Below are 58,142 nucleotides of genomic sequence, written 5' to 3'. Positions count from 1 at the left end.
GGAAGCCCCCAAAACAATGGATAGTGATGTCGTGCTTATTGCATTCTTCCAGTAATCTCTTGCTTAACTGTGATTGGTGGAATAAGGTATGTCCATCGTTACAGCCAATGGAAAACAGAGCAATCAGTCAGCTGCCCCAACATATGTTTTGCTGTTGGATATTTATTCTCCTTTTCATTGTTTCGAGTTACTGCGATAATACTGCAGAAAATACTATTGGCGGTTATTTAACTCATATCTCCCAGAATAAAAATAGTGAAAAGAATAAATATTCAACAGCAAAGCATAAGTTGGTGTTGTGCTGACTGAGATTGCTCTGTAGGCAGTGGCGCCCACAAAAAAAAGAGGTATCTGGGGGAGACACCTCTTAGGGCCTAATGGTGCCACCGCTGTGGAAGGCCACGGGACATCACTTGCGCCCTGGAACACCCTGAAGGCCTTCCGTCCCTGTAAGGGACCCTGGGATCAGCGTTATCCCTGTGAGGGTCCACTTGGCCATGCACCAGTCGCTAAGGCGCCCCAGAGACTATCTCCAGGGTCAGCGGTGCTCCCAGGGACCTCAGAGCACCTGATCCAGCAGGGGCGCTGGATCCATCAGGGACCCTCTTAGGGACAACGACAATCTGAGGGCTTTCTCAGGGGAAGACGACGTTCTCAATGGCTCCTCAGAGAACTGCCGAGTTCCTTGGGCCTCTCAGGGCGGCGCGCTCCTAGGGACCCTCCACAGACCTGGCCCGGCCTCCCATGGGCCCTGCTGGGGGCGCTGGCGACCCAGGGCCCTCACAGGGACAGCAGTGACCCCAGGAGGTTTCTCCAGGGCAGGGGCGTCTCCAGGTGCACGTTCCTAGGGACCGTGGTGTTCAGAGGCCCTCCCAGGAGCCCTGCCAGCATTCTTCCGTCTCTTGCTTAACACTGTGATTGGTGGAATAAAGTGTAGTAACGTCATCAAATTACAGCCACTGGAAAACGAAGCAATCAATTATCACAACACCCAACTTATGTTTTTTCTGTTGGACATATTTATTGGGAAGACGACGTTCTCAGGGGCTCCTCCAGAAACTGCCGAGTTTCCATGGGCCTCGCAGGGGCGGCAACGCTCCTAGGGACCCTCACAGACACGGCGGCGCTCCCATGGGCCCTGCTAGGGGCGCTGGCGACCCGAGGGGCCCTCACAGGGACAGCGGTGACCCCCGGGGTTTTTCCAGGGGCAGGGGCGTCTCCAGGTACGTTCCTAGGGACCGTGGTGTTCCCAGAGGCCCTCCCAGAGGCCTTGCCAGCGGCGGTGGCGCCTTCAGGGGCCCTTCCAGAGGCGGTGGATCCCCCTGGGCCTCTTTATGGGTCGCCACTGCACCCAGGGACCCTGCCAAGGTCTGTGGCTCACAATAGGTCCTCCTAAGGGAGGCGGCGCCCCAAAACAATGGATAATGGTGTCATACATATTGCATTCTTCCATTAATCTCTTACTTAACTGTGATTGGTGGAATATAAGGTAACGTCATCAAATTACAGCCAATAGGAAAACAGAGCAATCAATTAGCACAACACCCCAACTTATATTTTGCTGTTGGATATTTACTCTCCTTTTTATTGTTCAGGTTGCGATAATACAGAAAAAGCGATGGGCGGTGTATTTTTTTAACGTCATATCTCCCAGAATTTGAATAGTGAATCGAGAATAAATATCCAACAGCAAAGCATAAGTTGGGGTGTTGTGCTGACTGATTGCTCTGTTCTCCTATTGGCTGTAATTTGATGACGTTACATCATGCTCCACCAATCACAGTCAAGTAAGGGATTACTGGACGAATGTAAATTGTACTACAAAACTATGAAGTTATTGGGGCGATGCCGCATGTGGAAGGGCCCCTGGGAGCGCCGTCGCCCCTGGCAGCGACCGTGCCGCCCCTGGAAAGGCACCCACTGCCACTAGCAGGGCCCATAGCAGCGCCGGCGACCCTAGGAGGGCCCATAGGGAGGCCGCAGCCCCTGGCAGGTTAATTGTGGGCAGTAGCGCCCCAAAGAGGTACCCTGGGGGACACACCACCTCTTAAGGACCCCTAAAGGTGCCACCGCCGTGGTAGAGCCCCTGGGGACGTCGCCGTCCCTGGGAACACCCCTGAAGGCGCTTCCGTCCCTGTATGGGACCCTGGGATCGACGTTATCCCTGTGAGGCTCACTTGGCCATGTCAGGCAAGGAGGCGCCCCCAGGGCCCTCTCAGGGTCGGCGGTGCCCCCAGGGGACCTGTCAGGGGTACTGGATCCACCAGGCGCGCTAGATCCCCCAGGGGCGCTCTTAGGGACAACATTAATCCTAGGGGCTTTCTCAGGGAAGGCGGCGTTCTCAGGGGCACCTCCAAAAAGAGCCAAGTTTCCATAGGCCTCTCAGGGACGGCAACGCTCCTAGGAACCCCTTGGACCCTTCTAGGAGTGCTGGCGACCCGAGGGGCCCTCACAGGGACAGTGGTGACCCCAGGGGTTTTTTCAGGGACGGGGGCGCCTCCAGGTACGTTCCTAGAGACCGTTGTGCTCCCAGAGGCCCTCCCAGAGGCCCTCCCAGAGGCCCTACCAGCGGCGTGGCACCTTCGGGGGCCCTTCCACAGACGGTGGCTCCCCCCAGGCCTCTTTATGGGTCACAACTGCTCCCATGGACCCTGCCAAGGCCCCTGGCTTACAATAGGTCCTCCTAGGGGAGGAGGCGCCCCAAAACAATGGACAGTGGTGTCGTACATATTGCATTCTTCCAGTAATCTTACTTAACTGTGATTGGTGGAATAAGAGGTAACGTCATCAAATTACAGCCAATAGGAAAACACAGCAATCAAATAGCATAACACCCCACCTTATGTTTTGCTGTTGGATGTTTATTCTCCTTTTCATTGTTCAGGTTGAGATAATACTGAAAGTGCGATTCGCGGATATTTAACGTCATATCTCCCAGAATTCAAATAGTGAAACGAGAATAAATATTCAACAGCAAAGCATAAGTTGGGGTGTTGTGCTGACTGATTGCTCTGTTCTCCTATTGGCTGTAATTTGATGATGTTGCATCGTGCTCCACCAATCACAGTCAAGTAAGGGATTACTGGACGAATGTAAAATGTACTACAAAACTATGAAGATATTGGGGTAATGCCGCATGTGGAAGGGCCCCTGGGGGCGCCGTCGCCCCTGGCAGAGACCGTGCCGCCCCTGGAAAGGCACCCACTGCCACTAGCAGGGCCCATAGCACCGCCGGCGACCCTAGGAGGGCCCGTAGGGACGCCGCAGCCCCTGGCAGGTTAATTGTGGGCAGTAGCGCCCCAAAGAGGTTCCCTGGGAGACACACCACCTCTGAAGGGCCCCTAAAGGTGCCACCGCTGTGGTAGAGCCCCTGGGGACGTCGCCGTCCCTGGGAACACCCCTGAAGGCGCTTTCGTCCCTGTAAGGGACCCTGGGATCGACGTTATCTCTGTGAGGCTCACTTGGCCATGCCAGGCAAGGACGCGCCCCCAGGGCCCTCTCATGGTCGGCGGTGCCCCCAGAGGACCTGTCAGAGGTGCTGGATCCACCAGGGGCGCTGGATCCACCAGGGACGCTCTTAGGGACAGCAGGAATCCTAGGGGATTTCTCAGGGAAGGCGGCGTTCTCAGTGGCTCCTCCAGAAACAGCCGAGGTTCCATGGGCCTCTCAGGGACGGCAATGCTCCTAGGGACCCCATGGGACCTGCTAGGGGTGCTAGCAACCCGAGGGGCCCTCACAGGGACAGCGGTGACCCCAGGGGTTTTTCCAGGGACGTGGGCGCCTCCAGGTACGTTCCTAGGGACCTTGATGCTAACCAGAGACCCTGCCAGCGGTGCCTTCAGGGACACTGACGATTCCTCCTAGACCTCTCTTTATGGGTCGCCACTGGGACCTGCCAAGGTCTGTGGCTCTGTAGGTCCTCTAAAAGGGCCACAATGGATAATGGTGTCATTGCTATTGCATTTTTCCATTACCTCTTACTTAACTGTGATTGGTGGAATTAAGTACAAATAAATTGATTACAATAATGGGCCAGAGCAATCAATTGCTAACCAACATGTTTTGCTGTTGGATATTTAATCCCCCCTTTTTATTGTTCAGGTTGATAATACAAGCGATGGGCGGTGTGTATTTTTTAACGTCATATCTCCAGAATTTGAATAGTGAATGAGAATAAATATCAACAGCAAAAGCATAAGTTGGGGTATTTGCTGACTGATTGCTCTGTTCTCCTATTGGCTGTAATTTGATGACGCATCATCGTACTCCACCAATCTACAGTCAAGTATGGTTACTGGACTAATAAAAATGTACTACAAAACTATGAAGTTATTGGGGCGAATGGAAGGCCCTGGGGCCATTCGCCCTCTAGCAGCGACGTTACCGCCCCTGGAAAGCACCACTGCCACTAGAAGAGCCCTTAACAGCCAACCTAGGAGGGGCCAATAGGGCCGCAGCCCTGGCAGGTTAGTGTGGGCAGTAGCGCCCCAAGGCCCTGGGGCACACCTCTTAAGGACCCTAAAGGTGCCACCTGTGGTAGAGCCCTGGGGACGTCGCCGTCCCTGGAACACCCCTGAGCGCTTCGTCCCTGTAAGGGACCCTGGGATCGACGTTATCCCTGTGAGGCTCACTTGGCCATGCCAGGCAAGGACCCCCAGGGCCCTCTCATCTCGGCGGTACCCCCCAGGACCTGTCAGGGGTGCTGGATCCACCAGGGCGCTGGATCCTGGGGGCGTCACGGACAGCAGAACCTGGGGATTTCTCAGGGGAGGCGTTCTCAGTGGCTCATCCAGAAACAGCCGAGTTTCATGGGCCTCTCAGGGACGGCAATGCTCCTAGGGACCCATGGGATCTGCTAGGTGCTAGCAACCGAGGAGCCCTCCAGGGACAGCAGTGACCCCAGGGTTTCAGGGGGACGGGGCGCCTCCAGGCACGTTCCTAGGCTTGATGCTAACCAGACCTGGCAGTGGTGCCAGGGGCCTTCAGGCGGTGCCTCCTCAGACATCTTTTGGGTCGCCACTGCACCCAGGGACACTGCCAAGGTCTGTGGCTCACAATGGGTCCTCCTAAGGGAGGCTGGCGCCCCAAACAATGGATAATGTTGTCACTATATTGGATTCTTCCAGTAATCTCTTAACTGAGATTGGTGAAGAATTAGCGATCAACAAATTACAGCCAATGGAAAACAGAGCAATCAATTAACAACACTAACTTATGTTTTGCTGTTGGATATTTATTCTCCTTTTATTGTTCAGGTTGCGATAATACAAAGCGATGGAAACAGGTGTATTTTTTAATGTCATATCTCACAGAATTTAAATAGTGAATCGAGAATAAATATCAACAGCAAAGCCATAAGTTGGGGTGTTGTGCTTGATTGCTCTGTTCTCTGTAAAATACTACAAAACTATGAAGTTATTGGGGTGATGCATGTGGAAGGGCCCCTAGAGGGCTATGCGCCCTGGCAGCAACAGGTGCACGCCCTGGAAGGCACCCACTGCCACTAGCAGAGACCCTGCAGCCCATGACCCTAGGAAGCCCATAAGGGCCACGCCCCAACCGCTCGCAGGTGTAGTGTGAGCAGTAGCGCTAAGTACCGGGAACACCAACTCTGAAAACCCCTGAAGGTGCCGTGGTAGACTGGGGACGTCGCGTCCTGGGAACACCCTGAGCGCTCCGTCCTGTATGGGACCCTGGGATCAACGTTATCCTGTGAGACTCACTGGCCATGTCGGCAAGGAGGCGCCCCCAGGCACCCTCTCAGAGTGGCGTGCCCAGGGACCCTGTCAGGTACCTGGATCCCAGGCCTTCCCCGGCGCTCTTAGGGACAACATTAATCCAAGGGGCTTTCTCAGGGAAGGCGGCGTTCTCAGGGGCACCTCCAAAAAGAGCCAAGTTTCCATAGGCCTCTCAGGGACGGCAACAGCGTTTGTAGGGGAGAAATCCACTACAGTACTCCCCCCTTCCCTCCAGGCGGTGTAGGAGACTTGTTGTCTGCAGGGTTGCATGGCACACGTGAGGCAGAACGGGCGGTGCATGCCACGTGTGAGCCATAACTGCGAGGGCGTGGATGAGCCGGCCGCTAGAGGAGACAACTGTCTAGATACACAACATCTGTGGGAGTAGAGAGGGAGAAAAAGGGTGTGTGGAGGCGATGAATGTTGTGCTTCCCTCACGGCAGGTACAGAGTCGTCAGATGCGCCTGCTGAGGTGTGTGGGCCTGGGTCAGGAGCAGGGGCTGCGTCAGCAGGAGCGGAGGAGAGTCCGTGACAGCAGTTGGGTCCACGACAGCAGCAGGGTGCAGGACAGTAGCAGGGGGTACCTGAGGGGGATACCTGAGGGAGAAAAGAGGGGTGTGTGGGTCCGCACTCAGGCGCATGGGCCTCGTCAGGAGCAGGGGCTGCATCAGGAGGAGCGGCAGGGGGTACTGCTGGGCCAGGGGCGACGTCTGAGGCAGGATGGGTGTGTTGGGGTCGGTAGGACGTGGTGCTTGGGGCAGGAAGAGGAGCTGGTGTCTGCTTAGAGAAGCAGTAGCTGTAGAACCGATGAGAGCTGCTTCTGGGTGAATAAGCCAGTCTTCCATGTTGCTTGAAGACGGGGAGCGTGATCTGTTTCTCCTCCAACCTGTGTGAGTGCGAATCTCCGGGGTCACCATTTGTGGGGTACGGGTTGTTTGGTTCTCACTCAGGATGGGATGGAGAAAGGAAACTCACAATGTGCTCTCTGTATACATGTTGTATTGGATGTACAATGCAGCTTGGTGCTGGGAAGTGGCAGCGTGGTTACAAGCGTGATGTAGAGAGAGCTGATTGGTGAGGATGCTCAGAGGAGGACCAGCTTGTGGGTCGCCATGCTCGCCGGCGGGAGCGAGGACCGCCAGGCAGGAGGAGGAAGAGGATGTGTTGCTGGCTGGGGTGTGTAGGTAGAAAGAGAGAGGTAGGTCACCACGAGGTCAGGTCTTATATAGCGGAGGTAGGCGTGGCTTAATAGTTGACCTCCGCTATGTAAGGCGGCGCTGGTTGACCTAGACCACGAGGCATACACTGGGGAATTTGCGGGGTCAGCTACTCAGCAACAAACAGCGTTTGTAGGGGAGAAATCCACTACAACTGTACTCACCCCTGAAGATGTGAATTACACAAAAGCGCTTGGGAAATTCCTGTTTTCTTCTTTCCTTGTGGTTATCAGCATAGTACTGTATGTGTATTTAATGTTAAAGTAAGAATAATCAGGTAATATTCTGATGTGTTTTGATAATTGCATATTTGAGTTTTTCTTGTGTAGTTTAATGTACCTAATTAACTATATTAATCAATACTTAATATAAATGTTATTAGATGACTCAGTTTACTTAATAATCTTCTTATCCTTTTCAAAACTTAAATTTGTCTGTCACGATAACAGTGATTCTTGCACGAGTGCTCCTTACTTGCTGCATCCACGTATTTGAACCCCCTAGATTATTCACTCATTATTTTAACTTGTCAACTTTGCCTTTCCTCAATGTTGTGGGTAGCAACTCATGTAAATTTATAGATAAAAATTGGAGATGTTCTCACGTTTGGTCCAGCAATACACGTGACTGGGACTTATAGTAATTCTTTGTACACATGTAAACTTAATTAAGATCATAAAGACGAAAGAATAAAAGACAAAACTTGTAGTTACAGTATCATATTAGCATTTTTTTTTCTGCTCCTTGGACATCATCAGTTAAAGCAAATGTTACAAGCATGGAGCAAGTTCAGTATTCAAAGAGAAAATAAGACATAAAACAGATACCAATAGTGTACAGTACTCAGTTTCATACACTAATATAAATATAAAAAGTACCTGTACAGTTTAAGATTTAAGCACATTGTCATTTATCACATAGCTTTAGGTTAACTATCTCAGTGAGTAGCAGAGACCTGGAGGAGCACTCAGTCATTGTCCCTAATTTAGCTTCTAATTTAGCTTAAGGCATTATTATGATATGACTGGCTTTGTGACAGCCACCCAGTGAGAAATGTTATGGAGAAATAGTTCATTATTTTATAACAAACTAGTGACTCTTTATCCATTCCTAACTCCAGCACTTACCTGATATCTCAGAGTGGTACAGTAGTTGACAGCACTACCAATTTATAGTTAGGAGTTGTGAAAAGCAGTTCACAAAGTACATTTTCTTGGGTAGGTAAATTTCAGTATCTGGCAGGCAAAGGAACATTTCACCTTGTTCTGCCTATACTGTACTGCAGCTTTCCATCTTTAGATCTAAATTCAATGCAGCTGTTTAATGAAAGTAGCGAGTAAGTTCCCAACAGTTACAGAACATTAACAAATGTTTATAACATAACTTTTGCACTTATATATTTTGACTAAGGATGGTTCACTGGCTCATGTTGTAAGAGTAACTGTGGTAATGTCTGACAAAATAATTATCATCTTTGGACCAATTTTCCTCTGTAAGAAACTCCTTTATATTACACTGACAGGACTCTTCATAACACTACTTAAATTTACTTTGAATAAAGATGAAAATGTCATACTGGTTTATTTTGAAAATAATTATACAGTAAATGTATTCTTTAAATTCTTGCCTCAGGAGTTTTCATTGGCTACTATTGTAAAATTGAATTACGGTAAGTACATAATGGGCATTAAAACAAATGCTTGCTATCTAATCATCACTTATAACTCATTTACACCACTTAATTATAAAATAATTAATGTACACTTAATATAACATACAAGTCATGTACACCACATAATAATTACATGTTACAAATGTGCATATTTTAGTGGGCATCTCTAGTCATGGTTGTCCTTGTATCACAGTGCTAATTGTTGGTCGGGACAACGTAACCGTATCACAGCACACAAGTCCTCTAGTTGATACCTCTCTCTCAGCAGTACCTGATGAATGGACACTTTGCTGTCACTGACCATCTACAAGTGTTGAGGTTTACCACAATACAGGAAAGATGTCATCACAACTGTTGAAAAAGTAATTTGAGTCAGTTTTCATTTTGTTTGCTGGATTAGCCATTGTTTAATTTTCATTTCCTTAACAAAGTTTGTGGTTAGCTGTTTCAAGTCTAATAAACCATGATATACAAATGACTTGGAAAGAAAATACTTAAAACAGTTGTAAGAAATAATGCCAAGATGTTTTTTATTGATCAGTAAGTGATAATGTGGTTCACTGCATACAGTATTTAAGAACACCAGATAATAACCCAAGAAGTAAAAACATTAAGCACATTCAATAAGAGTTAGTGATCATAAACCAGGGAGTGAGAATATAGGTCTGTTGATTGGGTCTACCTCAGCTGAAGTGAAGGCCAACACTACCCCTCACTCAACCAAACACAACTTGATCCTCTTCATTAGCCCCTATGAGAACATAAGCACATATGGACAGTCGTGATATTGAAATAAATATGTGTATTATCTGTTTCAGGAGGTGACTGAAAATATCACTTAGGCACTTAAGAAATTTTACAAGTCTTTTGCAGGGGGTATCACCAGGATAAATTCAGACTACAGGGGGAGCACAACGACTTATCACATATTAGTGAACAGCATATGACTCTTAAGTTATGTGACATAATGTAAGAGTCATCTGCAGTTCACTTATATGTGATATGACATAACTTATGTTGTATCTTTATCTCATATTTATGTACAATACAAGAAGAGAACTTGCTATGCTTACTAACCTAGACCCTTGTGGTGGGGGCAAAGTACTGCCTAAGCGGTGTCTGGCTATGCACCGAGTGTGAGACTGTGGGGGGTTGACGTGTCGCAACTTAAAATTCTGGCATCATAACGATTGCTCCCTCAAAAACAAATTTTATAATTTTAAATGTCCCCTTGTGTTTTGTAATTGTCACCTGGACAAACTTTGCCAATATTGACACAGGTGCAATACAAACACTAAGATCAAACTTATATATTCATGTGATGCAATGGTATTGTGCAGTGTACAACATACAAATACAATGGTCCCTCGGTTAACGAACACAATTCGTTCCAGAAGGTCGTGCGTAATTGGTTCCAGCTCACCAAAAATTACATACAAAGTAAAAATAAATGCAGTAAAGTACACTTGCTTTGAGGTGTGTATGTAGAAGGCTCCTGGTTGATGATGATGATGGGAATTAGAAGTGGGAGTGGAGGAGAAGAGAAGGAAGTGGGGATGGAAGAGAAATCACCCCATGCTTCATGCCGTCATTTCACCCATAAAATTTTAAGTTCACTAGGTGTAATTCAAGATTATTTTCTTTAAATCAACACTGCACTATATATTGTCAATATGTAAAATAAATTTCAGAATGACCAATAATTGTACTGTAAAAACGTAAAAATAGTTTATGTTCAAGAGTGTCTCAAGCAAGATGTTACCTCCACTGAGCAGACACAAACTGACGCCTGTTGGGTGAGTCAACAACTGGGTGCACTAACAACTAGTTTCCTGTACTTCAATTATGTTCATTAATTGTTAAAATGACTAAAAAATTTAATGTAAAACTTGTAAAATTATTGAATAGTACAACCTTCTTGATATGGGGTATTTACTCAAATGGGAACAAATTTAAGCTCTAGAGCCGATTACTGTATTGGCGGACTAATATTCCAGCTAGTGAACAAGCGAAAACATGTTGAGAGGAATTCGTAAGGAATTCGTTAACCGAATTTTTTTTCGTGAACCGAAATGAAGATTCTTATGGAAGGGAATTTGTTAACCGAAATTTCGTTAACCGAGGAGTTCGTTAACCGAGGGACCACTGTACAGTACTATATTCAAAGATATAATCCCCCCTAAAGCCCATCTACACTCTCAATTCCCACCTTCAGCAAAGAAGGAAGTTATGTCACTACACAAGGTAAATAATAAAATAAGAATTCATTACTGTACAGGCAAAATTCTAAAGTTGCCATATTGTACTTATTGCAGATATATAAATATGAAGGGAGAATCTAGGAGATATGAGGGATATTCTTAGTTTTCGTGTGACGTCACATACTCCCATAATGCAACGCGGTCCTCTGGCTGCCACCATGTTGTAGGTATAAACTCACAACTGTCAACAACAACACGCCATACTCGACGCGACTATTTAGTGCTGCAATTTCATTTACAACATATTACAATGTTACCTAATAAGAAACCAGGCGGTGGTGATAAAGAAAATACACAGGGATATATATATTGATTCATTCGACAAATCAAGATGGTCGGTAAACCCAGACACTTTCCCACCAATAGCGAACATGGACATTGAAACTTACATGATTTATAGAAAAAGTGCTTATGTAGTTGATGAACTCAGGGCATACAAGTCATTAAATGCCTCCAATTCAGATTAATGTATGTCCACAGAAGCTTGATGTCATCAGTAGCACATTAACAACAAATAATCTGTGTATTGTATTAAATTTTGAAATTTGCCTGTTTTGTACATGCATGTGTGAGGGTCATCATATTTCACTGGCTGTATTTATTAGCTTGTTCGTGTATGTCAATGTAGCATATACTGTCCCAGCACAGGAGAAATTTTGACTTATAGAATTTACATCTCCTGTGCTGAATACTAGCTGTGCATTGTATAAATTTAAACATGTAGCTGTCATTCAAGTTGATGAACATAAATGGACTCAGACCATTAGGTAGAAGAATTTACACATTTATGAGAGCATTTCTATATACAGTGTATTTTCATCAACTGTCATGTCACACATGCATGCATACCCACACATGGATGTACAATAAAGTACATTAGGCCTAGGCCTATACATTGAGATACCTGTATGCATATTAATGCCTATAGTATACAGTGGAGTGAGTCTGTGATACAGTATTATTGATGGACAAATATTTGTAGAAGAAAATGTTGTTGATATGATATTAACTAAAATACATTACTTATTTATTATGCCTACCTTCATTGAAATGGTCGGAACAAACTTGGAATGTTCAGAAGGCAACCGCCCTTTTCAGTTTACCCTAGAAGTCCACAAATCCTTCCTCTTTATAGACAATTCTTGTGTTTTATCTTCTTGATTATAAATGAAAGCAGGAATAGTGTGGAATGATCGGGACTTGTCTTTCTTCTTAGATGTATTGTGGCATCCAGCAACAACACATGAATTCACCATTATCTTGAACTTACTCTTTCAAAGTGTAGGCATGTTTGTTTATGACAGCGATCACTGTAGTGTGTAGCGTCTATACCTACAAGATAACGGACCGCGCAAAGGATTATGGAAGTTGTGACAGCAATGTAAACTATGAATAGACAGATAGATAGAGAAAAAGAGAAATACTGTAAGTTGTAGTTCAGTTCTACAGACCAACAGGGATGGCCTACCTCTATCCCCTCAGCGTCCAGAGTTGTTTGTTCGTCTCTCGCTATTGTGTTTCCTCCCTCTTCTATTTTTTCTTCTTTTTCTTTTCAGTTTTTTATTTCGAGGGTTCTTCCTTTTCCGCTTCCTTCTCCTCTGATTATTCCTCACATCACTGCCTGGGTGGGCCGGGGTGAGCGTGGAGGAGAGGGGAGTATTGACAGTGGGTGTTGGGGATGCATCGAGGCCTTCCCAGTTCTGTTAGGGATGACCATGTTAAAATATGATAAGCGTTACATAAGTATTAAAGATATCAATAATTTTCAGACAATTATTAAACCATGAGAAATGCATATCACACTGTTTAAGTATATTGCATACTACCTGCACTAACCTGACATAACCTTTTTTGGCAAAGAATCTGTTTAGCTGTTGAACAATAGTATAGTACATCAAAGTAATGTAGTTATAACACATACAGTACACTACACTGATGAAAGAAATCCTCACAATTCAAATTTTATATTGAAACACCTCATCTTTTACCTGTTGAGAAGTAATTAATGTACATGGTATTACACACCTGGCCTTCATGGGTCTAAAATGATAAGAATATAATATTAAATTTAACTTGTTCCCACCACAATTAAAACTAGCTCTCTAATTTACTCAAAATCTTAGCCTCCAAAAAAGTCTTCCATCATAATCCCAAATGTTAGTGAATACAGTAGAACATCGATATAACACGAGATACGTTCCAAGAGAGGTCGCCTTAAACCGAATTCGCACTAAATCAAAGTGTTGTTTCAATGGAATAATTTAGTTTGGTATTTGAGAGAAACACAAAATACTAAAAGGACTGAGAGTCTACCCAGATGCTCCTCAGCCCATCTCCTAGAATAAACAAAACATTGTTTTTTGTAGTATTGTTAAAACAAACACTCATAAATCAACACAGCTAAAATTATGGGACGTGAAATGGTCTGTTTGACAGTTTATGCCAAGGTCTAGTGCTTATTTATTTATCTGTCCTTAAGAGTGACTAAGTTTTTCTCTTATAAAATGTCACTGAACTGACATGGGAGAATATAATTAACATTGCTGGAATTCTTATAAGACAGTGATTAATTTGAATACAGTATATGCATGCTATAGTTCGCATTAGACATACAAATTTTAGTTCTAATTAATTTTATTACAAAGGGCTAAAAATTTTATCTCGTGCAAAATATATGACATTTATATTCAAATTATTCACTGTCTTGCAAGGGTTCTAGCAATGCAAATTATATTCTCCTAACTTTAGTCTGTGATATTGTATAAGATAAAAACTTAATGCCTATTACCACCAAACCCTGGCTGGGAAGATGGGAGGGGAGTGACAGTGACACTGACACGTTTGACAGTTGGGCCAAAGGTCTAGTGAAGTATATATTTTTTTTTATTTATGTCCTTTAGCTTGAATTTTTGTTTTTTATTTATAAAATGTCACAGAAGTGACCGGGGAGAATATAATTTACATTGCTGGAATTCTTATAAGATGGTGATTAATTTGAATATAATCATGCTATAGTTTGCACTAGACAAAAATTTTAGTAATCATTTAGTACATTATTTTGAGTACATGTACAGTACAGCTTTGCCCTTAGGACAGTGTAGTGTGCCCAGAGAAACATTAGGAGCAAAATTTAACATATGATGCACCAGACTGACTCGCGCAAAATAGGAAAGATTCGCTTTAAATTAAAACATTGTCCTTAATTGTGGGGGTCTCTTTAAATCAATAATCTTAAATTGAATCGCTGTAAATAGAGTTCTACAGTCTCTCTCTCTCTCTCTCTCTCTCTCTTTTCTTTTTTTAGAAATCTCAAAAAGCTTTTAAGAGTACTGTAACAGATTCACAATACTCTACTGCATATCATTCATTTGTAATACAGTAATTGTTTTTATTTCCAATTTGTTTACATGTTTCAAAAATTCACTAGCCTTGACATGGTAGCCCTAGCGAAGTTGCCATTTAGGAATTTTGAGGCCACCAGTCTGTGTGCCTTGTAAGTGGTGTGGAATGTACAGTGTCGTTCAAGATTCTTCAAACACTGCTGGAGACAGCTGGCAACTCTAGGCTGTTTGTTTAGTACGTAATTTAATATAATACGAAACAACAAAGACCAACCAGTAAATTAAGCAACAGGGAACTAAGTAACCAATCACCAATACACTTTTACATTTATTCATAATTTTTACGACGTACTATAGTAAACAAACGACCTTGAGCTGCCAGCAGTGTTCGAAGAATCTTGAACGAGACTGTACATATCTCAATGCATATATTATTTAACTTACCAGTACCATCACTAATGATCATCACTCAGTACAGTATTATCACCATTCAGTACAGTGACCATTACTTAACTTATCACTGCTCAGCAACACCTTTATTTAATGTACAATCACCACCACTCAACATCACAAACTACCACCACAACCATCATTACCAGCACTCAGTACAGTGCCACCAACCACTACTAACTCACCTGTATCTTCTTCACATGCTTCTTCCTATAGGGGACTGCAATACTCCCGTCCAGGTACAGCAGACGACTGTTGGCGAAGTCCTCCCAGCCCAGCAACAGGTAGTCTCTGGTGACAAGGGATGGGGCAGTAGTTAGTGTGGTGGTGGTTAGTGTGGTGGTGGTTAGTGTGGTGGTGGTGGTGGTTAGGGTAGTGGAGATGGATGAACCCACTGAGACCAAGTAGCGTCATATCCACACAGCCCAGCCAGGCTGCAGCCCAGCCAGGCCAGCCACCCACCAACCTGTGTTGACTGTCCATCCATGTTGATCTCACGCATCATAGTAAACACGGCCAGCTCTCAGTAGCAGTGTTGTGTGTTTTGAGTCCACCTCTAAGTATAGTATGCTGTGGCTGTGTTATTCATCGGAGTACCCTAGGTATCTCCTCAGCAAGAGTATGAGGTCGCCACTTATTTCTTGGCGAATGTAGAAAAATAGCAGAAAGAAGCTACACCCCTGATAATGTTAAAGTAGTATTGTTGGTATGTTCCTAAATTCCTGTGACTGATTAAGAGTTGAGAATCTCAGGTACCGTGTATTGCCATATGTAAGCTTGTCATGTGGTGTGCTCTTTTAAATGTACAACCAGTAATGATGTAAGAAGCTAGTGTATCTAATTGGAATTTCAGATGAGTAAAGCCAAGGAGTTGATCCTTGTAGTTGTATGTTAATGACATCTTTAACCAAATTTTATTTCATATTAATAAACCATTTTTAGAGTATGTTAGGGGTACCATTTTCCCATGTGCCCAAACCCTCGCCATGCTACCAAAGGTCAGAGGTTATGAAGTAACTATATGAAATGAAATAACTAGACAGAACTAATGGAGAAAATTAATGAAGTAAGAAATTGAGAGAAAAACAGGTTGAAGAGTTAAAAGTTACCAGCCGGGGGATAAATTGATAAGAAAAGACTAATAAGAAATCCGCACTCTTTATAAATGGTGACAGCGGAATCGGCCCCCTTTATAATAGGGTGGTAGTAGTATGGGTGGTAGGTAGTGTGGAGTTAGAGGGATGGTATGAGGGCATACTAGTAGTTATTCTGCCAAGTATGACAACAGATGTCTAGGTATATACAGTACTGTACTGGCAACAAGGCACCAGGTTAACCAGAGAACTTATTATCTTATTTACCACTGATTGTATACCTAGTAATTATATTAAAAAAATATCTATTAATTTTAATCAATCTATCAATCTACCTCATCAATAAATCTATCTAATCTATATCATAGCAATCAATCTACCCAGTCTGTCTAACCTAATCTAGCTATTTATCCACAGTATTAAATATAATATATCTATCTACACCTGTCATAAAGTGTTCCACCATTGACTGAGCTACACCAACTAATACTTTTACTTTACTTTTATTCTCTTCACCGCTGATTAGTTCATTAGCCACTTGACTGGTCGGTCAAGTGGCTCCAGGATGTATCTTTACCTGCGCCAGTGTTGGTCAAGTCTGGTCTTGAAAGAGCTTACACTCAGTGCTGTCACAAGTCTCTGTGGCAGATTATTCCAAGAGTTTACACATATGGAAATGAAAATCCCATTAAAGAAAGAACAAAAAAAATAAATAAGTAGTAAAGAGTGACACTTACTGGTGGAGGGGGAGAGGAGGACAAGCACAGGATCGGTTTGTCCACAGGTGCGCGTCGGCTCCTGGGATCACCTGCACACGACCCTTCCTCACCACCTTCGTCACCGCCACAGTCGTCAGCGTAAGAGACCCGAAAGTATCCACACTCCGCACCTTCCCACGGACCACTGAGGAGCAACCAGTCAAACAAACAGTAATTGTCAGATATATACCATACTATTGTTAGATATGCAGCAAAGTAGTGTCAGATTTGCAGCATTGTCATTTAAATACTAGTGTAAAAAATGTAGCAGTGTCAGTAATACCTGTGGCATATATACAATACATGCCAGATATACCTGTCAAGATATATTAGTGTGAGATATACTGTTGTTGACATGGCAAATCTTTAACAGGTTGGCTGGGCACTCATCAAGGGGTAGTCAACCTAGCCCCCCCACACACACTACAGCACTGGCTCCATAATGTATCTGTACCTTCACCAGTGTTGGTCAACCCCGGTCTTGAAAGAGCTCACACTCAGTGCCATCAAAACACTCTCTGGCAGATATATATGATTGCAGTTTGTAAATAAACAATGTTTCAGAACCACATAATATAAACTGTTTTAAGACAAAAAGTCTTAGTATATTCAGATTTACACATATACAGTAGAGTCTTCATTTACGCGGATTTTGTTTACGCGTTTGGTCATTTACATTGCACCTTGCCAGAATGAAATTTTTTAATTACGCGGTTAATTTCATCATTTACGCGGCGAGCGGACGAGAGGTCCAGACGAACCGCGCCATTTTTTATTCATGCAGTCCATTCTTGACCATACACGGGAAGCGGAGCAGGGAGGGGTGCGCATTAGGTCGCTCTTACATCATCACTGACGTCCTATGACGTATTGGACTGTGATTGGGTCACGCATCCTTACCTCCCTCCGCCGCTAGCTGTGATTGGTCTAATGTAACATGACGTGCCCGGCCACCAGAGGGAAGAAGTCGCTGACCTAGCCGGGCCAGTCTCATTGTTCTCAGTCTCCACGTATACAGTTCTCTCTTGTACCCGCTATTCCCCTCACAATGGCTTCCGCTGGACCCCCACCACCCCAGAAAAACCTTGAACCTGAACCAAAAGGAAGGAAGGAAGGAAGTCATCGAGTTGGGGGAGAAAATCAAGCTCATCCTTGACAAAGACACAGTCAAGCATCGGCATGAAGTGTGTAAGAACCTTCTGTCGAAAATTATGGAGCTGTATGTCCAGATGTATCACGACAACATCAATGCTAGTCGTCAACGTAGTGTTACGGACTTCTTCGCCCGCAACCCACCACAACCACAGCCAGCTCAAGTCAGTAATAGAGTCAGTGACGATATGGACTTTGAGGGGTTTGTCAGGGAGGCCCTGCAAACCTTTGTGAATAGTGATAGTGATTCACTGGAGGGCAACTAATCTGCCCTCTGCCTCGGAACCAGCCGCCATCCACGTATGCCGACCCATCTCTTCTACTAACGTAAGTGTTAAACCTTGATTTTTCTTTTACCTGGTACAGTATATTATTCTCTTATTGATATTTCTCTTTTACATTATGTGTGTGTGCATACCATCATAAAATTAAGTTACTATTTTTACTACAACGTACGTATTGTGTCGGAAAAAGTGGAGTTTGGGGGTCGGCCCTGTCTCTATTTCACTTAATCCCATATGTTCTGTTATTTTGTTTACTCGTCTCGTTTTACACGGACCGCCACAGGTTCAATTGACCGCGTAAATGGAGACTATACTGTAATCTACTATAGATAGAAGTCCTTAATAATGGGAACCAGGATATTGTTCTCGAAAGTTTTGTCATACATCATGGTAACTCGTATCCAGTTGTAATGGCTAAAATACATTAGTGGACGCCATCTACAGGTGCCCACCAAGGAATCATTCAAGCTCTGATCTTCATAGGTAGAGTTTGCCGTTTAGCGAGTTTTCATAGACAATAGTGTTGAGACTGTCTTTTTTGTGTGACTGGAAATTTGCCAGTAATACTGAGCATTTATTGTTACTTCTACTGGCTTTTAACCTCCCAATATACGTGCAGTTTTGTAGATAATTTCAGCTCCCTACAGCAGAAGACACGGTTTCGGAGTCTGCCAAAGGCTTGAGATGCACATCTGATCCGATGCTGAATCTCTTCATCAATGTCTGCGGTGGTGGACAGGTGGGAGCCAAGATACCGAAAATGGGTAATATGAGAGGGGGTAGTACCGTTAAGCTGAATGGATGGTGGAGGTGTGTCTGAACCAGGGGCAGGTTGAAAGAGAATCTGAGTCTTTCGCACCTGTGTAGGTGTTCAGGATCTCCTGTAGGTCGTGCTCAGTGGGGGCAACAAGGGTGAGGTCGTCTGCGTACTGAAGTTCAGTGATGGAAGCTGCCGACACCTTTGTTCTTGCCTGGAGACATCACCCGGTACTCGATGCCCACCCTGCCGGCTAAATTGGGACTGGAACGAGTAACGAAGGCAGCCAAGAAAATGGAAAACAGCGTAGGTGCCAGAACACACCCTTGTTTAAACCCCTGTTTGGATGGGAAAGAACTCAGACTGGATGCCGTTATACAGGACACTTCCGTTCATGCCATCGTGGAGTTGCCTCGCAATGGCGATGAATTTTAGTGGGTAGCCAAATCGGCTGAGGGTCCACCAGAGGGCTTCCCTGTTAACCAAGTCAAAGGCCTTGGTTAGGTCGATGAAAGCCATGTATACGTCACGGCTGTTCTCTGCATTTTTCCTGTAACTGCCGGGCAGCAAAGATCATGTCAGTGGTGCCACGTGATGTTCTAAAGCCACATTGAGATTCCCAAGGCAGTTGCCACAGTCTGAGTGGTCTCCTTTGTTCTTATAAATATTGACGATGGAGGCATCTTAAGAGCTCGGGGGATTTCCTCCTTTTCCCATATGTTCTTCAGGAGAGAGTGGAGACGGCTGGTAAGCAGAGGTCTTCCTGCTTTATACACCTCGGCTGGGATTCCATCAGGCCCTGAGGCTTTGTTATTTTTCATCTATTTGATGGCAGTAGCTACCTCATCCAGGGATGGAGGATAGCTGAGATGTGTCAACTCTGGATGCTGAGGGTCCTGCTGGGTAATCAGGACATCCACATCGGTGTTTCGGTTGAGCAGTGAATAGTAGTGCTCTTTCCAGCGCTGAAGGAGGCCTCCATCGTCTATAATAATGAAGTTACCGCCGGATGAGCGGAGGGGGCTGCGCCATTAGTGATTGGCCCATAAAATGTTTTAATGGAATTGAAAAATTCATGCATCTTGTGCTGATCTGCAATTTTTGGTGTTTGACATGCTTGATTTTTAAACCAATCGTTCTTTAGATTGTTTAGTTCCCGCTTTGGTTCAAGACTAATGGTTGTTCTGCCAATCAGTAAAAGCAGCAGGTTTATCATCAACGAGTACATTGATTTCCGGGTCATTTTCATCAAACCAGTCCTGGTGTACTCTTTCGATCTGGCCGAGGGTCTCTCTGTAGGCTTTTGTCATGATGGTGTTGAGAATATCCCATTCGGCACTGGGATTTGCGTTGTTTGTTGTTGGGTTGTTTATCAGCCCATGTTCAAGCTGCTCTCTGAAAGCATGTGCTACCGCTGGGTCCTCCAGAAGCTTAGTGTTAAAACCTCTTCTGGAGGCTTGCTGCCTTCGCTTTTTGGGGCGACATGAAGTGAGAGCTTGGTTCTGACAAACCGATGATCAGTCAATGAGATGCCAGTGTTTGGATCGTGGGTGTTGCCACGAAACTTGTCGTCCTGCCTAAACAAGGTATTGGTGATAGTGAGGTTGTGTGCAGCACACTTGATGAGGAAGAGTAGGCTGTTGGGATTACACTTGCCTAGTCCATTTCTCCCTGTGGTAGCCTGCCATATGTTAGCATCTCTGCCAACTCTGGCATTGAAGTCACCAAGGGGCGCAACCTTGTCTTCTCTGGGGATAGAGGTTAGCACTCTGTCGAGGTCGGCATAAAATGCCTCCTTCATCTTCTGCATCAGAGGATCACACACACACACAGATATATATACAAAGAGACAGAGACCGGGACAGATATAGAGACAAACACACAATCATGGATCACTTACCAAAGTCAAAGTTTCGTCTTCTGTACACACGTTTTCGTAGAGGCCGAGTCTTGAGGCATTCACATGGAGCTGTACACGAGGCATTGGTGTACATGGGATGGTGTACACAAGACAGCATTTTAGATTTGGCGGAAAAGATAAAAAATATTTGGTTATAAAATGAATGGAATACAAATATTATTGCCGTACAATTTAATATGAAAGGAGTCTGCTCAGGACAGGTGAGATAAGTAATACTAGGTGTGTGTGAAGGGTAAGAGCAAAATAAGGCTGTGCTGATGAGCGATGAAATGTGGAATTACATAACAGAATACAAAGAATAAGCCTTATACTGTACTGTATTACTTAGATTCATGCTAAAAGTCAGATATAAAAGATGAATGTTTACACACAAAGGAAGAATGAAAATGTTAAGAAAAGAGAGAGGATTTCCAATTGAGATTTTGAGCGAAAGTATGTTTTGAAGCAAAAAAAAATCTCACAATTGGAAACTTTACATGTTGAACTAATTTAGTATTGTATATATATCCAGAAAAAATAAAAGCACAAAAATTTGCCATTGAAAAACACAGGTCTCGAATAATTAGCAATGCAAATCTGGCCTTCACAAATTGATACTGTGTGCAATAATAATAATAATAATAATAATAATAATAATAATAATAATAATAATAATAATAATAATAATAATAAATGGTTTATTAATAGAGTTGCAGCCGTGTGTGTGTGTGAATATTACCTTGTTCTGGAGTTGGCTGAGGCGTTACATCTGAGGAAGAGAAAGAGATGCTGTGAGAAAGAGAGAGTGTGTTTGACTCTTACCTGAGGGCAACAGTTTGTACCCACACAAATATTTTAGTTGTTAATATTAGGTAACAACCATACTACTGCAGTTATTTTTAATGTTCAAACTTTTAATACTAAATAATAATAATAATAATAATAAAAATAATTAACACTGTACTTTTCTTTGTTTCACAAAAGCGGCAGTTCTAAAAATTCACTAGTGCTTGAAACACTACAAAGTCAAAGATTTGAGAATAAACAAAAATAGTGGACTACAATAAAAAATCACAAAAAGTGACAGTTTGACTTCAATCATTCATATACCTTTAAGATTTAATACTGCCTAAACCCTGTAATTCTCCATCAGCCTACCCTGTTCAGGTTCATAAGCTTAAAAAAAAAAAAAAGTCATAAGCTGTTTCTTAAAGGCATCCACAGAAGTCAGCTGCTTCATGGACGCAATCAATTGCATTATAAGAGATGCCATGATAAAGCATCTACAGTAATCCCGTGTTTTTCGCGGGAATTACTTCCTGAAACCCCCGCGAAAAGCCAAAACCGCGAATACTCTTTTAGGAATCACTGTACCTGTGGCCACCAAACGGCTCAGGTAGGTCATGCACTAAACCACGCCATGCTCTCCACTCACGGCCCAGTGGTCACACTGATCACTGATGCACTGCACCGGCATTTACTAACATTATTATTTGAAACTAATCATATTGTTGTATAATAATGGAAAAACGTAAACACAGTTGTATAAAAAAAAAATATATATTTCGCTGAGGTCGACAACGATCGCATTGCCAGCCTCTCCCTGCTGTCCCGGCGTCTGCCCGCCCTCACGCAGTCACGCCAGCCAGCCAGTCCTCTTCCACCCACATTCCTCCACTTGAAAACTTGTATTCTGACAAGACACACAAATGAATTGTCAGTCTTCACCACATCTCAGGCCATAGCTCATACCACCTCTGAGCTTGTCCAATAAAACTGGGTTTTTTCGTTAAGGTTGTAGTGGACGTCTCCCCTACAACTGCGTAGCCGCATTCCAATGCCACCTGCTACGTCTTCCCTAGCAACCAAACGAGCGGCCCAGGGGGGGCGTCACCAGATGCCACAGTATCCTAGCAACCAGCCACCAGCTGCTACCGTTCCTTAGCAACGGAGTCGAGAAACCGGCGACTTCCCACGGTCTACTTCCGGCGGCTGTGTATATAAGCTCTGTCTCTCCAGTGAGATTCATTCTGGCCTCGGTTCCTGAACACGCAACACCTCCTCCTCCGCCGCTGCCTGGCGGCCCTCGCTTCTCCTCCGCCTGCCTGGCAGTCCTCGCTCCCGCCGGCGAGCATGGCGACCCACCAGCTGTCCTTCTCTGAGCGTCCTCACCAACCAGCTCTCTTATTCTGCTCTCGGTTCCTGAACACGCAACACCTCCTCCAAGCAAGCTCCTCGCTGTCCCGTTCTCATTCAACCTGGAGGCCAGCAACAGGCAACATCTTCTCTAACGAAGCTCTTGCACATCTACCTCCTTCAACACGCTACTCACCGAACGTGTCTACTGAGCAGCTCCTCACCACACGGCATCTCCAGCACCAGACTGTCTACCATATAACTTATATTATATAAGAAAACCACCACCTTAGAGTTTCCATCCATCCTGAGTGCTAGACAACATAATATCACGAAACCCTACAAGGTCATCACTATTCTTGATCTCTTGGTCACTTTAGAGTCTTTGCTAGTAATACTTGCCTTTGATGAGGCTGGCTTACGTCCCGGAGCCATGTGGAATGCACGTGGGAGGACAAACAGAAGAGGTAATCACAGTAGCGTTCACAGTATGGTAGGCACGTATGGACTGAGGCTTCTCGGAGCAGCACAGGAATATCGAAAATGGCGCAAAATTTAAATTTTGGTTTTTAAAGGATATTTTATATCACAGACTTTCTACGGCACATCACCCACTCTTGCTGGCCGCGCTACGCTCTCTCGGCTCAGCGCGCTGCCCTCACTCACGGAACGACACAGCAACGCCAAGCCAGTCTGTTACAACTTCACATCATTCATGTGTGCCTAAGTGCTTTTGCTCTAAAACTGTACTCTAACCATTCGAAATGGCTTCCATGCACTCATCAAGTGCTATTGATGCTAGTGTAGTGAAGAGGCAATGTAAGACCATTACCCTTGCTACGAAAATGGATGTATTAACCCGATTTGAAAAAGGGGAACGTGCTGTGGACATAGCCGCTGTGCTTGGTCTAGCCCCCACAACAGTGCGTACTATCCGGACCAACGCTGACAAGATTAAGGTTACCGGTAGTGCTGGAAGTGGTTCTTCTCTGAGTGCTACTAAGACGACTCGTACTAGAAGCACTGTGATAGAGAAGGTGGAAAAGATGCTGGCAATGTAGATAGAGGACCAGAATCAATTCAGTGCCCCTGTGAGCCTTATGGTTATCCAGCATAAGGCCAGATCCTTGTTTGACGACATGAAGGAAACAGAGGGTGAAGAATCGAAGGACGAGACCTTTACGGCCAGCCGAGGATGGTTTCAACGATTTAAGCGTCAGTATAACTTCCACAACATAAAGATGACTGGTGAAGCTGCCAGTTCAGATACGGTTACTGCCGAAACATTCCCGCCAACAACGGAAGAGGAGCAAACATCAACGAAGGAGGAGCAAGCAGCGGCGGAGACACCCCAGTCAGAGCAGGAGGAGGTGCAGGCAGCCACAGACTCTCAGTGACTCACCACCCTCCTCCGTTCCCACCCTTCTCCTCCGTTCCTGCCATCCTCCTCCTTCGCTCCTGCCATCCTCCTCCTTCGCTCCACTACCCACCACACACTCGCTCTACCACCTCCGCCCATCGGTAAGTTCCAATACAAACTTAATATTGTAGTTCTATATACTATTTTCTATAGAAATGGCAATGATTTTCTGTATATGTAACTTTTTCATGGGGCAAAGGGAGGCTGGGGAACGTAACTCCCGTATTTTATCTATTTCTTATGGGGAAAATTGATCCGCTTAACATTGTTTCGCATAACGTCGCATTTTCAGGAACGTAACCCTGACGTTAAGCGAGGACGCCCTGTATGCCTACATCACAAAAGCTGAGAAAGAGGCTCTCATGTGTGAGTGAAAGATATATATATATACTCACTTGGCAGCATAATCTAGCCAGGCCCACCCTTTTTATTCTGATAGGCCCACGAAAGACCAAAATGTCATGTTACAAAACCCATAGCTCTACAGACAAACATCATAGGACGTGACCTGAAGCCTAGGGGTTAAGCAGCACCCTCCCCATTGGTTTCACTTGAAGAGACACATAGTGTACTAGTGGCGCTTTTTGTGTACTGTACTAGTGGTGCAAGGCTAAGGTTGACTTTTAGATAAATTTTCCCAATAATATCAGCAGATAACACACCTCGGATAAACCTCATTGGTTACCATACTGCCACTGCCACAACTAATATTTTTGTCTATCAACTGTCATGGCCTACAGTAATATGAATCCATTATTTAGCCCTTAGTATACGTACTGTAAATAAAAAAAAAGATACAACAATTCTGTACCTGTACTAATAATATTAAAATATTAATACAATTAATAATAATAATAACAACAAGCAAAGTTACCCTACTTAACACGGGTTAGGTACCGTATATACAGTACTGTTACAGTTTGCCCTCCCTGAGGAAATCTCTCCGTTCAGGTCATGGGAACAAATTTTCTGAAAGTTCCATGAAATTGCATCATGCTCTGATGCATCCCCACGTGTCGGGTACGTGGGTGGACTAGCTGTTTGGTTAAGTTAGGCCATAAGTTTGAGCGCCTAGTACATAACCTGCTGCCATTTACAAGGTTGTGTTCTCTTGCTTGCTTGCTTGCTTACTGTACCAGGACACAACCAGCCAAGGATACAGTGTTAAGACATAAGAGCGATTACAGTTACGTTACATTGTTGTATTGCATACTATCTCAAAAAAGCATTTGCCAAGATTGGACCGTTGACGTCTCAAAAGCTACATACAACTCGTGATGCGGGAGGGTTGATATTCGTGACTTTGTGCTATACTGATCCTACTACGTTTGACATCTGAACATCATATTAATTATGTCGAAATAAATGTTAAACTATTTACCAAAGTAAATGCATGTCCTAATACCTGTATTTATCATCTGTGCTCTCATAATGTTTCACACAGTGTGTGGACAGATACTTTTTTTAGATACTGTACATTCAGTTGAAAGTACTGCACATAACAGTGTGGACAGTGTATGCCTACTGTAGGCTAGTGGAGAATGACAGTAACAACTGCTACAGTAGATGGTACAGGACAAAAGCAGGCCATCCTGTGGTCCCAAGGTTGTGCAACTTGGTATTACTATTACCACCTGTGTTCAGGAGGGCAAACTGTGAACTCCAGAAGTTCTTTAAGCAGTACAGAACCATGTAACAGTGGGACAGCCCCCACCCAGGAGGAGGCGAGCGCCTTGTAAACAATGTCATTTCTGGTCACACCCCAGAAAATGCATTAAATTTAGTAAATGAAGCAGCTGCCGAGAATAGGGGGAGGCCGGAGTCACTGCCAATCAGAGACATTACCGAGGACTAATTTCGGCTTGAAAGTCATGTATTGTACACTAATACTGACATGCTCCTTGATAAGAGAGCAGAATTTGAAACCCTACTCAAGATACATGAACCCCATATAATAGGTGTTGTAGAACTGCTGTACAAGAACAAGAGAATCGACCTGGAGGAATGCGAGTTCACTATTGATGGATATGACTCATTTACGAACCTTTCTCAAGCCACCTGCAAGCAGAGTGTGGTTATCTACAGTATGCTAGGCAAAACCTTAGAGCAAGCCAGGTGAGGGTGCTGGGGAGGATGTTTTTGAAGAATCCAAGTGGTGTAAAATTAAACTAAAGGAAAGAAACTTACTCATTGTCGGATGTATCTATAGATCCCCAAAATGTAGCTTATTAAACCATAGGAACTTAAGAGCCTTAACCCTAGCCGCCTCCTTGTCATTGGGGACTTTAACTTTGGCGACATCGACTGGAGAAATGAAACCAAGCCAAATGACCTCAATAATCCAGCCACTCTTTTTGTAGAAACTCTGAGGGACAATTTTCTATTCCAACATGTTAAAGATCCGACTCACTACAGAGGGAAGTAAACACCCAAACGGCTGGTCCTTATCATAACTAACGAGGAGGGTATGGTGGCCAAGCTGGAACCACTAGCTCAACTGGCATCAGTCACTACATAATGTTGTCATTCAGAATTACTGTCCATGACAAAACCAGACCAAGGTTCAAATATAACAAGGGCAATTAAAACAGGATGGGCGAGGAGATCTGGGGTATTCATTGGCCTGACTCACTATGTACTACTACTACTGCTTTGCTGTCACTTGGAATCGAGTATGACGATCATCCAGCTGTGATACAATGATATAAGTTATTAAGGATGTCACCTAGGTTGGTGAATTCTGAGGTGACTAAAGAGGCTGATACGGGACTGGCATGGTCAATCACAGAAATTGCATAAGTAGCGTCTTTCCGGCGTTGGCGCTTGTCTGCCTCTTTATGCAGTCAGGCTAACTCGAAAGTATTGACACCTTTTTGTATGGTGCTCCTCCAAGGATTACGGTGTGGAGTAATCGTCTCCCAGGTGAGGGGGTCGATTTGGCACTTTTTCAGGTTTGTCTTAAGACTATCCTTATACCTTTTCTGTTGCCCACCAGCATTATGTTTACTATTCGTTAGGTGACTGTAAAGTAGCTGCTTTGGCAGTCTACTGTCATCAATGCGGGTAACATGGCCAGTCCAGCGTTGTTGTTCATGGACAATGGTAGCCTCGATGCTTCTACAGTTGGTGTCAGCAAGAATACTGGCATTTATTCTCGTCTTCCCAACAAACTCGGAGGATGGAACGTAGATTACATTGGCGAAAGTTTTCAAGTGCCTTGACATGCCTCCTGTATGTGACCCATGCGTCGCTGCCATATAGCAGGGTGGGGAGGACCACTGCTCGATATACGTGTAAATTTGTAGATACTTTCAGCTCCCTACAGCTGAAGACACGATTTCGGTGTTTGCAAAAGGCTTGAGAGGCACATCTGATCTGATACTGAATCTCTCCATCGATATCCGCAGTGGTGGACAGATGGGAGCTGAGATACCGAAAGTGGGTAACATTATTGAGGGTAGTACTGTTAAACTGGATGGATGGTGAAGGTGTGGCTGAAACCAGGGGCAGGTTGAAAGAGAATCTGAGTCTTACATACACTCACCTCAAGGCCGAAGTGTGCATACGCATCTGCGTAGGTGTTCAGGATCTCCCATAGGTCACATTCAGTGTGAGCGACAAGGGTGAGGTCGTCTGCATACTGAAGTTCAGTATTGGAAGCTGCCGACACCTTTGTTCTTGCCTGGAGTTGTCTTTATGTTGAAAAGACCCTTTATCCGGTACCGGATGTCCAACCCGCCAGCTAAATTTGCACTAGCACTGTGCCATCAAGGAGTTGCCTCACAATGGCGATGAATTTTGGTGGGCAGCCAAAACGGCTGAGAGTCCACCAGAGGGCTTCCCTGTTGACCAAGTCAAAGGCCTTGGTTAGGTCGATGAAAGCCATGCACAGGTCACGACGCTGTTCTCTGCACTCTTCCTGTACCTGACGGGCAGCAAAGATCATGTCAGTGGTGCCACGTGATGGTCTAAAGCCACATTGAGATTCTGGGAGGTAGGTTTCCGCTTCAGGAAGAAGTCTATTTAGGATGACTCGGGAGATAATCTTGCCAGCTATGGACAGCAGCGAGATCCCACGGTAGTTGCCACAACCTGAACGGTCTCCCTAGTTCTTATAAATATTGACAATGGAGGCGTCTTTAAGAGCTTGGGGGATTTCCTCCTTTTTCCATATATTCTCCAGGAGAGAGTGGAGACGGCCGGGAAGCAGAGGTCCTCCTGCTTTATACACCTCGGCTGGTATTCCATCAGGCCCTGAGGCTTTGTTATTTTTCATCTGTATGATGGCAGTAGCTACCTCATCCAGGGATGGAGAATAGCTGAGATGGGTTAGCTCTGGATGCTGAGGGACCTGCTGGGTAGTCAGGACATCCACATCGGTGTTTCGGTTGAGCAGTGAATGGTAGTGCTCTTTCCATCACTGAAGAAGGCCTTCATCGTCTTTAATTATGGAGTTACCGTCGGATGAGCAGAGAGGGGCTGCACCACGAGTGATTGGCCCATAAAATGTTTTAGTGAAATTGAAAAAATTTTGCATCTTGTGCTGATCTGCAAGTTTTTGTGTTTCACTTGCTTTATTTTTAAACCAGTTGATCTTTAGATTTTGAAGCTCCCGTAGACACTACGCTGAATATCATAACCAGTAAAATGAACCATTTGATTGATAAATATATAACAAAGACCAAACCCAGTTCCTCCACGAATACAAGGAGACTGCTACACATGAACCATGCAGCAGTTGACTAAGTTAAGAAGAAAACTCTGAGTTTCGAGATGTGGGTTAGGACAAATGATGAGCAGGACAGGAGGATGTACGCCAGATCCAGGAACCAAGCAATCTCAGAGTATAGACGGGCTGAAAAAGAGTTCCAGAAGCAGACTCCAAGCGAGGTCAAGTCAAATCCCAAAGGCATTTTATTCAAAGTAAAAATAAAAAATGTGAGAAAGCATATCGGATCTGAAGCGTGGAGATGGTAATTATGTAGATTCTGACCAGGAAAAAGCAGATGCTTTGAACAGATTCTAATTATCAGTGTTCACAAGAGAAGATGCAAACAATCTTTCTGCATTTCAGGATAGATGGTTTGACACAGCGCTGATCCACATTGTGTTCTCAGAAAAGGGTAAAAGAAATAATCTGTCATAGCTAAAGGTTCATAAGAGTCCCAGCCCTGACATGGTGCATCCCAGAGTGCTAAGAGAGTTGTGCAACGAGTTTGCTGAGCCCCTTTAGTTCCTTTTCTGTAAATTCCTAGAAGAGCAAGAGATCTCCAGTGACTAGAAAATGACAGTCCTATGTTCAAGAAGGGTGATCGTCACTCCACAAATAATTATAGACCAGTGAGCCTGACCAGCATAGTGTAAAGTACTAAAGAGTATCATGAGAGATGCCATGATGGAACATCTACTACAAAACAGCCTTATAAAGGATTGCCAACACTGTTTTATGCCAGGATGCTCCTGCTTAACACGATTACAGCACCTGTGCTTAAGGTACTAGATATTTGGACCCAAATTCTGGAACAGGGCAGTAATATCGACAATATACTGTATACCTAGATTTTTCAAGGCTTTCAACAGCGTACCCCATGAAAGGCTGAGAATTAAACTGGGAGGATATGGTATTCGGGGAAGTGTCCTAGCGTGGATCAGAGACTTTCTGTGTGAAATAGTCTTGTGTATCAGTGACAAATGGGGTACCACAGGGCAGTGTACTGGACCCATTGTTGTTTCTTTGTTTCATGTACTGTATGACTACGAAGCAACCTTGTAATGGACTTCTAGCATGGTTTTATGATGGGACACTACTGCTCAACACAATTACTCAAGGTCCTGGATGTTTGGACTCAAATTCTAGAACAAAGCAGAAATATCGACAGTAAATACCGTACCTAGATTTTACCAAGGCTTTCGACAACGTAGCCCATGAAAGGCTGGGAATTAAATTGGAAGGGTACAGGATTCGGGGAAATGTCCTAGCATGGACCGGAGACTTTCTTCACGATCGCAAGCAGTGTGTGGTGATTAATGGTACAAAATCGTCAAGTGTACTTGTGACAAATGGGGTACCACAGGGCAGTGTATTGGGCCCATTGTTGTTTGTTTGTTTCATAAACAAATGCCAAGTTATTCAGGGAAATTAAAAACCAAACTGACTATGAAGAGCTACAGAAAGGTCTCTGTCAGCTTCATGGGTGGTGGAAGAAATGGCTGCTAAGATTCAATGTCACAAGTGTAAGAAGATGCACCAAGGTCATGTCATCACTAAGGAGGCGTATCACATCACGGGACAAAGAAGCTGCATTAATAGAGACCAAATGTGAAAAGGACCTGGGTGTGTATGTTGACAAAGAACTGAAGTTCTCGGGCCATTGTGAGAAGAAAGTGAATCAGGTAACGAAATTGTAGGTCTTTTAAGAAGGTCGTTTAGATATCTGGATGGCCCGTCGCTCGTCACTATCTTGGCTTTGGAAAGATTGAGGTGGTTACCTGTGTCAGGGAGGGCAGACAGTTATAGGTAAGGTTATACAGTCCATACCTAATCTGAACAAAGACAGGTCATTTTGTTAGTATTATTAATATCTGCAAAACAATAAAAATTAAATCAACACAATAACAACAATAATGATAAAAATATCCATAATACTGTAATAATAATAATAATTAATAAAAATAACCACAATAACAATAATAACAACAACAAAAATATTAACAGTTATAACCACAACAATAACAACAACAGGTTACTCTAAAGCATCAGGTGTTGGTGACAGCGGAAACACACGTATCTCTCACTAATATGTCAGGGGTTCGAGCCTCAGTCCATACACACATGAGAAGGGTGTTATCCAGTGTGACCCTCACTACCAAACACCACAGGTTTCCCAGTCCCAGGTTTCCTCTTGTACTAACACTGGATAGACCAACCGGCCAAATGTCTAGTAACCTGGTACTGTATGTGGTAAGAATTAAACAATAATAATAATAATATAAAGAGTCGTCCCCCTTCCCCCACACTATCGCCTGGCTTGGATTTCACCCTTCAGTATGGATGTCAACCTCCCCATAATAACACACTAGTTGGATGTCAACCTCCCCACAATAACACACTAGTTGGATGTCAACCTCCCCATAATAACACACCAGTTGGATGTCAACCTCCCCATAATAACACCAGTTGGATGTCAACCTCCCCATAATTACACACTAGTTGGATGTCAACCTCCCCATAATAACACACCAGTTGGATGTCAACCTCCCCACAATAACACACTAGTTGGATGTCAACCTCCCCATAATAACACACTAGTTGGGTGTCAACCTCCCCATAATAACACTAGTTGGGTGTCAACCTCCCACAATAACACACTAGTTGGATGTCAACCTCCCCACAATAACACACTAGTTGGATGTCAACCTCCCCATAATAACACAGTTGGATGTCAACCTCCCCATAATAACACCAGTTGGATGTCAACCTCCCATAATTACACACTAGTTGGATCGCCTCCCCATAAACGCACCAGTTGGATGTCAGCCTCCCACAATAACACACTGGTTGGATGTCAGCCTCCCCATAATAACACACTAGTTGGATGTCAACCTCCCCACAATAACACACTAGTTGGATGTCAACCTCCCCACAATAACACACTAGTTGGATGTCAACCTCCCCACAATAACACACTAGTTGGATGTCAACCTCCCCATAATAACACACTAGTTGGATGTCAACCTCCCCATAATAACACACTAGTTGGATGTCAACCTCCCCACAATAACACACTAGTTGGATGTCAACCTCCCCACAATAACACACTAGTTGGATGTCAACCTCCCCATAATAACACACTAGTTGGATGTCAGCAGCCTCCCCTGGCTAACACACTAGTTGGATGTCAGCCTCCCCACAATAACACACACTAGTTGGATGTCAGCCTCCCCATAATAACACACTAGTTGGATGTCGCCTCCCAGCAGCAACACACTAGTTGGATGTCCAACCTCCACATAACCTTGCACTAGTTGGATGTCAGCACTCCCCATAATAACACACTGGTTGGTCATCGCCTCCCCCATAATAACACACCAGTTGGATGTCAACCTCCCCCAATAACACACTAGTTGGATGTCAACCTCCCCATAATAACACACAAGTTGGATGTCAACCTCCCCATAATAACACACTAGTTGAATGTCAACCTCCCCATAATAACACACTAGTTGGATGTCAACCTCCCCATAATAACACACTAGTTGGATGTCAACCTCCCCATAATAACACACAAGTTGGATGTCAACCTCCCCATAATAACACACTAGTTGGATGTCAACCTCCCCACAATAACACACTAGTTGGGTGTCAACCTCCCCACAATAACACACTAGTTGGATGTCAACCTCCCCATAATAACACACTAGTTGATGTCAACCTCCCACAATAACACACACCAGTTGGATGTCAACCTCCCACAATAACACACTAGTTGGATGTCAACTTCCCCACAATAACATACCAGTTGGATGTCAAATCTCCCACAGCAACACAATGCTAGTTGGATGTCAACCTCCCCACAATAACACAATTAAAGGGTGTCAACCTCTCACACAACACACTCAGTTGGATGTCAACCTCCCCATACAACACACAATTAGTGCTGATGTCAACAACCCCACAGTAACACACACTCAGTTGTGTCAACCTCCCCATAATAAATGCCACTAGTTGGATGTCAACCTCCCCACAATAACACACTAGTTGGATGTCAACCTCCCCATACACAACACTAGTTGATGTCAACTCTCACAATAACACACTAGTTGATGTCAACTCCCCATAATAACACACTTGGCTGGATGTCAACCTCCCCTTAATAACACACTAGTTGGATGTCTTCCCCACAATAACACACTAGTTCAACCTCCCCATAATAACACACTAGTTTGGTTGTCAACCTCCCCATAATAACACACTAGTTGAATCAACCTCCCCACAATAACACTAGTTGATCCCATAATAACACACTAGTTGGATGTCCAACCTCCCCATAATAACACCTGGTGTCCAACACTCCCGCGTAATAACACTGGTTGAATGTCAACCTCCCCATAATAACACACTAGTTGAACCTCCCCATAATAACACACTAGTTGGATGTCAACCTCCCCACAACCAACACACTAGTTGGATGTCAGCCTCCCACAATAACACACTAGTTGGATGTCCAACCTCCCCCATATGAACACTAGTTGGATGTCAACCTCCCATAATAACACACTAGTTGGATGTCAACCTCACACAATAACACACCTGGTTGGACCCTCCCCACAATAACACACTAGTTGGATGTCCAGCCTCCCCGCCAATAACACACTAGTTGGATGTCAACCTCCCAATAATAACACACTAGTTGGATGTCAACCTCACATAATAACACACTAGTTGGTGTCCAACCTCCCCCATAATAACACTGGTTGGATGTCAGCCTCCCCATAATAACACACCAGTTGGATGTCCTTACTCCCACAATAACACACTGGTGGATCCCAACCTCCCCGCAGCAACACCCCACTAGTTGGATGTCAGCTACTCCCCTTAATAACACACGGATTTGGATGTCAGCCTCCCCATAGCAACACTGATTGTGTCAACCTCCCATAATAACACACTAGTTGGATGTCCCAGCCTCTATAATAACACACTAGTTGGATGTCAGCCTCCCCATAACACACCAGTTGATGTCCAACCTCCCCATAATAACACACTGGTTGGTCATCGCTCCCCCATAATAACACTAGTTGGATGTCAGCCTCCCCACAATAACACACTAGTTGGATGTCAACCTCCCCATAATAACACACTAGCTGGATGTCAGCTTACTCCCCCGCCAGCGCACACTGGTTGGTGTCCAGCCTCCAATAACACACTAGTTGAATGTCAACCTCCCCACAATAACACACTAGTTGGATGTCAAGCTCCCCATAATAACACACCAGTTGGATGTCAACCTCCCCACAATAACACAGTTGAATCAACCTCCCCGCCAATAACACACTAGTTGAATGTCAACCTCCCCCATAATAACACACTGGTTGGATGTCCAACACTCCCATAATAACACACCAGTTGGATGTCAACCTCCCCATAATAACACACTGATTTGGGTGTCCAACCTCCCCATAATAACACACTGGTTGAGTGTCAGCCTCCCCATAATAACACCAGTTGGATGTCGGCCTCCCCATAATAACACACTGGTTGGATGTCAACCTCCCCATAATAACACACTAGTTGAACTCCCCATAATAACACACTGGTTGGTCTCAACCTCCCCATAATAACACCAGTTGGATGTCAGCCTCCACCCATAATAACACACTGGTGGATGTCAACCTCCCCATAATAACACACTAGTTGGATGTCCAGCCTCCCCGCCAATAACACGCACTGGTTGGATGTCGCCTCCCCACAATAACACACTAGTTGGATGTCAACCTCCCCATAATAACACACTAGTTGGATGTCAACCTCCCCATAATAACACACTAGTTGGATGTCAGCTTACTCCCCATAATAACACGCTGGTTGATGTCAACCTCCCCACAGCCAACACACTGGTTGGATGTCAACCTCCCCATAATAACACACTAGTTGGATTAATCAGCCTCCCCATAATAACACACTGGTTGGATGTCAACCACTCCCCATAATAACACACTAGTTGAACTTACTCCCCACTTGTATTTACACTATTTGGATGTCAACACTCCCCCATAATAACACACTGGTTGGATGTCAACCTCCCCACAATAACTTACTGGTTGGATGTCAACACTCCCCATAATAACACACTAGTTGGTGTCAACCTCCCCATAACACACTAGTTGGATGTCAACACTCCCCATAATAACACACTAGTTGGATGTCAACCTCCCATAATAACACACTAGTTGGATGTCAACCTCCCCATAATAACACACTGGTTGGATGTCAACCTCCCCACAATAACACACTAGTTGGATGTCAGCCTCCCCACAGCCAACACACTAGTTCGTCAACCTCCCCACAATAACACACTAGCGGATGTAACCTCCCCATAATAACACACTAGTTGGATGTCAACATCCCATAATAACACACTAGTTGGATGTCAACATCCCCACAATAACACACTAGTTGGATGTCCAACCTCCCCACAATAACACACTGGTTATCAACCTCCCCATAATAACACACTAGTTTATTGATAACCTCCCCATAATAACACACTGGTGGATGTCCAACCTCCCCATAATAACACACTGGTTAGATGTCCAACCTCCCCATATACACTAGTTGGATGTCAACCTCCCACAGTAACACACTAGTTGAACTCCCATAATAACACACTAGTTGGATGTCCAACCTCCCCACAATAACACACTATTGGTTGAATGTCAACCTCCCCACAATAACACACTGGTTGGATGTCAGCACTCCCACAATAACACTGGTTGGATCAACCCCTCCCACAGTAACACACTGGTTGGATGTCAACCTCCCACAATAACACACTAGTTGGAGTGTCAACCTCCCCCACAATAACACACTAGTTGGATGTCAACCTCCCATAATAACACACTGGTTGGATGTCCAACCTCCCCAGCCAACACACTGGTTGAATGTCCTTCCCCATAATAACTGGTTGGATGTCAGCCTCCCCATAATAACACACTAGTTGGATGTCAGCCTCCCCCGCCAGCAACACTGGTTGAGATGTCAACCTCCCCACAGCCAACACACTGGTTGAATGTCCAGCACTCCCCACAATAACACACTGGTTGAATGTGTCAACCTCCCCACAATAACACACTAGTTGAGATGTCCCAGCCTCCCCATAATAACACACTGGTGGTGTCCAGCCTCCCACAATAACACACTAGTTGGATGTCAGCCTCCCACAATAACACACTAGTTGAATGTCAACCTCCCCACAACCAACACACTAGTTGAATGTCAGCCTCTCCCCATAATAACACACTAGTTGGATGTCAACATCCCCATAATAACACCAGTTTGGATATCAACCTCCCCACAATAACACACTAGTTGGATGTCCAACCTCCCCCATAATAACACACTAGTTTGATGTCAACCTCCCCATAATAACACACTAGTTGGATGTCAGCACTCCCCGCCAATAACACACTGGTTGGAAGTCAACCTCCCATAACACTAGTTGGATGTCCAACTTCTCCCACAGTAACACACTGGTTGGTGTCCAACCTCCCCATAATAACACACTGGTTGGATGTCAACCTCCCACAATAACACACTAGTTGGATAACCTCCCCACAATAACACACTGAACAGATGTCCAACCTCCCACAGCCAACACACTGGTTGGATGTCCAACCTCCCCACAGTAACACACTGGTGGATGTCAACCTCCCCACAATAACACTGGTTGGTGTCCAACCTCCCCACAATAACACACTAGTTGGATGTCCAACCTCCCCATAACACACTAGTTGAATGTCAACCTCCCACAGTAACACTGGTTGAGTCAGCCTCCCCACAGTAACACTGGTTGGGTGTCCTAGTAACGGTTGGTGTCAGCCTCCCCACAATAGTTGGATGTCAACCTCCCCATAATAACACACTGGTTGGATGTCGCCTCCCCATAATAACACACTAGTTGGTGTCCTTACTCCCCACAGTAACACTAGTTGGGTAACCTCCCACAGTAACACTAGTTGGGTCAACACCCCACAATAACACTAGTTGGATGTCACCTCCCATAATAACACACTGGTTGGGTGTCCAGCCTGTAATAACACACTAGTTGGATGTAGCCTCCCCACAGCACTAGTTGGTGTCAGCCTCCCCACAGTAACACTGGTTGGGTGTCAACCTCCCCACAGTAACACTAGTTGGGTGTCAACCTCCCACAGTAACACTGGTTGGGTGTCAACCTCCCCACAGCCAACACTGTGGTTAGTGTCCAGCACTCCCCTTAGCAACACACACTGATTTGGATGTCCAGCCTCCCCATAATAACACACTGGTTGGATGTCAACCTCCCCACGGTAACACTGGTTGGTGTCAACTTGCCCCAGTAACACTGGTTGGGTGTCGCCTCCCCACAGTAACACTTCAGTTGGGTGTCAAAGCCTCCCACAATAACACCAGTTGGGTGTGTCAACCTCCCCATAATAGCACCCCTGGTTGGGTGTCAACCTCCCCACAATAACACACTAGTTGGTCTCAACCTCCCCATAATAACACACTAGTTGGTGTCAGCCTCCCCACAATAACACACTAGTTGGGTGTTAACCTCCCCACAATAACACACTAGTTGGTCAACCTCCCCATAATAACACACTGGTTGGATGTCAACCTCCCACAATAACACACTAGTTGGATGTCAACCTCCCCATAATAACACACTAGTTGGGTGTCCTCCCACAATAACACACTGGTTGGATGTCGGCCTCCCCACCAGCCAACACACTGGTGGGTGTCAACCTCCCCACAATAACGCACTGGTGGGTGTCAACCTCCCCATAATAACACACTAGTTGGGTGTCCCAGCCTCCCCAATAACACAATAACACATAGTTGGTGTCAACCTCCCCCACAATAACACAGTTGGATGTCAACCTCCCCATAGCCAACACACTAGTTGGGTGTCAGCCTCCCCACAATAACGCACTAGTTGGTGTCAACCTCCCCACAGTAACATGGTGATTGTCAACCTCCCCACAGTAACACTAGTTGGGTGTCAACACTCCCATAATAACACACTAGTTGGTGTCGCTTACTCCCCACAATAACACACTAGTTGGATGTTTAACGCCCACAGTAGTTGGGTGTCCAATCTCCCCACAGTAACACACTAGGATTTGGGTAACACTGCAGCAACACTGGTTGGTGTCAACCTCCCACAGTAACATAGTTGAGTGTCAACCTCCCCATAATAACACACTAGTTGGTGTCCAACCTCCCAGTCAACCTCCCCTAATAACACACTAGTTGGTCAGCCTCCCCCACAATAACACTGGTTGGTGTTCAGCCTCCCCACAATAACACACTGGTTGGATGTCAGCCTCCCCACATAGCATAACACACACTAGTTGGGTGTCAACCTCCCACAATAACGCACTAGTTGGGTGTCAACACTCCCCACAGTAACACTAGTTGGTCAATCTCCCCACAGTAACACTAGTTGGGTGTCAACTTCCTCACAGCAACACTGGTTGGTGTCAACCTCCCCACAGTAGCTGCTAGTTGGGTGTCCTTATCCCATAATAACACACTAGTTGGGTGTCAGCCTCCCACAGCCAACACTGGTTGGATGTTGGCAGCTACAGTAACACTGGTTGGTGTCAGTCTCACAGTAGCACTGGTTGGGTAAACATGCAGCAACTGATTTGGGTGTCAGCCTCACAGTAGCACTGGTTGGGTGTCAGCCTCCCACAACACACTGGTTGGGTGTCAGCACTCCCCACAGCCAACACTGGTTGGGTGTCAGCCTCCCCATAATAACAGTTGAACCTCCACAATAACACTGGTTGGTGTCAGCCTCCCCACATAACACACTGGTTGGTGTCAGCCTCCCCATAGCACCGGTTGGATGTCAGCCTCTTTACAATAACACACTGATTTGGGTGTCAGCCTCACAATAGCACTGGTTGGGTGTCAGCCTCCCCACAACCAACACCCCTGATTTGGATGTTGGCTTATTTCCACCATTGGCACTAGTTGAGTGTCGAGAAATCTCACAGTAACTAGTTGGGTCAGCTTCCTCACAGCAGCACTGGTGGGTGTCGGCCTCCCCCCACAGTAGCTTTACTAGTTGGTGTCAACCTCACAATAACACACTGGTTGGGTGTCAGCCTCCCCACAATAACACACTGGTTGGGTGTCAGCCTCCCCATAATAACACCGGTTGGTGTCAGCCTCCCCACAATAACACACTAGTTGGTGTCAGCACTCCCCCCTAGCCAACACTAGTTGGAGTGTCCCTTCTCCCCACAACAACACACTGATTTGGTGTCAACACTCACAATAACACACTAAGTTGGATATTCCAGCCTCCCCATGTAACACACTAGTTGGGTGTCGGCCTCACAATAACTTGCACTGGTTGGTCAATCAGCCTCTGTAATAACACACTAGTTGGATGTCAGCCTCCCACAATAACACACTGGTTGGATGTCAGCCTCCCCATAATAACACACTAGTTGGATGTCCAACACTCCCCATGTAACACACTAGTTGGATGTCAGCCTCCCCACAGCCAACACACTAGTTGGGTGTCAGCTTCCTCACAGTAACACTAGTTGGTGTCAGCCTCCCCACGGTAACACTAGTTGGTGCCTCCCACAATAACACACACTGGTGGTGTCAGCCTCCCCATAATAACACACTAGTTGGTGTCAACCTCCCACAATAACACACTAGTTGGTGTCAGCACCACTTAATAACACACCAGTTGGATGTCAGCCTCCCATGTCTGCAGTTGGATGTCAGCCTCCCCTGGCTAACACACTAGTTGGGTCAGCCCCCATAATAACACACTGGTGGTCAGCCTCCCACAATAACACACTGGTTGAATGTCCTTCCCCATGTAACACATGGTTGGATGTCGGCATACACAGTAACACGCGTTGTCGGCACTCACACAATAACACACTAGGTTGGTGTCAGCCTCTACAATAACTTGCACTGGTTGGGTGTCAGCCTCCCCACAATAACACACTGGTTGGGTGTCAGCCTCACAATAACACACTGGTTGGATGTCAGCCTCACAGCCAACACACTGGTTGGTGTCAGCCTCCCCACAATAACACACTGGTTGGATGGCACTCACAATAACACACTGGTTGGGTGTCAGCCTCCCAATAACACACTGGTGGTGTCAGCCTCCCCATAACACACTAGTTGGTGTCAGCCTCCCCATAATAACACACTGGTTGGGTGTCAGCCTCCCCACAATAACACACTAGTTGGATGTCAGCCTCCCCACAATAACACACTGGTTGGGTGTCCCAGCCTCCCACAATAACACTAGTTGGGTGTCAGCCTCCATAATAACACTGGTTGGTGCAGCCTCCCCATAATAACTTGCACTGGTTGATTGTCAGCCTCCCCATAATGTACACTGATTTGGGTGTCCTTCCTCACAGTGGCTGGTTGGTGTCAGCCTCCACAGTAACACTGGTTGGTGGCCTCCCCACAACACACTAGTTGGATGTCAGCCTCCCCATAATAACACACTAGTTGGATGTCCAGCCTCCCTGATAACACACTGGTGGATGTCAGCCTCCCCTGACCAACACACTAGTTGGATGTCAGCCTCCCACAATAGCACTGGTGGATGTGTACTCCCTAGCACTGGATGTCAGCCTCCCACAATAACACTGGTTGTCAGCCTCCCATGTCAACACACTGGTTGGTCCCACAGCCAACACTGGTTGGATGTCAGCCTCCCCATAACACACTAGTTGGGTGTCAGCTTCTCCTGGCCAACACTAGTTGGTGTCAGCCTCCCACAATAGCCACACTAGTTGGATGTCCAGCCTCCCATAACACACTGGTTGGTGTCAGCACCACACAGTGACATGGTTGATTGTCAAGCTTGCTTGGCTGCCTGGTTGGTGTCAGCCTCCCCATAGCCAACACTGGTTGGTGTCAGCTACAGTGACACTGGTTGATTGATAGAAGCCTCCCCACCACAGTTGGATGTCAGCCTCCCATATTAACACACTGGTTGGGTGTCAGCTGTTGACACTGGTTGGGTGTCAGCACTCCCACAATAACACGCTGGTTGGATGTCCCAACCTCCCCATAATAACACACTGGTGGTGTCAACTGCACGGCCAGCACTAGGTTGGTGTCAGCCTCCCCACAATAACACACTGGTTGGTGTCAGCCTCCCCCATAACCAACACACTGGTTGGGTGTCAGCCTCCCCACAATAACACACTAGTTGTCAGCCTTTACAGTAACACTGGTTGAGTCAGCCTCCCACAATAACACACTAGTTGGTGTCAACCTCCCACAATAACACACTGGTTGGGTGTCCACAGTAACACTAGTTGAGTGTCAACGCTCCCCCACCAGTAGCACACTGGTTGGTGTCGACGCCATGACCAACACACTGGTTGGTCAGCCTCACACAATAACTTGCACTAGTTGGTCAGCCTCCCCTGATAACACTGTGGTGTCAGCACTCCCCACAGTAACACTGGTTGGGTGTCAGCTTCCTCACGGTAACACTAGTTGGTGTCAGCCTTGCTCCCTGTGCTAGTTGGGTGTCAACCTCCCAGAATAACCCCACTGGTTGGTGTCAGCACTCCTCGGCCAACACTGGTTGGGTGTCAGCCTCCCATGTACACTAGTTGGGTGTCAGCCTCCCCTGACAACACTGGTTGGTGTCAGCCTCCCACAGTAACACTAGTTGGGTGTCCTTCCTCACAGTAACACTGATTTGAGTGTCAACCTCCCCACAGTAACACTTGTTGGGTGTCAGCCTCTGAGAATAACCCACTGGTTGGATGTCAACCTCCCAGTAACACTAGTTGGGTGTCAACTTCCTCACAGTAACACCTGTTGGGTGTCAACCTCCCACAGTAACACTAGTTGGGTGTCAACCTCCCCAGAATAACCCACTAGTTGGGTGTCAACCTCCCCACAGTAACACTAGTTGGGTGTCAACTTCCTCACAGTAACACTAGTTGGGTGTCAACCTCCCCACAGTAACACTAGTTGGGTGTCAACTCCAGAATAACCCACTAGTTGGGTGTCAACCTCCCCACAGTAACACTAGTTGGGTGTCAACCTCCCCAGAATAACCCACACATACACTGACCTGAGGAGATGATGGCCTGTGGGGTGATACAAACACTTCTGTCATACACTGGCAGATGATCACACTGTAGGTTGGCGGGCCACGCGATGTCAAACTTAGCGAGGAGTGGCTCACACCCCTGCTTGGCAGCCTCACACACACTCCTGCACGGCGGGATGGCCTCGTGAACGAAACCCACAGTACAGATGGGTGCATACATAGAGCACAGAACTCCAGCTGGTCTGAACATCTCGTCCATCCCAAAAGCTGAAAATTGGGGAAGAAGAAGAAAAAGTTGTGCGAATCTAATTATGTAAACCTGAATTATTATTCTCTTATGTACTGACTGAACAAGGGAGAGGGAGAGACAGGTAGGTATGGGGGTTAATACTGGATCACCTGAACATTATTCACACCCAGCTTTTTTCACTTATATTTCACTTATATATCACCTACCCTTAAGCTACCTGGAAGGTTAGGTTAGCTGCCAACTACCTCCTCACACGCCCAAATCTATAATCCACAACCAAGTGAGAAGGAGAATCTATCTGACTGGATATTAAAGAAGATCTTATGAATCCTGAGGTAGATTACCATTAGTTTTGTTACCTGTTATAAGTCAGATCCAAGAGTGTACGTATAAGGGAACCAGGAAGTGAAATACCTTTATTATTTACGTTAAGAGTGAGATAGTATCAATTTATATTAAAACATTCAACTGCTCGATTGTAACAGCTGGTTCAGCCCCACCTCCAAGCTGTGAATCGTGATGATCGGTCGACAGCTTGTGAAGGAGGCACAGTAGACGTCTGCGTGGTTGTGTGGTCTTCAAACTGCTGCTCAATACGAAGTATTAGGCAACAGTCTGGTCGTCTTGGATGAGTGGTTATGTCCCCGATTGGTAGAGTTGGTAGTAACAATACCACCTCCCCTTAACGGTACCTACCTCGTATAGCTCGATACCTACAGTAGTTTTTTTTTCTGTGTAGTCAAAGGGTGAGTTCGGTACCTACCTCAAATTGGTCCATGGCAAGCTGGGCATTCTCTTGGGTTGAGTGATGGAGCAGATTAGGCAGTCTAGTCAGATTGTAGGGCATCTTCTGACACATGGGTATCTTGATCTCCTCACACTGGGGACCGAACTGCCCCCACACTGCCCCTACCATGCTACACAGGACTGCCCACACTGCCGCCCACAACACGCCAGGGGCATGGGTGGAGGTGAAGAGGGTCGTCATGGATGGCTTAAGATGTTTCAAGTGACTAGACGAAAAACAAGGAAGGCAGGGGAGCTGGTCGTTGCCTCGGGAAGTCAAGGCAAACCATGGTGGTAGTCACGGGTGGTACACAGCGCTGGGAAGGATGGAGTGAGTCAACAGAACTGTAAACTCCTACACAATATATTCGAATGAATGAAATTGTTTAGTAAAGGCCTAATCCCACCTAAAACTTAACCTGAACAAAAACACTCTCTACTACACCTTAGTCAACCTAAATCAATGTACCTTATGCCTAACTCAGCCTAAATAATATACCCTATACCCTTAACTTAACCTTAAAAACATATCATATCCCTAACCTACACTATTCTTAACCTGACCTAACCAAACCTAACTCCACCAAAATTAAAATAAGAGAACAACCAAACCTAATCCAGCCTATCCTCAACCTAACTTAACCATACATTAACTAACCTATTACTATTTCCTTACATAAAAATGTCCAAATTAATCTAACTTACCAGTTAACACAAACCTAACAACCACACATAACCAAATATATCTTAACTCGGCCTCTCATTAACCTAAACAACTTAAGACACCCTAACCTACCCCTAACAGCTAAACATAAGCTGTTAACCTAACCTACCATAAACCCTTCAGAGGGCAGAGGCTCACTCAGGTATTTCATTTTGACTAACGTCAGACGATTTTATTCAGCTGAGAGAAACTCCTGCCCTCTAAATGGTTAACATAAGCAAAAGTAAGCTGTTAACCTAATCTTAACATAACCTAAACCAAACTTGCTTTTGTCGGTATGTAAATTCGGGTTCAGATTTGGGTGCAGGTCCTGCCTCACAGGCCGGCGTAGGTCAAACACCACCTGGTGAGAATTTCTTCCAGCACGCACCATGGCCGAATAATACGATGACAAATAATTAAGCTTCCACGAGCAGTCAACAGCGCCTGGCGCTATCATCCATCTAGCAGTGATCATAACTACGTCAGATCAAATAATTTCCCGTCTGTAGTTACCTCCCAACATTACGTTACCGCCCGCCACAAACTCAAATGCAACGTCTTTCCTGATGTTCATGCTCCATTGTTTCCCCTTTTCTTGTGAATATATATATATATATATATATATATATATATATATATATATATATATATATATATATATATATATATATATATATATATATATATATATACACACTTCGGGGCCGTCTTTGTACAGTACGTGTGTAGCGTGTTAGCTTAGGTCGTGCATGAGTGCGCCTTCTAAAAGCTCCCAAGGTGTCTCGTCGTGTGTGTGTGTGTGAAATGTGCACAGCGCATACGCATGAAGCCCGTATACACCGAAACTTATACAGTGTGTACATACATGTTCCCACACGTGTGTATACTGAGCATTTTCACACAGCCTGTGTATTGAACATGTCCACACAATAATTAAATATATTTTCACTCAGACTATGCACCAAGCGCGTACACAAGTTATGCTCTTTAATGTTTTGGCATGAGCATGAAAATATTTAAGCTAATATGTACCCTGGAGATGTACAATGAACTTGTAACACAAGTGTGTGAGGAGGGAGGGTACAGGGCAACTGAGGGAGTGTTCAAGGTCAGTGTTCACTTGAGGGCCAGTTTATCGTCACTAAATTCCTGGGAGTAAATATTTCACTATAAACACACACGTTACGATATCAACGGAATAATTAACTTTAAGTAAAGCTAAATACTAACACTACTCTGACAGTAAACACAAGAACACATACGGTAGTCAGCTTAACTGATCACGTTGACGATTAATTACTGTACGTATTTCAATCAGTTATAACGTGTCTGGGTGTGTTGAGTTGACGCGAAAAACTGCCTCGGTACTTTTATTAATTTATACGAGAACTACCTGTATGCTGTTACGACACTCTTCGCCGCTTACCCAGCTTCCACCACTGGTTACCACCGGCCAGGTCGTAATATACAGAAGCAGTAGGTATCTCACAAGTGTCGTCAATTACCACTGGCTGTCCCGCCAGTCTCCGGTAATTTCCCGACGATCGGTATCAGTGTACAGACAAAACAACAGGCAGGTAGATTTCCACCAGGTCACGGAAACAAACTTGTGAACTGTAGTCTTCTTTAATTATCACTAATTCTTCACAACACTGTTCATGGGGTAATTGTCTTCACAGCTGGACTTCACACTTCGAATAGATAGTCAGCACTACCAGTGTACAATTCCTTAGTTTTTCACTTATATATTGCTCACAATAACTCCACAGTACTTGAACAACAATTATCTTCAGTTGTTCTTCCAGGCTTGTACTGAACACTGAACAGAAACGGTCGACTGACTGAGTCAGCTTGAACGTGTTTTGGGGATTACTGGCCACTTCGCCGTTAGGCTAATTCGGCCTAGTCAGCTATACGCTGTCGCTTATATACCCTATCAGATGAACCTAGAACAACCCAGACAGGTCTGGGAAGTTCTAGGACGTTCTACTCTGATCTAAGCTTACAATAGAAAGTAAATCAACAAAAATGATGCAATACATTCTAGAAAATTCTTACATAAGTAATACATCAATATATTCAAAATGTCTCCCCAAACTTGCCATAACAACTCCTGCTTGGGATAGAAAATAATAATCAAAACACCTAGTTTACAAACATTATAATAGTAAATTATGCCTCGGCATAACAATACTATACAAAAATACAGAACATTTTCTATAACTATTACGTACTAATTTTACATATACAGTAAACTATTCAGTTCCGGCCATTAATTCTCATTACTTCTCTCTATATCAGTGACCAGTAATGGCCGTCAATATTCAACAATAATAGTAATTCACGAAAGACTACATCAAATGGAGGAACAATGCATATCAGAACTACTGTAGATTAAAAATATAACACCATATATTAAATACCAGCTTAAAATCTATTCATAGCACTAATTTTCTGCCCGAAAACATTTGGATTGGAGGGCCGTGATCGCCAACCCTCACACATGAAATTGACACCGTGAATGATTATTTGATGTACAGATGAAAGCCCGTCCTTTTTATTTCTGAGAAATCCTCTTACTACTACAGTGACCGTGACCATATACACACACATTTTTATCAATTTAACACTTTCTTCAGTTTCAAATTATAAATTGATGTTATAAACTGCGCTTCTACAACTAAAGGGAGTAATTTGGGTTAGTAATTACACTGATCACCAAGATTTCAATTCAACTCGCATGAATCTACAATACCGTAGTAAATTCACTGATTGTTGAGATGTACAGAATCTCTCTATATTTCCAAGTGATGACTAGTGTATTTACTAAGAATACTCGCTCACAGACCTCTTGCCACAACACACGTTTATCTCGGGCATCTGAACAACAAACAACTGAAAATCGACAAGTGGTTTTGGGATTACATGGTGAACATCCCAGTTTACTGTGTCAATTGATGATTAAATATCTCATTGCTAACCTAACCTTGTATGATAAATGCTGTAAGTGGTTCTATTACGCGTTTAACATTTTTACGTTAATGAGGAATATTTGCTATTTGTATAGGTTTTAAGTGTAAATATTATAAAATTTTGACAAATTATTCGTAATATTGTCATTACGTTCCCAAAATACAATTTATATATTTATTTTATGAAAAATTTAAGAGTATCTGATTCAATGTCTGGGTATAATATTTCTGTATACTGGGTTACATCGTGAAGGCAATAGTAGGCTATACTTACCAACTGTTACGACTCGGTTGACTGCATGAGACCTAATGTTATCTCACTGTCACATAACATCTTTTTCCAGTTCAACACTCACGGTAATTATAACGCTGACAAACAACAACTCTTCCATACACTCAGACACATACATACACACTAAGAGGCACAAAAATCAGACGCGTGTGTGCGCGTGCGTGTGTTTGGAGCGAGACAAAGTTGGTGGTAGGCGCCGCTGCCCAGGTCTGACCCTTGTTTAATTATAGGAGCTCAACCACAACATTGAGTGAGTCTCGTGTCTCCCACACCACTTGAACTACAACCCTAGCCTAACCGCCCGGCAACCTCTTGCAACATGTCTTACAGCAGTTATCAACCACACAAAATCCTTCCGTATAACGGTGTTAATTCCTTCAAAATCCATTCGTATATAATAGTTGCACGTCAGTTAGATGTTAAGGAATATAAATGAACAGCTTTATTTGAGAGGATGTTTATGTTGTGGTGATGGGGTCATTGTGCGTCTGGCAGGGTAGTGTGGGTTATGCAGGTGTATTGTGTTGAGATGAATGAGACGATAGGAAGCAGTGAAGCATATGGAATGATTCCATAATATTAATTTCTCGCCACTGTGACCCGCACAGTCCCTGTTGCATGGTAGATCCGTGTGAAAACTACAACTTCATGGAAAACATGGATGTTGTCGGTGTGTGGGGAAAGACAATGCTTAGTGAAAGTACATCTTGTTCTCGGCTGATGTAATAAGGGAAGAAGCCTTAACGTTCAGAATCTTTACTGCACATTGACGAACAAATTAGCGGGCGGGAAGAGCTAGGGAGGCGGTGTTGCCCAGATACCACGATAACCATTTACTTTAACACGCCTTTAATGATGTAATCGTGAGATATTAACGGGACTTAACATCATAAATGGAAAACTCGTATTTACAACATGAGACAAATGTTAATGTTAAAATTAATAGTGTATGAGTATGTATGACAAGACCCGAAATACTTAATAGGTCCTTAGGTTAAATTTCCTTGGTACTGGTTGTGTGAGGATGCATCTGACTGGCTCATTCTAACTACGACTTACAGAAGGCGGATCAAATAACGTCGGCTCGGCTCACGAACTCGACTATAACTTTATGTGTGTTCTATTTATCTTCAAGTAAGGGAAAACATAATTTATGAGACTTTATGAACCACAGGACCTTTACTGGGGTGATGGAAGCTATACTGTACCACGTGGAGTATCTCACCACTCCACTCCCTCCACAATTTCTCCTCCCACCTGTCTCAGTACGTCTCGAAATCTAGTGTTGGTGGTGATGATGGTGGTAGTGTTGTGGTAATGATGATGGTGGTAGTGTTGTGGTAATGATGATGGTGGTAGTGTTGTGGTAATGATGATGGTAGTGTTGTGGTAATGATGATGGTGGTAGTGTTGTGGTAATGGTGGTGGTAGTGTTGTGGTAATGATGATGGTAGTGTTGTGGTAAGGATGATGGTGGTAGTGTTGTGGTAATGATGATGGTGGTAGTGTTGTGGTAATGATGATGGTGGTGGTGGTGGTAATGTTGGTGATGGTAGTAATGGTGCTAGTCATGGTGGGGATGGTGGTGGTAGTTCCATGGTGATAATGGTGGTGATGGTGATGATAATGGTGTTGTGATGATGGTGGTGATGGTGGTGATGGTGGTAATGGTGATAGTCATGGTGGCGGTGAATGGCGCTAGTCATGGTGGCGGTGATGGTGGATTGGTGGTGGTAGTGCAAGGGCGGATCCAGGAATATCAAAATGGGGGTGGGGGGGGTGGCAAGGGATTATGATGGGAACAGCGAACCCACCCAGCCGGGGGAGGGGAGGGGGGAGGCCATTTTGAGGTCATGTTCACTTGATATTAGGAGATATTCTGAGGTCAATAGTAATTACTTTTTACTATACAAAAACGCCCCAATACAATAGTGCATTAAAGAAAAAGTATTGGAATCTTCTGATGAAAATGGGTGGATCCGGGCTCCCAGGATGATGATGGTAATATTGTGGTAATAATAGTAGTAATGTTGATGGTGGTAATGGTGCTAGTCATGGTGGTGGTAGTGGTGGTGGTGAGGATAATGGTGGTGGTAGTGTTGGCGGTGATGATGGTGGTAGTAGTGTTGGTGGTGATGATGCAGGTAGTTGGTGGTAAAGATGATGGTGGTAGTTTAGTGGTGGTGGTGCAGGTAGTGATGGTGATGGTAGTATTGGTGAGAGTAGTAGTGGTGGTGATAATGGTGGTGGTAGTGTTGGTGGTAGTGGTGGTGATAATGGTGGTATGGTAGTAGTGTAGAGATAAGTGCAGTGGTGATGGTGTATATGGTGGTATGGTGGTGTAGTAGTGTTGGTGGTAGTGGTGGTGATAATGGTGGTGGTAGTGTTGGTGGAGATAATGGTGGTGGTAGTAGTGTTGGTGGTGGTTGTAGTGCTGGTGGTGATGGTGGTAGTAGTGTTGGTGGTGGTAGAATGTTGATGGTGATAATGGTGGTAGTAGTGTTGGTGGTGGTAGAATGTTGATGGTGATAATGGTGGTAGTAGTGTTGGTGGTGGTAGAATGTTGATGGTGATAATGGTGGTAGTAGTGTTGGTGGTAATGATGCTGGTGTTGTGGTGATGGTGGTGGTAATGGTGCTAGCCATGGTGGTGGTGATGGTTGTGATGATGGTATTGATGATGGTGGTGATGGTTAGAAGTGTTGGTGGTCATGTTAATGGTGTTGGTGGTGGTAGTAATTGTGATAATGGTGGTAGTATTAGTGGTGGTGGAAGTAGTATTGGTGGTGGTGGTGATTATAGTATTACTGGTGATGGTGGTAGTGATGGTGGTGATGATGATGGTGGTGATGAAGATGGTGGTTATGATTTCAGGGATTTTAAGAATTTTTTGCGAGTGAGCCACACAGTATTTAAAAAGGACATAAAGTGCAGTTCATACATATATTTTTTGTGGATCATTCGCAACAAAATTTGTGTAATATATCATCTCATAAAACCAAAAGAAACATTCTATTGAAGGTGTTTAAATCATGACCATTTTACACAATGGAGTAACTGCCACGCTGCTGGACGGTGATGGAGAACTTCTGGAAAAAATATTGTTTAAGTTTTAAATAAAATGAAATATTCTAGATGGGGAGATGTGGCTTGGCGGGGCATTTGAGGGTAATGTGCACTCTGTTTGTAAATCTTAAAACATGGTAAGAGACTAAGAGTGAGTTAGCTTAGTTGTGTAAAATATGTGTTTTTGAAATAAGGTAAACGTCTATTTACGATGTGGTTAGGTTCCTGAAAACCCCATCGCAGATCGAAATATCATAAATCAGGTTCATTATAACATTAGAGTTAATAAGTTAAGTTCCTGACCAGTCAGACACCCACATATGTCACCAAAAAAATACTAAAGATCCTAGAATACTACCAGCACTGCAACATTATTAAACAACACTCGCCACATCATTAAGAACAAGTCTGGTCGTCATCACATGTCCCTTTCTCTTCCTTGGCCAGGAAAGTCCTCGATGGCATCCTCTTCCAAAACAGACCTGTCTCATCAAAGTTCAGGACCTGTTTGGCACTGTATCTTCCTTTCTCCACCATAGCCTTCAGGAGTGCCGGGAAGGCATTAGCACTCATGATGTCAGCACTGACTACCTCACCAGGCAGAAGAAGGTTGTGGAGATAATCGAAGTTCTTGAACTGCAGAATCCACCCTGGACTTGCCCTGAAAGTGGAAGAGGTCTTACTACCACTGTTGTCACTGCTTTTTGCCTTCAGCTTCATCCAAATACTGGAGAGAGGCAAACGGCATCGAGTCTGGTCTTGAATCCAGTCTTGGAGTAGACTCTCCATCTTATCCATGATAGCCTCGCACATTTTTAATTAAGACCATAAAACGGAGATTGGGCTCATGTTCTGCGTCACGGCCTTCATTTCCGGTGCCTTCTTAATGATGGTAGACACCGTTGACTGGATCAGGTCAAGAGCACAAGCAATGTAGCACATTCCTTCACCTTTCTCATGCGGCTTCTCAATGTTGAGCTTCACCTCAAGAGATACGGGTGCCTTGGCCTTCCCAGACACAGGTCCCTGAGAAAAATGCTTGCCAGACATTTTCGAAGTTATATTGCTCATTTCACAATCACAAAAAAGAGGGAAAACACCCCACAGTCACTAAAGTAAAAAAAGCATTTCAATGTCAGCACAAAAACATCTCACAGTCACTAAAGCAGAGCACATGTACTGTACCTGTATAGTACAATACACTGTGAATCTTTGTAATTTCCTGTAACTGTCAGGGAAAAACAAAGACAACATAAAAATAATGATACCAGTTGCCGCTGCTTACTTCGTGATCACAACAACAGAGATAAAGTATTTCAGTCACAAAAAACAGCTGTTATTGCCGCCCTCGTTGTCAGTGTTATTGCAACTATGGGAGGGTGATAAGACTAATGAGAAAATGTTGTGTACTGAGCGAGGAGACGATGGCGCCATCGTTTCGGCCCTAGAGCAGGACCTCAACTGATCCTTCGACCTGTGACCTTGCCAGGTGTGTGGGGGTGTTGGTCAAATACCTCTAGCTGGCACTGGCACGGGCAGTACCCGTCCAACCCCCTTTGAGTGTACACCCACTAGCTATAACCAGGAATTACTTGGAACGATACTAAGAGTTAAGTGGAGATATAAGCTAGCACACATGAGTGAAAGAACAGTGATTCAGTGATTGTTTGTGTTGTGGTGAAATGTTGTAAAGCACTTTGATAATAATGCAGACAGAAAAATGTATTTACTAACTGACGTATAATGTATACATGTAATGGAATGTAATCAGTAGTAAACGAGTGTTTCATTCTTTACAGGTTTGAACATATCAACCAATAAATATTGAGTGCGTCAACATTGTGGGTTTCTCTCACCCTTAAGATGTGACGTTGTCTAATTGTCGAACCATTCGGCAGTTAAACAGCAAAACTCACTTCACAGTCACCAAAACAGAGTACAGTACTATACTGTATAACCAGGAAATCAACGTACTCATCAGTGATAAATGTGTTGCTTTCACCGACTGGCAGAACAATCCTCAGTCTTGGACCAAAGCTGATACCCTCCACCAGAAGTGAGAGCCCAGATCAAACTTCTCAATTTATAAAACGAATGGTTGAAAAATAAAGAGTGTGAAATGCAAAAATTTGCAGATCAACATTAGATGCATGAATTTTTCAATTCCACTAAGACAATGTATGGCCGCTCATCCGATGGTAACTCGCTAATTAAAGACGAAGAACGCATCCGTCATAGCTGGAGAGAGCACTACCATTCGCTGTTCAACCGAAACACCAACGTGAATGTCCCTCAGCACCCAGAGCTGACCCACCTCAGCTATCCTCCATCCCGGGATGAGGTAGCTTCTGCCATCAAGCAGATGAAAAATAAATCGGCAGGGCCGGATGGAATCCCAGCCGAGGTGTATAAAGCAAGAGGACCTCTGCTTACCAGTCATCTCCACTTTATCCTGGAGAACATATGGGAGGAGGAAATCCCCCAAACTCTTAAACATGCCTCCATCATCAATAATTTCTAAGAACAAGGGAGACCAGTCAGACTGTGGCAACTAACGCGGGATCTTGCTGCTGTCCGTAGCTGGCAAGATTGTCACCCGAGTCGTCCTAAACAGACTTCCTCCCAGAATCTCAATGTGGCTTTAGACCATCACGTGGCGGCACTGACATGATCTTTGCTGCCCGCCAGATACAGGAAAAATGCAGAGAACAGCGCCGTGACGTACATGACCTTCATCAATCTTATTAAGGCATTCGACTCGGTCAACAGGGAAACCATCTGGTGGTCTCTCAGTTGTTTTGGTTGTCCACCAAAATTCATTGCCATTGTGATGCAACTCCTGGATGCATGAACGGCAGTATCCTGCACAATGGCACCCAGTCTGAGTTCTTCCCCATCCAAACGGGGTTAAAACAAGGATGTGTACTGGCACCAACTCTCTTTCCATTTTCTTGGCTGCCTTCCTTATCCGTGACACTGCCAATTTAGCCGGCGGGGTGGACATCCAGTATCAGATGAAGGGACTTTTTAACATATGATGACTCCTGGCAGGAACAAGGGTGTCAACAGCTTTCATCATTGAACTTCAGTATGCAGCCAACCTCACCCTCATCGCTCACACTGAACGCAACCAACAGGAGATCCTGAAAACTTATGCAGATGTGAATGCACACTTTGGCCTTGAGGTGAATGTACTCAAGACTCAGATCCTCTTTCAGCCTGTCCCTGGCTCAACCGCACCTCCACCATCCATCCATCCAGCTGAATGGTACTACCCTCTCTAATGTTACCCACTTTCAGTACCTTGGCTCCCACCTGTCCACCACCGCAGACATCGAAGAAGATATTCAACATTGGATCAGATGTGCATCTCAAGACTTTGGCTGACTGCATACCCATGTTTTCAGCTGTAGGGAGCTGAAATTACCTACAAAGTTGTATGTATATCAAGCAGTGGTCCTCTTGCCACCCTGCTATATGGCAGAAAGATATGGGTCACATACAGAAGGCACCTCAAGGCACTTAAAAACTTTCACCAAAGTAGCCTATGTTCCATCCTACGAGTTCACTTGGAAGACAAAAGAACAAATGCCAGTATTCTTGCTGACATCAACTGTAGGAGCATCGAGGTTACCATTATCCATGAACACCTACGTTGGACTCGCCATGATACCCACATGCACGACAGCAGGCTTCCAAAACAGCTACTTGACAATCACCTAACGAATGGTAAACGTAACATTGGTGGGCAACGGAAAAGGTATAAGGATAGTCACCTGGGAGACAATCACTCCACACCGTAATGCTTGGAGGAGCACCACACGAGGTGTCAATATTTTAGAGTTAGCCCAACTGCATACCGAGGCAGAGAAACGCCAGCGCTGGAAAGACGCTGCCATGGCTGCCACCCCTCCCGCACTACATGTAGCCCACCACCTGTGGATGGCCCTGCCAGTTCTGTATTGGCCACTTGAGTTACCTCAGAGTCCACCAACGAAGGTGACATCTGTAATAGCTCATTTCACTGTATCATAGCCAAGTGATCATCATACTCGTTTCTGAGTTACAGCAAAGTTGTAGTACCTGTAGTAGTACATGTAAGACTTACATGTAGGTAAACCTTTATAAACGATGGGGTTAGGTTCCTGAAAAACCCATCGCTAAGTGAAATATCGTAGATAGGGAGCATTATACAGTAACATGGGGTTCAATGGGATACATTCCTTGCCATTCCCCAAACACACATCTATTACCAACAAAACAATTTCTACACTTATAAAACCAATAGAAAACAATTAAACAACACTCACCACATGAGGACAAGCCTGGTCATCATCACATGTCCCCTTCGAGGCCAAGGGGACTCATGCAGGTGGAGTGGAAACGTCACTCTGACTCCCACACAGCCTCTGGGGAGTCTCGTGCTGCTTCACACTGTCAAGCTTCACCTCAGAGACATGGTTGTCTTGGATGCCTTGGCCTTCCCAGACATTTTCAGTTACACTGCTCCCTTCCCAGTCATAAAAACAGAGCAAATGATGAGAACATAAAAACAGTGATAGCGGCAGACACTTCTCACAGCAACAGAGGCAAAACACTTTACAGTTACAACACAGAAAATATCACTTCACAGTCACTACAACACAATTCATTCTAAAGGTTCATGGTCTCCTCTCACTATAAAAAAAAATATCTGTCCCCCAGGGCCTGATGTAATTAGATATGAACACAATAACACGTGCACAGCAGTCTCAGTTCAGTTGGCATTTTTAACTGTGAATTGCACCTTTCATTTTTTCTTCTTGCACCTGATAATCACTATGATATCTGCAGTGTACCACCTGTTCTCTACATAATGTAATGAAGTAGGATGACTAGTGATATATGCAAAACCAATAACGTCATGGATAACCCCACTGATTTATGCACCTTAGATACTATTTCAGCCCCAGGGGACGAGTCGCCAACTAGGAATATAACGATACTGTTTGCATGAACTGAGGTTACAATTGAATTGCTTCGAACAAAATATGAAACACTATGATCCGATATTACATTCATTGCAATTATAGTAATTAAAGGTGTACAGTATTTTGATGTCATATCCAGTTACAATGACATTATGATTTACTGCATTTTGATATTATTTCTACCTGTACTGTACCTCAAATAATAAGGTAATACTTACGATTATAACATATCATATCAAGATTCGTACTGGCAACGAAACTTTATCCGATTCACACCGAGATGATTGTCGATGCAGGCCGTGTTTTCCACTGAGTCACAGGTACTAGTGTTGGTCATGGATTTCCAGCAGAAAACACCCGCTTTTTGACTGCTGTTGATATATTTTTGCCATATTAATATGATTATATTATTCTACTAAAGATGGAGCATGGTGATTCACCATAATTACACTTTGGGGGACCGGTGGTAGAAGCGGTACCGTTCTTGCCTCGCAAGCAAGATGTCACGGGTTCGATTCACGGGCCAGTGGAAGTTGTTTGGACTTACTTCCTAGCCCCCATTAGTCCCTGTTCACCTAGCAGTAAAGTAGGTACCTGTTGTAAGTCGAAAGTTGCAAATTCGAATTCAGGGAAAGTTGTTGGAGCTTCCAATAACTTGATGACATAAACCACTGACTCTTCAGGCTTCTATGCCCTTGACTCTTCAGGCTTCTACGCCCTTAACTCATGAGACATAAAGGCAAGCATGTACTTAGCATGCTTCCCTGTTGGGCGCTGTAAACGCTTCACCTTACACAAGGATGTAGGGGGGTGCCCAATAAAAAAAAACAAAAAAACAATTACAACAAATGCCAAAAATAATAACTAACAACCTCAGAGATCCCAGGAAGGCAGGCCTACCAACATAATGCAGGGATCACAATTACTGTACTGACTGGAAATATTCATCCAATGTGACACATTTATCAATGAAAAAAGGAGCTGACACTTTTTTTGGAGTGAACATACAACCAATGATGCTGAACAATAATCATGGAGCTACGCGATGACGGGCATATACGATAGACAAAGAACCAAGCTCAGTACTTTTTTGCTTTTATCCTCTTCGCCACTGATCGGCTTGTTAGCCGCTTGGGCGATCGGTCACGTCTCTTTTCCTTTATATTCTTCACCAAAAGGTCGGCTCGCTAGCCGCCCGGGCGATCGGTCACGTCTCTGTCACGCACTGTTGGCAAATACTGGGCATGCACCGGCTCCTGAATGTACCTGAACCCGCTCCAGTGTTGGTCAAGTCTTCTCTTGAAAGAGCTCACACTCGGTGCCGTCACAACACTCTCTGGTAGATTGTTCCAAGAGTTTACAACCCTCACTCCGAAAAAGTTTGCCCTCACGGTTTTCTGGACTTGCGGCTTCTTCAATCTTGAGCTGTGACCCCTTGTGGGGCGAGCGTCCGCCAGCTCCAAGTAAGGACACTCAACTGAGTAGTGCCCCCTGAGATGCTTATAAACCTCAACTAGGTCCCCCCTTGCCCGTCTGTAGTATAAGCTAGGCAAGTTCAGGCGCTCCAATCTCTCAGGGTAGCTGAGATGCCGAAGTGCAGGCACCAGTTTGGTGGCCCTCCTTTGAACATTTTCAACCAACTGACAGTCCCTAGCATATCTCGGGGACCAGATGGGGTGACAGTACTCCAGATGGGGAAGCACTTCACTCCTGAAGATCGTCACGAGGGACGGACCGTCTAGATATCTGAACGACCTTCTTATAAGACCCAATAATTTATTTGCCTGATTTACCTTCTTCTCACAATGGCCCGAGAACTTCAGCTCATTGTCAACATACACACCTAGGTCCTTCTCACACACAGTCTCAACTAGTACATTTTCTTCATCCCGTTGGGACATATGGTACGCCTCCTTACCGTTGGTACGCCCCAGGTGCATCCTCTTACACTTCGTGACATTGAATCTCAGCAGCCATTCCTTCGACCATTCCTGGAGCCCACAGAGGTCCTTCTGCAGCTCTTCACAGTCCGCTTGGTTCTTAATTTCCCGAAATAACTTGGCGTCATCGGCAAACATTTGTATGGAGGAGTGTACAACGTCAGGCATATCATTTATGAAACAAACAAACAACAGCGGGCCCAATACACTACCCTGCGGTACCCCACTTGTTACAGGTACAGATGACGATTTCGTGCCATTAATCACCACACATTGCTTGCGGTCATGTAGAAAGTCTTCTATCCACGCTAGGACATTTCCCCGAATTCCGTACCCTTCCAGTTTGATTTTCAGCCTTTCGTGGGGTACACTGTCGAAAGCCTTGGCAAAATCTAGGTAAATATTGTCGATATTACCACCCCGTTCTAGAATATGGGTCCAAATATCCAATACCTTGAGCAATTGTGTCAAGCAAGAGCGCCCCGGCATAAAACCGTGTTGGCAATCTTTTACAAGGTTGTTTCGTAGTAGATGTTCCATCGCTGCATCTCTGATAATACTCTCAAGTACTTTACATATTATGCTGGTCAGGCTCACCGGTCTATAGTTGTTCGTGGAGTGCCTATCGCCCTTCTTGAAGATAGGACTCACATAAGCCACTTTCCATTCACTGGGGACCATTTGTTCATCCAGGCATTTACAAAACAGAATCTTCAGGGGCTCTGCAAGCTCGTTGCACAGCTCCCTTAGCACTCTAGGATGCACCATGTCAGGTCCAGGACTCTTATGGACCTTTAGCCTGGACAGTTTATTTCTAATACCCTCTTCTGTGAACACAATGTGGGTCAGTGCTGTGTCGAACCGTCTGTCCTCAAACGCAGGAAGGTTAGTTGCATCCTCTCTTGTGAACACTGAGGAAAAGAAGCTGTTCAATGCCTCAGCTTTATCCTGGTCAGAATCTGCGTAACTACCATCTTCAAGCCTCAGGTCTGATACTCCTACTCGCGTTTTCAATTTCGACTTTGCATAGCGGTAAAACGCCTTTGGGTTTGACTTGACCTCGCGTGCAACCAGCCTTTGGAACTCCTTTTCAGCCCTCCTACACTCTATCTTTGCTTGGTTTCTGGCTCTTGCATACATCCTCCTG

The 58,142-nt window shown here is 44.7% G+C and overlaps 1 protein-coding gene across 2 annotated transcripts; it reads right to left on the bottom strand.

Annotated features, from left to right (window-relative positions):
* Window positions 1-7,658: 7,658 nt before the first annotated feature.
* On the bottom strand, window positions 7,659-47,310 carry LOC121861545 (secreted frizzled-related protein 3-like). Of its 2 annotated transcripts, XR_006088044.1 has the most exons (10): window positions 47,003-47,310; window positions 43,028-43,367; window positions 42,036-42,281; window positions 21,364-21,393; window positions 20,625-20,693; window positions 16,511-16,676; window positions 14,865-14,970; window positions 12,357-12,588; window positions 11,929-12,220; window positions 7,659-8,978 (listed from the first exon to the last, which is right to left on the bottom strand). XR_006088044.1 is itself a non-coding variant. In XM_042359396.1 (9 exons), the coding sequence occupies exons 3-8, from the start codon at window positions 42,271-42,273 to the stop codon at window positions 12,367-12,369; spliced, it is 831 nt and encodes a 276-aa protein (XP_042215330.1). In that variant the 5' UTR covers window positions 42,274-42,281; window positions 43,028-43,367; window positions 47,003-47,309; the 3' UTR covers window positions 7,659-8,978; window positions 12,357-12,366. The 2 variants fall into 2 exon arrangements, 1 of the variants encoding a protein (XP_042215330.1); XM_042359396.1 differs by lacking the exon at window positions 11,929-12,220 and having other exon boundaries at window positions 47,003-47,309.
* Between the last annotated feature and the right edge of the window lie 10,832 nt (window positions 47,311-58,142).

Source organism: Homarus americanus, unplaced genomic scaffold, assembly GCF_018991925.1.
Source record: "Homarus americanus isolate GMGI-L3 unplaced genomic scaffold, GMGI_Hamer_2.0 scaffold24260, whole genome shotgun sequence".
In the NCBI taxonomy this organism is placed as follows: domain Eukaryota; kingdom Metazoa; phylum Arthropoda; class Malacostraca; order Decapoda; family Nephropidae; genus Homarus; species Homarus americanus.
This window is presented reverse-complemented; position numbering and strand designations above follow the sequence as displayed.

Excerpts from the sequence above, each read along its gene's own strand:
- LOC121861545 (XM_042359396.1), bottom strand. The coding sequence starts at position 42,273 with ATGGACGAGATGTTCAGACCAGCTGGAGTTCTGTGCTCTATGTATGCA. Across the intron at positions 16,677-20,624 it reads AAGACGAAACTTTGACTTTG|TGGTCCGTGGGAAGGTGCGG; the intron begins GTAAGTGATCCA and ends GTTGCTCCTCAG. Across the intron at positions 14,971-16,510 it reads CCTCCTCTCCCCCTCCACCA|AGACTACCTGTTGCTGGGCT; the intron begins GTAAGTGTCACT and ends CCTTGTCACCAG.